The 60,948-nt window shown below is 40.9% G+C and overlaps 1 protein-coding gene across 6 annotated transcripts; it reads right to left on the bottom strand.

Annotated features, from left to right (window-relative positions):
• Positions 1–995: 995 nt before the first annotated feature.
• On the bottom strand, positions 996–37,057 carry KMT5B (lysine methyltransferase 5B). Of its 6 annotated transcripts, none has more exons than XM_083624224.1 (10): positions 33,168–37,057; positions 23,668–23,903; positions 21,108–21,255; positions 14,223–14,388; positions 12,219–12,328; positions 11,181–11,347; positions 10,874–10,893; positions 10,624–10,760; positions 6,865–7,061; positions 996–5,471 (listed from the first exon to the last, which is right to left on the bottom strand). In XM_083624224.1, exons 2-10 carry the CDS (start codon positions 23,825–23,827, stop codon positions 4,000–4,002), a joined length of 2,577 nt encoding a protein of 858 aa, XP_083480350.1. In that variant the 5' UTR covers positions 23,828–23,903; positions 33,168–37,057; the 3' UTR covers positions 996–3,999. The 6 variants fall into 6 exon arrangements, with proteins under 6 accessions (XP_083480350.1, XP_083480351.1, XP_083480354.1 ...); XM_083624225.1 differs by having other exon boundaries at positions 33,696–37,057; XM_083624228.1 differs by lacking the exon at positions 33,168–37,057 and adding an exon at positions 33,001–33,116.
• Positions 37,058–60,948: the final 23,891 nt, after the last annotated feature.

Genomic DNA, 60,948 nt, shown 5'->3' with positions numbered 1-60,948 from the left:
AGCATTTTAACTCCATTCTTCAGCCAAAAAGGCTTCCAGAAGAGCTCCTAGACCTAAACACAGCAAATGATTGTTTGTTCAAACCACAGTTTGCTAGTAAGTCTGGGCATCCAACTAGGAACCCACATAGAAGCTCAGTCAGTAGAGCATGAGACTCTTAATCTCAGGGTCATGGGTTCGAGCCTCACATCGGACAAAAGGTTCCTGTATTGCAGGGGGTTGGACTAAATGACCCTTGTGGTCCCTTCCAGCTCTACAATTCTCTGATTCCCTTGATAAGCAGCTCTAGAGATGAGCACAGCTTCAGGATTTGAAGGCTCCCACTCCACCAATTATTTCCTGAGCTTGATGCTGCAAAAAACCATGTGCTGTACCTAACCATCAATAGCTTTAGATCTCAATACTTCCTGCATGGAGGGGGATAAGAGAATTCACAACCCCACAACTCCTGCATGGAGCAACAAATCACAGTAGTTTGCTCAATCTGAACTGGGCCACTCTCATCATGAAGTAAAATGAAGAATGAAGAAACTGTTCTGAACTGGGAATTTTTAAAAAAGTAACTAGAGCAGCGTCTCCTTCTGCACCCCTATTTTAGACTGCTTCAGTATTTAAAGTGTCAGGTGAGAAGCAATCAGAGGAAATGACACTTGAATTCCCATTATTCAAGCTGTCTGACTAGATCCAATTTTGTGGTGGTGCACAACACAGCCACAGACTCATTTCACAATAGTCTAATGTGAACAGAGTTTCTGTTTCTTTGCACGGCCGGACTACTCAGATAAGATGCTCCCAATGCTATACTTGACTGGGCTATCTGCCCCAAAATCAACTTTGCACAGGTTCATGCTGAAAACAAGAGCTACCAAGTGTTCAGTTACACAGTGAACGGCAAACACAATCTCCATATTTACATGCAAATCTGAATGTTCACAAAGATAATTAAACATTTTAAAAGCAGGTAAAAACTTGTTCAGAGCCAGCTCAGTATTTAATGAATTTAAAATTCCAAATTTTTGGTCCCATTTATTTCAAATCCATATTGGCACAAATAAAAATTGATCACTATGTACACTAATTCTCTCGTAATACATTTTGATGGTTCCTTTTTATATACTGGATACAGCTCGGAGCAAGCGTTAAAGTTATTTGATACTCAATAGATTACTGCAAAAGCTGAAGAAAATCCTTTTAACAGCATCAATATTAAATATATTTACCCGTCATCAATATTACAGATATATAATTCAATTATATTTATTGCATTTGGAATATGTTCGTGACAACATAAGTTATGGGGAAGAGGGGAATGCCAAACACTCATTTCAGTTCCGCAATCCTATTTTTACTAGAACTGAAATAAAATTTCAATGGAAACATCTTGAAATCAAATTTCAGCAATACAAACTTTTACCACTAATTCACATGACAAAACTTCCAGTTTCCAAGGCAAATTCCAAACTTTTGAAAGATTTCCATTAAATGTAACCCTTCCGGCATCATTAAAAGCAGTCTCAGTTATAAAATGAAAGAACTGCTCAGGAGTAATTGTGGGCAGTCCGACAGCACTTGTTTCTTAATTCTCCTGGGACAATGACTGGGCAGTTTTGTGCCCAAGTTCATTTAACTGATGTTTAAGGGCATGTGCTTTGAGATGACACAAAACTGGCCAACGATGCGTCCTTTTTTCAAATTTGTTTTGATGTTTGTGACATGGGGTGGGGTGGGGCTTGGGGTGTAGCTCTTCTGGACAGTACAATTGTGCTTCATAATAATATATTGTACATCTTCAATATTTCTGCAGGCTTGGGCAGACCATCCAAGTTTTGGGAACTACCCATCCCTCCAAAAGCATGCCACGATCAACGGCTTTTGTAATCCTCATCTGCTGTCAAGCAAAACAAACTGGATCCTTGCATTACTTGGCAATATGGACTCTATAGCAGTGCTGGGTCTTTGGAATGCTGTTACAGTGACAAGAGAAGCCCCAATACATGGAGGGAAAGCCCATGTTGTGGATCTTCCCTATATAAGTGTGAACATATTCTGCTTTGTCCAGAACTTCCCATGCTACTCTGACAGCAGCACTGTTGTAGCTATTATGCCAAAGTATCATAATAATTCAATCAAAAATACAGTTTCTGCTCCAAGGAAATCAGGTTGTTGTTTTTGGCTAGAAAAAAGTAATACACCACCCAAATATGTGAATGTATTTATTGCATACAAGATCAATAATTTGGTCTGAAAGTGGCCAAATTTTTGTAGGTTTTTTTGTTTTTTGCATATGTACAGGAAAAGGAATATAACTGGAAGCAATGACGAGAAGACAGCTGTGCACAGACTCACCGATTACCACACATTACAGCCTTCTCCAATTAAACAACTGCTTATTGTTATGAGATGCTTACCCCGAGAACACAATTTCCCCATTCAGAAGAGCTCCCCTATTCATTTCAATGGAGGGCTCAATTTGCATTTTTGAGTGCACATAGATCTGCCGATTGGTAAAAACTGCCTGTAAACATATATCCATTATTGTGTGAAGTAGAAACTTGTAGAAAGCAAGCCAATGTTCTCAGAAATTCTGTATCTAAGATTCTGTGTGAATTTCAGTGCACAGAATTGTAAAAGCTGAGCAGCTCTGATTGATTCTTCTTCAACTGTCTTTTCAAACCATTTGAGATGTGCTTTCAAATAAATGGTTAACTTATATCCTTAAATTCTCCACCAGTTAATTTCTCACTCTAGTTCTAAAAAAGTGAACTTCTTAAAAAAACACAACTCAAAATGTGAGCTAAAACAAAACTTTTTTAAAAAAAATCAATGATTTAAAACTAGGTTTATAATTTCCTATTTATTGGCATGAATGTTTTTCTAAACTTAAAAACCCTTCTGTAAGTTATCAATTTTTATGACAAAATTTCTCACAACACACAAATATTTACAACATATACATTTTTTCAGTCCTTTACACTGGATCTCAAAAGACAAACATTTTTATAGATCACCACAGAACAAAAGCTGTGACTTAGGTTTTTTCTTTTAAATTTCATAAAACTATCATAAGTTAAAGTGAATAGGTTTCTTTAAATTCCTTGTAGCATTTTACAAGTGCAACAGAAAACTATGAGGATCCAATTCGGATAGCTGCAGTTCATTGGATAAATGTTGCCTGTTGTAATCACATTGTTTCACAGCAAGTTCTTGAAAAAATAAGCACCAATCATTCTTGCAAAGAACAATTTTATCTAAAAGTATCGAAAAAGTGTTAAATACAAGGTGTTTTAATTTACATAACAAGAAATAAATACACCATATCCAAACTTGGTATTCTGCATACTGCTACCTTTGTACATATAATGTACTAAAAGTCAGCAAACTGTCAACACCTTTTTTTTTTTAAAGAAATCAATTTGACTTCAAACCAACGGTTTGCTACTATAACAAAGGCCACAAACAGTACGTCTGGGGACAGCATACAGTGTTAAAACTGACAAACTCCAAGGGGGAAAACATCTAGCAAATAAACTCAAAAGCTTTAGTTCATTGCTGGTGATATTAACATACTAGAAAACCTTAAATAGGCTGCTACTATGATTTTTTTTTTTTAAGATTGTTTAGTCAGATGTAAGAGCAAAATAATGCTCTCACGGATTAAAAATAATTGTGAAGCCACATTATTGTGATTTAATTAACCTGCATGGAAACATTTGATGGCATTTTTGTAATTTTGCTTGAGCCTTTATTTTACAATAGAGCATTTTTCTAACTTAGAATTGCACATAAGAAGGCTATTAAAAAGTACAATAAAAATCTGCACAAATGACTTAAGGAGTCAGTATGCTGTACACTTTCTACAATATTATGTTGATATAAGTGAATAAACAATAAAGAAGTGCTTCCACTAACATTTTCAGAAAGTTCATCAGTTGAGGAATAATTAATTGGAATTTTGTTTTTTAAAAAATGGACATCCTGTTCAGTTTAAGACCTGTAAGCTTATGCATTGAGCCTTAAAGACTGATCTTCTCGTCTCCTGGAAGAAATGTCAATATCTATTGAATCCTTGCCGACTATAAGCCTTAATCGCTTAGCTGGAGGCAGAGGAATAAAATCATCTTCAAAATCATCATCATACTCATCCTCTTCCTCCTCCTCTTCCTCTGCAGATGAAGAATCATCTACAGTTTCTTCTTCATATTGACTATAATCATCCACTTCCATTCGTGACTCTAACAGAGAAAGAGTATCACTACAACATACCCCGTTCTCATGGAGGTCATCAGAATATGTTCCCCTGTTTTCTTCTTCTCGCTTTAGCTGTATTTTTAATTTTGTTGAACTACTACTTGATCCTGAGTTAAACCCATTATTAAGCTTTGCTACATATAGATTATTATCTTTTTCATGGTCTTTACTAAGTTTGATGCTTATTTTTGAAGAACTCATGCCATCATCTTCTTGGTCGTTTGTCTTGCTGTTGCTATCATGCCGCCTCCGAAGGGTCAGTTTGGGAATCCCAGAGCTGTTTTCAAGGATTAGTTGTGCATCATACCTTGTGATTCGCCTTTTCTTTTTGCTTTTTGCAGTTCTAAAACGGTCCTTTACTTTGAAAGTGTCCGAAGTCACAATGGAGCAGCCACCGGAGGAAGGGATGCAGTCTTTATAGCCAATGGCTGAATCCACAACATTGTTCATCTCTCCTAGGTCAGAACGTGAACTGATCAAATCTGGCACTTTGTCCTTGCCAGACAAGTTGTGTGCAGGATCAGTTTCCTCCGTTTCCAAAGATGGCTTCACCAGTCTTCCTTGTCGGGATTTCTTTTTGGCCACAACCCTGTCACTCTTCTGACACCTACCCTCCCGCTTGTGTGATGTCCCATGAGCCTGCTCACTCTCGTGCATCACAAGAGACTGCTCCTCCAAGCTATCGGTTCTCACGCCAGTCAAATTGTTTTTATAGCTATTCAGCATATTTGGTTCAAGCTTTAAGTCAGAGGTCTCCTTCAGATTCATTCGTGTTCTCATCGACCTCCTTGTTATATACGTACAGGGTGATATTTCCCCAGGTTCATGAGCACCTTTCACTGAATTTAGTTTATATTCTCGTGCTGCATGCCTCGTTAAGCAGCCCCCAGAGACGGCAACTTTTACTGGTCCCTCTGTGTCTTTTTCTTTCTTAATGGGCAAGTTTTTATACAAGACGATTTTAGGCTCTTTCAGAACCAAGTTTCCCATTTCGAGTTTTCGAGATGCATGTTTCTGCTCTGGCCTTTTGCACTGGTTTCGTAATTTTATCTTTGAAAGTAAAGGCTTTGCAGGCTTTTTCAATCTCTTTGGTACCCTGGAATTATTTAGATGAGTTAGTCTGGATGAGGTAGAATTTGATGAAGCTGGAATTCTTGAAATAGACTGCCTTGTTAATGTTCTACTCTTACTGCTCTTTTTTACACCAATAGATTTGCGGTTAGCTGAAAGAGTAAACAGAATAAAGTTAGATTTTCTTTCAAAGTTATTTCTCACGCCTGATTGCTAGCATGTAGTAATAACATTTCCTCTGAATCTAAACAGGGGCTCTATTATATGTACATACAGCACACAGTGTTGAAGTTTAGCTAAATCAAAAACTGTCCACAGAAAGTCACTGAATACTGCCTATGCAGACCTTTGAAAATATGGTTAAGATATTAATGAATAGTGATTAAAAATCACTAGCAAATCTATCCAGGAGAATATAAGACATATGCCTGCTATTTCTAAGCCACATCTGTAATTTTGGCTCCTAACCCAAGTTATTCACCAATAATTTACATTGGTATAACCCTATTAACTATAAAAAGTACTGTACCAGTAATCACAAACTAACTGCATGCAATCTGTTCAGTTCTCCTTAAGCACTGAAAAGAGAGAGTCATAAGAATTCCCGTTTTACTATGCACTTATTTCTTTTTAATGGACTACAATTACTTTGAGATACCACATTGTCTGTGTTCTGCCTGTGGATAAAATACAAGATCTGTCTGCTCATGGAGATTTTTTTTTTTTAAAAAAAGAACAAGTTTCTGGGCTTATCTACACTCATCGTGTTTCATTATTAGGATGCCTGTAATTTCATACCGGAAAAAGCTATCCTTATGTCTTTCTTGTGTCTAAGGCTCCAAGAATTCTGTCCACTTCTCAGTTGTCAACATTGATTTAGCAGAGGGTTAGCAAACATGATGTCCATTAGATGTTATTGGACTACAACTCCCACCATCCTAGAGCACTGGCCACACTGATGGGAATTGTAGTCCAAGAAAAACTAGCTAGTACCACGTTGGTTATCCCTGATTTATCATGACAGCAACAGTTTCATGGCTCTGAACAAATTTAAATTTCTGACCCTCTATGATTCACATATTATGATAATTTATTGCCAGACAATGAAAGCAAACTGAATGGTTATTTAAGTGACAGGCAAAAAGTATAATTAGAAATACTACCAAAATAGCTGACATTTGTAAAGATAAATGTTTTTTTCCTACTCAACTTGCTAACTTAACACCAAGTCAAAAACTGCTCTGTAATTTTTAATGTTTATTTATAACTGATAATTATAACGATAGGGAAAACCCTTTTAGTACAAACTGTTAGTCATTTTATTACATTTTGAGGCACTGATTATATATATCCTGGAACCCTCCGCTCTAAGTACTCACATAAATTTTCAGAGGCCTAACAGCACGTTATACTTCTGAACAGAACCTACCCCCAACCCTTGACTTCTAAATGAAAAAAGTTCTAATGAAAAGCCCAAATTGTGTCTTCTTATAGGACAACAAGCATAGAAAAAAGACCTTCAAAAAGTTAGCTCCCCTTGCTTACTTGCATGAGCTTTTTCCTGAGTGGTATCTGCATCAGTGTTAGAGCTGACAGACTGGCTGTCTGAATTTTTGCTGCTGTCACCCAACTTTTTAAGCCTGTTTAAACGTTTATCTGTTTCTCTGAGTCCATATTTGCTATTGATTACAGGAGCAGGAGCAGGCAGTCCCACTCTTGATTTAAAAGCACCAGTTCCACGTCTAGAAAAGAGAATAGAACATGTGAATAACTTCAGCATAGCAATAATAAAAAAGGATATCTGATGAAACAGTATTCTGAATCCCATGTCAATACCACATATTTAGACAAATCTGAGCTCATGCTAACATTTCAACATTGTCAGCATTCCACTTACAATTTTGAAGGAATTACTTGAAGTAAAAATTACAGGAAAGGATTCTTCATACTTTTCTGAAATTATTTCCCCTTTCTTTAAACATATAAATCTCAAGTGAATACACTATATCTATCAACACCTGCTAAATATTAAATTGGAACCAATCCTTGTCCTTGATGTGAATCTGCAATTAGTGTAACAATGTTTGCATGAACAATCTAGTTACACCTTGATTAGACCATCTGGAAACCGTATGTACCTGAAGATTCTTGTATGAAATTAAATAAAAGGAGCTGTTTCATGTTAGCTCCTTTCCCTAGATCTCAGTATCACCCCTCATTATAGGAGAATACTCTTTCATCCTACTTGTGTTTCTATAAATGAATGTAGTGTGGACACTAGGAAATGTGTACATTTGCATGCCAGAGGTAAAGAAAAACATTTCCAAAAAATAAAAATAAAAAATTCCAAAACAACAGGCTTTTTTTTAGCTTCCATTTCGAAGTAAGTATCTATAGAGGACAATAATGACATAGTATCAGGAAACATAATCAAAATTACTTTTCATATGAAAAAGAAGTTTCTGCTCTTTGTGCATGAAGGTATGCACATCCTTGGGGAAGCAAATGCATAAAGGAAAACAAATTTTCTAAACTCTGGATGATGGCGTTGAGTAGGAAAATTCATACCTTCATTTTTTTAAAATGAATGGCTTCATACCTTCATTTTCATACCTTCATTTTTTTAAAATGGCTTCTTAACAACACCTTGAACATATACTGAACAATTCAAGCAAATTTTAATACCATCTTCTTTATTTCCAAGTTCTGGATGATAATGTTGAGTAGGAAAATTCATACCTTTATTTTACTATGAGCAACTTTACAAAATACAGAAATGCCTGCTTCTCTGTGAAGTTTCCTTTTACCCAAGATCCACAATTTGATTTTTTGACCATATGCATATACATGCATTACTATCTTCTGTCTAATAGTGTGGGATGTGCCTGCTACCAGTCCTTTGTTCATTATCTGTGGTCCTAATCTCTCAGCTGTATGTAGTGATACCAAGTGATGGTGCCAGGATGTGCCTGGGTAGGCAGGTAGCAGAGAGTTATGAAGATGCTGTCCCAGTATCAGTGATGGTGGGCAAGGAAAAGTATAGCTGGAGTGGAAAGGCTGTTCATCTGTGGCAGAGGCCTAGATGTTTGGTCCCTGACCCCCATTTTAGCCCTCCTACTCCTCTAGAAGCTACTGGTAGTTTATCCATTGAGCCCACTGATCTGGTGGGGCAGTTACTGAATTCCAGGTCAGTCCATAGTAAGACCATGTTCATTCATTACCTGATCATGTATGAAGGGGCTATTTTGGCAAATATTACCAAGACTTGGCTGGGTGAGCGAGGTGGGTCTGACCTGTCTAAGCTGTGCCCATTTGGGTACCCTGTACAGAACCAGGCTAGACTCCTTTACCAGAAAACCTCTTTATCTTGGAATGGACTTAGAGGGTCTGGGCCCTGGTGTTGGGCCAGAGAGCTCAACTGGGGTTGCTGCTGGTTTACTGACCACTCTATTGCCCAGTAGTCCTTTCAGTGCCAACTTAAAACAATTTGTTCAGGTGAGCCTAGACAGACATGTAGATGTTCACATTTATTGTCCTTTACTGTTAAATTACTACAATCAAGCGGTATACAAATGTTGTTAGGCTTCCAAGCTTTCCAGTACTATGTGCACATCGTCAAACACAGCCAGTGGCGTAGCGTGGGGGGTGCAAGGGGGGCCGGCCGCACCGGGCGCAACATCTGGGGGGGGGGCGCGGAAGAGACTCGAGTGCTAAAATCCACGGGTTAGGGGGCGCAAATTACTTGCCTTGCCCCGGGTGCTGACAACCCACGCTACGCCACTGAACACAGCTCTCACATTTCACGAAAGATAGTATGATACACACAGTGGCACTTCCTGCAACATGTGAAGTGGCCCCAGAGAAACAACAGTTTATGTAGCTCAGAGCAAAAATTGTAGAGGAAGCACACTGGGGCATATTTTTTCCCCTAAATTGCAGTTTCCTCTCTTAATGTGTGGTAGTGATGAAGATAAAGAAAGAAAATGCAACTACAGCTAAATCATCATAGTGAAAATAGTGTGACATCAGAATCAAAATTTTCAAACAGCAGTGGTGGGTTTTTTGGGATTTTTTTTTACTTTAACTGAACCAAGGGATCTTAAACTACCTCTGCAACTAAAGCCCAGCTCCAAAGGCCTTCTGGTGGTTCCATCACTGCAAGATGTGAAGTTACAAGGATCCAGGCAGAGGGCCTTCTTGATAGTGATGCCCGTCCTGTGGAATGCCATCCCATCAGGTGTCAAGGAGATAAACAACTATGTGTGAAGGCAGCCCTGTATAGGGAAGCTTTTAATGTGTGATGTCTCATTGTGTTTTTATATTTTGTTGGAAGCCGTCCAGAATGGCTGGGGCAACCCAGTCAGATGAGCGGGGTACAAATAATAAAATTATTAGTATTAAGTTGAAAAATGGTACAGTGTAACTTATTTATTTAACGGGCACACAACATTATAGAATAATAAGGAATTGGGTAAAACAAGAGCATTGCTCAAGTATGATTTAATTTAATGTGTGAGGCATGCAAAGATTCAAGTAACTGTACACTGGAGGGGGCAAAGTTTCAATTCTATGCAAATTGAATACTACATTGCATGGAAAATCTGGAGAGCTGTGAAGCTTGTTTGCAAATGAGGTTTCCAAAGCTGTCTGTGCAACATGGCATTGGGATCAGCTCTTCTATGTTAAAAGTAAAAATTCCAGAATTAACAGAAGCTCCTGATGCGAGCTTGAACAGCTCTTTTGATCCTAAGCATGATCACTCTTGGGTTGATTTTCAAGAACCTGGCTGACACAGCATGCAAATTTGCCTTTAGAGTAGGAACTGGGAGCCATGGCAGAGAAGGAGATAGGAATTATACAGAAAGAGCTCTGGAGCTACTTCCCACACTTAATTCTACATATCTACTGTGGTAGTGGGAGAGAGGGGAGAAGATGGGCAATCTACGAAGTTACCATTCTTTTCTAGTGTTTTGGCACTGATGAAATACCTCACTCATGGCAATTCTTCAGGCACAGAGTGTGCTTGAATTTCAAGCAACAATTCAAATGCCAGCTACTCACAGCAGTCCAGTTTTCACATGTCTTCTTTTCAGTCCTTCTTTGGAGGACATCAGAGAAGGGCTCACAGATGGATTCAACAAGAATGCATGAGACATCAATGTACCTCTTATGGAAGGGGAATTACTTTTGGATGCTGAAGTCAAGTTCTTGCAAGACTAGCCGACACATGCACAGATCAACAACGCAGGTGTACAGTGCAACTGCACTGTATCTCAGTTCACTGTTTACACGACTAGAACATACCTTTCACATGTGTAGCATTCACAGAATTCATTATTTTCTCCAAAAAACCCATCCCCGTAGTAACAAGAAATTTCTTCTCCAGGTTCAATATCGCGCAGAGCTTTCACACATGCTGTATCCCGGCCAGTTGACACAAACTATGAAGGGCAATAAGGGACATGTAGCATTACTCAGTTAATCAAAAATAATTTTAAAACATCCATATATTTAAAAAGCTAGTTTGGAGGATTTTAAAACCCTGACCACATACCTTACAGTTGGGTCTGCAATCTGAAAAAAGTACAAAAGAAAATCAATTAACTGCTGATAAGACCTGGAACATGAATAGTTACAAATATCTAAAGTAAGGTTTCATACTAATTTACTTATGGTAATACTCAACTGAACAATTAGGTGTACCACTAAGTAAGAAAAATGTTGCACATTTTAAAAGGGCATTAAAGGTAATCTAGATCATTCTAATAAAACACAGGAGAGAAATGTACTCCAAATCAAGAAAAAATTAAAAGTAGTCCTGAATATAACAATTAATCCCACTGTATTTTTTTTTTACTTACCATGATTGATGAATGCAGCTGGACCAAGCCACAGTTGAGCACAATTCTTCCGTGTTGAGTACATGACGCTGAAGTCATTCTCTCCATGTCTGAGCAGCATGTTCTCTTCTAATTCAGAGAGTTCAGCAATACAACCCACCAATAACTCTATTTTGTCATTTCGTTTCCTAACAAATGAAGGAAGAAACTCTTTCGTTAACAGAACAAACAATACATATTATTAATGCAGTCTTTCTCCAGCATAAAAATATTTTAAAGGGATGAAATATAGTTGCATTCTGTACATTTGTTTGTTCACTTGTCCCCCTGGCTAGGCAAGGAAATCTTTTTTGATAACTTCTTATTAAAAAGTCAGGAGACTGTACATGGTATCTCTGAAGCGAAACAATTCCAACTACAGTCATACCTCTTGTTGCATTTGCGTCACGTTGTGGCTTTTTGGGTTGCGAACATGGCAAACCTGGAAGTGTATACTTCCAGGTTTTGCCTTGCGCACGCAGAAGCGTTCTGCGTGCTTTGCACATGCGCAGAAGTGCTCTATCGCGCTCCGTGCTTGCACAGGAGTGCCGCTCTAGTTGCAGACTTTTCAGGATGCGAATGGCACCCTGGAACGGATCATGTCCACAACTAGAGGTACCACTGTAATCAGCAATTCACTGCACTTCTAGTACATGTCATTTCCAACAGTAATTCAGCTTCCTACAATCCCCAGAGAATGCTCCCCATCTGACCACACTGTGGTAAAAAAACTAATGTATCATAGCAGAGCAGGTAAAGTTGGTCCAACTGGGCACTGGAATATGCTTCCAAAACGTGGGTGGATGCATGCTTGATGGGGTGGGATCACTCAAAGAAATAAAAAAAGCAGCACTGAAGAAGAGATAGCAGATCTGAGGAACAATGGATGCAAGCAAACATTAAAAACTGGGGGGGGGATAGAAAGTAAGTCCCCCACGTTCTCCCCCATCAGCAAGTTTCATATCAGAAGTTGAACATCACAAGAACTTGGTGTAGCACTAATATTATTGCAATACTTGCCACTCTTTTGTTGCAACTATTTTGGCTCCATTTTGCTCTGATGAATACCGATTGCATGGCAATATTTCAAATCCACTGTCAGTTGCAAACATTCGTAAATAAATAAATACCTGCAAGGGGGGGGGGGGGAGAAAAGAAATTATCCAGAACAGCTGCTTTACTTGATGTGAATCAGTTGTTCCACATATGGCAACTTGATTTCAAATGAGATTAGACAAGCACCAGAAGTTTTAAAATGGACCTTAAAAAAAAACTAATTCTGTGTTGCATTTATGGAACAATTTTTACTGGGTTGCAGAGATAGAGTTGCTGCTTCTGTTATGTTATACAGTGGTACCTCAGTTTATGAACTTAATCCGTTCTGGAAGTCTGCTCTTAAACCGAAACTGTTCTTAAACCGAGGCGCCCTTTCCCTAATGAGGCCTGCCACTGCCGGTGCCCTTCCACCATTCGGATTCCATTCTTAGACTGAGGTAAAGTTCGTAAACCAGGACACTACTTCCGGTTTTGCGGAGTTCATAAACCGAATATTTCGTAAACAGGGCTGTTCTTAAACCGAGGTACCACTGTATTGTTGTTTGATGAGTGTACAACAGGCACCCCCCAAACTCGGCCCTCAGATGCTTTGGGACTACAATTCCCACCATCCCTGACCACTGGTCCTGTTAGCTAGGGATGATGGGAGTTGTAGTCCTTAAACATCTGGAGGGCCGAGTTTTGGGATGCCTGGTGTACAAGCTTATTATTTTTATATGGCCAATCCTCTCTCACAAACTCACTTCACATCACTTTACACTAAAGAAAAATACAGGCTAAATATGGATTTCATAAAACAACCCCTTTAACATTGTCCTTAAATTGACTCAGTTGGCTAAAGAATGGTGCTGATAATGCCAACATGGCAAGTTTGATCCCCATATGGGACAGCTGCCTATTCCTGCATTGCAGGGTTTGGACTGAATGACCCTCAGGGCCCCTTCCAACTCTATGGTTTTATGAAAAGTGCTGTCCTTCACTCTTATGCTGAGAAAGGGAGGATGGAAAGTATCTTCGTAATTGAAGAGTTTGGCCTTCATTCTTGAATATCCTAGCCCAAGACATCCGAAGCTGGTTTAGTCTAGACATCAAGTACTGTACAACAATGAACTCTCCAGAGATCTATGGCTTGGAACTCAAATTCTATGCTTCCTCCCCCCCCCCCAAAAAAAGCTTCAATACAATACATTGAGTACTAGGTCTTATCTTTCTAAAGTACTTTCAGAGTTCCTCATTTTCCCGCTCAATTCAGTCTCCAGGCCTTTTAGTGGAAAACTTAGCACCACCCCACTACAATACTTATAAATTTAGGGTGGCATTCAACTAGTTTTACTCACAGCAGATCCACTGAAATTAATGGGCTCACGTTCATTAATTTCAATGGGTGTACTCTGAGTAAAACCTACATAAATACCACCCATACCTTACTGACAAAGGCAAAGTTGTAGCCTGATTATTTTAATGCATCAATTCAATGTCATATATACCTTCAGTTGGGGGCAGTGCAGACATAATCCCAGTGAACACTTAATCATGGTTAAACAATCGGCAGTGTTCAATCTGCACCTGTCTGTAACTATGGAGGGCATTTACTAAATAATAAATTATTTCCTATTATTCCTTCTGAACAGTCTTTTCGACTGCATCTTTCTCCCATCGTTGGGCAAAAGATTCCTCCATTGCAGGGGGTTGGACTAGATGGCCCTCATGGTCCCTTCACACTAGTGGTGTACCTACAGACCATTATAGCTTCGACCATGTTGGCCAGTTAAGTATGGAAAACAGTCTCCATAAATTTCCATTAAATTAATTTCTATCAATTTGATTTTTTAAAAAAAAATCCAAAGCAGTATTTGCTGAAGCTAAAAGCAAGGGTAGACAACACAAGCAGTTTCAGTTGAGTAACATTCACAACACGTTGTAAACCAAACACTAATTTGGACTTGGATTAAGTATAAATATACCTACATGTTCCTTGAACAATCTTTCCTGCATTTTGTTCTTGTTAAGAAAATAGTGCCGGGCCCAGTCACCTGATGTCAAGGACTTGAAGGCTTTTTCCAAGTGCTCATCTTTTTTAAAACGCTCAATCACCTCTTTCAGTTCCTCCTGCCTTCCTTTTATTGGTCGAAATCTAAAAAGCAAGATATTAGTCATGTTTCGCTTACTTACTTTATATATGTCTAGAGCAATCACTGAGAGAGGGCCATAAATGAAAATGAACATTGCCATCAGCAGGCTCTACACAACTCTTGAGTATTAAAGGAAATAAATGTAACAGAAACACAGCTATTAGATTCCTTATTTACAGAGCTGTGGAGATGTTTATTTGGAATGTTGTATTCTAGGCAGCATACCTGGCAGCTGTTAACAGTTGGAAGTGTCCCATTAATGGGAATGACAAGAGTCTTTTCCTCTGAGGCACCTGCACTCATGTAGGAAGCCAGCTGTGCAGATGTAACATAGAGAACTTCGGTTATGGGGCGGCACAGAAATACCAAAATAAATAAATAAATAAGCAAACAAAACAAAACCAGTGCCAATTCTTGTCAGTCATGTTGTCTTGCAGCAGAGCAGTCTAGACTGACATATCCCACACATCTGGGTTACAGGGATTAGCAGCACTGAAACAACACACTTGACCCTCAAAATGAGAGCCATTGGCACCAACCCTTAAAGATGCTTAACACACAATACAGTATTGAGTGGTGCTTCATTCCATGTAACATTGTTTAAGAAATTACATTTCCAAGCAAGCAAAGCTGTAAACTGGGCATGGCCCCGATCTGTGTACAGATTGTTGTAAATTTGTATGGCATCATCCCCACAATCTATGACCACCTCAGGTATAATCTTAGAATGCAGACATAGCATTGCAGACCAATAGCCAAAAATGGTTACAAGCAAGCAGGCACTTTGTCTCCCTCTTGACACCAGCAGTGGAATTCAAAAATCTTGTGCAACTGATTTGGTATTCTAGGCACAAATTCAAAACAGTGGCCACATTTCTAAGGTATGTAGTCTGCCACAGGAAGATTCCAAAACTCTTGCCCTCATTCCTTAGAAAAGTTATTTCTTCTAGTGAAAATCAGACAGTTTTACTAACACAAGCAAAGAATAAACTGGATGAGTTCCTCAAGGACTACATTATTCAACAGTCTCAGGAATTACTTTGAGAGAGGAAAATGAATGTATTGCTGAAATTTGTGCACACCAAGAAGTTAGGAAGTGCTGATCTTGGTCAGGATATGGCCCTATGAGATGACGCTAAAGGTAAATGCAGTCAATGAACACATTGGGGTGTAGTGTTTCCAGTAAGCATAGGGAAACATCAGTACCCTTGCACAAGACACTGGGGAAGCCACATCTGGAATGCTGGAATGTTGTTTAAAAATATCATCCTGTGTTGCTGTTGACTTTCAGATGTAAAGATGAATCACAAGAACAGCTATGGGAATGGGGATTTTATCTTTACAATTAAAGAACCTGGCCTGCTTAGGAGATCAGTGCTGGGGAAGTTTGAAAGAGACTTTCAAATATTTAACAGCAGTAACCATTGGCCATGTTGTCAGGTATAAAAGTTATTGTCCTCCAAAATGTCTGGAGGGCATCAGGTTGAGGAAAGCTAAAACAGAAGGTTAAGAAGAGTTTGGCTACAATAAATTATGACAAACTGGAACCTTAAGATTTCAGGTGGTAACAGGCAGGTATTGTCATTACAAATACAAATTTCTAAAACTGCAACCATTAGAATAAAGGACTTACCTGGGTTCAAAAACTAGCAGTGTAAATCTATGAATATCTTGCAGTTTTATAGTCTAGTTTCCCTGTGTGAGCTACTGGGGTCAAGAAACCACCCGACCCAACATTTCTGTCAGAAGCATTAAGGCTGCAATCCTGAACACTTTCTATAGAGCAAGTCCATGGAGCTCAATGTGATTTCCAAGTAAACATGCATAGGATCGCACTGCACAACTGCTAAACAAAATCATTTTCAATATACTCTTGAAGCCCCCCCCCTTTGTCCTTTCCTTTTGTCATAGGCCATAGAAAAAAGTGTAAGTTCAAAATTTTCAAAGTGTACAAAATACTTTCATCAATCCTAGCCAAAAATCAAATATAACTACTATGTATTGAGAACAAATGCTTGCTTTTAGAAGCACATATCCCAAGACACAGAGTGACTTTAGATGTGGGTATGAAACCTTAAATATTTTCTAGTCTGGTGACAACAAATGTTAGTATCAATTTTATTTGGGCTGAAAAACAAGTCAAAAGAGAGGAAGTGAAACTGTGGTCTAAACATTTTAAAGATATTTTATCAATGTCTGCTTTCAATTAAATGTTTGTATGTAGGACAGTTTGCATTTAATAATTCTCTCATCCTAACATGTTCTTAAATATCTCTTGCAAACCCTCGTTTGCAAATGAGTGTTTCTTACTTGAAAATATCATGGATTAAATAATAATAATAATAATAATAATAATAATAATAATAATAATAATTTATTATTATTTATACCCCGCCCATCTGGCTGGGTTTCCCCAGCCACTCTGGGCGGCTTCTAACCGAATATTAAAAACAATACAGAGAGTATGCAAAAGAACCCAATCTTGAACTAAAAAAAAAATGTATTCACCATGGACAAATAGCAATATGCTTTTCAGCCACTTGGAATTCTATGGAGTGTGTCTATAAGACATTCACCCATGCTTGCAACTTGATAATAATAAAATACAGGACTCCACTATTGGCATCTTGAACCATACACCCAAGAGTATTTACTTCTTGCCAGTGCTGCTTCTAGATAGCTGTCCCTATACTAGTTATATCTGTCTAAAAGAGACTGGAAGCTGTGAACCAGCCAAAGCTGGAAATAGGCACCCCTAGTCACTGAGGTCACCTAGGCCACAAGTCACCAATTTGGATCCAGGAGTACTCCAAAGATCTTTACTTGGTATTAAGAAATTAACACAGGTGGCAGGGAATCCCTCCCAGGGAATTCCTTTCAAAGATCGGCTGCAACAACAACAAAAGCCCTCTCCCTGGTTTCCATCCATTTCACCTTAGATGATGACTTAGTCAGTCAGATGCAATGGTGCAGGAGAAGGTCCAGCTCTGTGAATAGAGCTTGGAAATTGACTGGGAGCCAGTGAAACTGCTACAGTGCTGGTAAAAAACAACAGTGTCACAGCTCAGCCCCAGTTAGCAGTCAGGCAGCAGCATTCTGAACTAATTAAAGTATTTGAACTGTCTTCGATGGAAGTTATAGCTCATTACAGTAGTCCAACTCTCTGGTTACCAGAGAGGAAGAGGAGGAGGAGGAGGAGGAGGAGGAGGAGGAGGAGGAGGAGGAGGAGAAGAAGAAGAAGAAGAAGAAGAAGAAGAAGAAGAAGAAGAAGAAGAAGAAGAAGAATTTATTATTTATACCCCACCCATCTGCCTGTTTCCCCAGCCACTCCAGGTGGCTCCCTACAGAGCATTTTGTGCAGCTCTCTCCACAAACTACTGCAAGCAAAGTGAGTTCTAATATGGGAAACAAACAAAAACAAAGGAAGAGCTCTAACAATCAAAGATTCCCACAAGCAAAAATATTGGTTTCCACACTGAACAAATAGGGGATAGAAAATTATTGGGGCTCTAGCCTGCATATGCAGAGTTCTTGAGGTATTAAAAGGGAATAGCATTTTCCCCAGCAAGGTACTCTAGTAAAACCATCAAGATCACTTGTAGTAAACACTTATTCTCAAACTGATTATAGAAAAGTGGCACATTATTTAAAAAGAGTCATGGCTGACTCTGGGGTCACACTAGGTAACACTAGCTCAAACAGCATTGACTGGAAGCATAATCAGAAAGCAAGAATAAGCTTCTGGGCAGAACACAGAAATACTTAAGCATTTTCCAAACTCATCACAAAGAATTGATGGAGTGGGAAGAGAATTTATGACAAATAACTTTTTTTAAAAAAACCTAGGGATTTCAGGGGCCTATTCCTCTTGGACTGTCAAACTGTTGAAAACCAGCAGCTGAGGAATCGTGATGGACCTTCACAGTTGTATTTCAGACTTTATTGGGGTAGGTCTCAATTCAATGGCTCTCAGGACCCAAACAAGATGTTATCCAGTTCAAGTGTATTCCCCAGCTCCAACTGTAAACAGGAGCGCCGATTTTCACACTGAATGAGTTATCCATCAATAATTACAAGCTACAAAAAACCATACTACGGGGGAAAGAAACCTGTGGTCCATGGGATGTTGCTGGGCTGTAACTCCAGTCATCCCTCACCACAGGCCCCACTGGCTGAGGCCACTGCGAGATAGAGGCTGACAGTATCTCAAAGGCCACAGGTTCTCTAGCCTGCCATAGCAAGACGAGTCTAAGATGTTAGTCAAAGGAAAAAGATTATGCTGCCAGTGTAAAGAAACACTTACAAACTGACTCAATGTGTGCTGCTTCTACACAAATGTTCAGTCGGTTATTAAAGAGCAAGGCATCAGACCTAGCTCCCTAGGACTACTTTACTTTCATATCTCCAATACACATGATGACCTATGCCTCAAATTGTGAAGAAGTCAAAATGTATGTGTGGTTAGGCTGAGGACCAGCAAGTTGCTTTCTGCTGCAAAATTTGCCGTTATTTTAAAATAAAAGTGAAAGTCGAAAATGTAATATTCTGAAAATCTCATCTCTAACTCATCTTCTTCTTACTGCAGTGGTTAATCTATCCCGACTCTCTCATGACCACTGTGTCAGAAACCATTACTGAACTAAATATATCAAAAACATCTCCAGCACAAGGATAGAGGAAGGAACTGAAGAGATTAATGAATATAGAGTGAATAAAGACTTCTTTTTAAAAAACAACAACAACAACAACCCTGTGATTGGATTCTTTTTTATAAACAGCTGAAATGTGTTCTTCAGAAATTCATTAATAATTTCATTTAGATGACAAGGTACACTGGCTCAGCTCACACAATCAAATCCTGGCTTAATAAGACAGGATACGCATGAGTTTCATAAATTTGCACACAACCCTTCTGCTCCAGCTTTGTTTCTCCCTTCACATGAGCAGTGAAACACATCAGGAAGATGCAGTGAACTGTAATTGAAAGTTGCCTTTCAAATTCTGGCCTGTCTGGAAGCCATTAACCGAAGTGCCCACGTAACAAGAAACTATGGTTAACGACAATGTTCTGCTTTGTTTCCTCGTTCATGTGAAGGGTGAGGTGGGAGCAAACAGGCTGCTTGCGAGTGCGAGCAGCTCATGTATATCCCAGCTTATTAAACCAGGATTTGATCAAGCAGATGTGGATTCTATGTTCAAAAGACATCACTTTGGACCATTTTTTTTTTTGGAGAACATTATCTTTTTTTGTAGAGCATTATCTTTAAGTAGGCTTATAGGTATTTTAAAGAGCAACCATTTTATGAATTAGAACATTTCCCCCACCAAGTCAATATGCAGGAAGATCCAGAATTGAAATATTTAAAGCAACATTCTTTTCAAGGGCTTATGAAAAATAACCTCCTATGATTCTATGAGTTTCAACCAGAAATAAGTTCTCCTAATACCTGAAGCCACCACAATCTGACAGATTATTCAAACTCATTTAAAGTGTGTCTAAGCAGAAAGATCTCATCTAATAAAGCCAGAGTAAAGACAGCTAAACAGAAACAAATCTCCAAGTTTCTTAGAATCTCCTCCCCACAGGAATCTCAAAACTCTACAGTGGCCTGCTCTATATGCCACATTAAGCTATTGTTTAAAACAAACTGTGGTTTAATGTGAAAATGCATCTTACTGGCACATCCTACCCAAAGGTTCCCGGAGTGCTACCCCACTCCTGCCACATGACAGATAAAGTCAGTCAAAGTCTGGTTTATCGTGCCATCCAAACCTGGACTCATATAAGATTTTTTGAAACAAGCCACAAGCAGTAACCTAAGTTTTCTTTGGTTTACAATTCACAGGATTACATTCAACAAAGTTGCTCTGTAACCAGAAGGACTTCTGCCTGCACAATGGGACTGTGTCTCCCCCCACCCAAGACAAATCTGTTTTGAGGAGTCGGTCTTGTTTCATCTGTGGTGCAGTTGCTGCAGAGCATTCCAGAAGCTTCTAAGCTGTGTACACTCCTGAGCCAGTATGAAATGTTAAGTTCAGCAAGATGCTTTAGAGGTTGGCTATTAAAAGTGTTGTTTATTATGCTGAAGACTGAGCTTGGTGCCAGGATAGTAAACAGAAATGGAACCCACCTAACTAAAAATTATATTGTGGGCCCAATAGTATATAGAAAAACAAGAAGAATGTGAATTATAACAAGAAAAGATTCCTACTACAAAATACAACAATAAATGGAGAACTCACGTGTTCAATCTGCAAATCATATTACCTCAAGCAAATCACCTAATAAAAGCTAATCTGAGTGATAAAAGGCAGCAATCAATCATTAAATGATGATTGATTGTAATGGCTGTCCATGTTGTTAATGAGTGAGAAATCTAATCAGCACATGAATAGTAAGATGTGGGAACACTTATATAATGGTCTGGATAATTCAAGATTTTGGCAGCTGAATTTCTGTAGCTTTGGTTATAGGATTTAGCCTAAAGCCTCACCTGGTGCAGACAATGGAGATTAAACAAAGTATAAATGAACAAGTCTACTTGGCCAAACATTCTGGTCCCAAGGGAATATTTGAAGCACAATTCCGAACACATTGTTTTATTTGAAAGGTGTTTTTTTTAAAGCAAGCAGAATTTGAGAGCTCAGATCTACGTTTTTATTTACTATTAATACACACAAGGTTTTATGTTTTCTAGATAGATAAAGCAAAGCAAATTACCTAGTGTTCATTTTATGTGTTTGAAAACCTAAATATGGATCAAGAACCAAACTAGTTGCTAGGTCATCGTTCTCACACAGCTCCTTGGCAGACATTCCAGAGGAAGGCACGTAGCGACTTTGGCCCTCAAATCCCGAACCACCACTACCTGCATAAATCAAAAGAAATATTAGCATTAGCCAAAATAGACTACTGACTCTTCTGGATCTTCCCCATTTAAGAGGCAATCCCATGAAGGACAACAACATGAGCAACAGCTTTGAGACCAATGTGATTTGTCCCAATGTAGAAGTTCAAAGTGGAGGCAGCATAAGATGGGAGAATGGGTCTCTGCTGTATGACTCCAATCACATCCTGTTTTTTGATTTATAGTCTTTTTTTAAATTTATACATCACTCTGACCTTGGGGAATTTAGAGTTTTAAATGTAACGAATGAGGCCCCTAAACTTCAGTTTGTACCAATTTATACCACATGAAACTATTTGGTGACATAATGATTAATTCAGCATCACTGAATATTCATAAAGAGCCACCAAATGACACCAAAGTTGTTTGGTGTCATTAGTAATATTAAATATATAACTAGCACTAAACAAATATATTCTAAACAAGATTGGCAGGGGGGCAGCAGTGATGCTATTCTAGAAAGAAACTAGCCCTCTATCTTATTTGTATTTGACCAAATGACCAGTGGTGCCTTTCAGATGAAGCCTACATGTCATCCTAAATGCCCCCACAAAACTTTTTGCAAGAGGTATATTGTATTTCATTTTATATTGGTCTTGCTTTGCACATTTCCAACTGAAGCACACAATGTTTATTTAATCCTGAAAAGCTCAGGTTGGGAAAATTATAGAAATTGCCATGCATGCATTTAATTGGTATCCAAAGTCAATATTTGGGTTTTCAAAAGTTTTGCTCTATTCTGGAAAAACAGGGAAGGAAGAAGACATCAGGGCCATACATTTGGAGCTGGTGAAATGAGTCGTGGAAGCTATATAACCTGCCAACCAGAGAGCTAACAATGTTTTCTGTTGGTTAGTGAATGCATAGTGAATGCTCAGCATAGTGAATGCTGAGTTGGTTAGTGAATGCTGAATATTTTGAAGACACAGTTTCTCAAACTGGCCTTATACTTAGCACATGCTTGGTTGACTGTGACATGCAGAAATTGCTTTTGGGCAAATCTTTCTCTATTTTAATGATAAAGAGCCACATAGCTATCTCACTTCCCTTATAACATTAAACAACAGCTGCTTAAAATTAAAATATAATCGAAGCGCAGTTGGAAGCATCAGTAGTATAGCCCTACTTAACATAGCGGAGTTGTTTCCAATTGTATGCCAACAGCTGACTTGCAGAAAAAGCTGCTTATGCGTTTGGTCAATGACCAGCATAAGGGAGCTGTGATCTCTTATGAGATTATGAATACTGTTCTGTGAAAGTGAAAAATCATGCAAGTAGACCATGTGCATGAGCTCTGTCTTGCTTAAAATGTGACCATGTTGTCAAAATTTATTAGCAGAGCCCCTTCCAGCTTCAGATTAGGCCTGAAACATGAGACAGAGCATCCCACTTGCTGTCCAGCATGGAGAACAGATATTGAAGGATCCCTATCCCCTTTTTAAGGCTCTTAATTTCTAGGTTCTAAAAGTGCAAAAGGAAAAGCAGCCCATGCTGTAGGCAGATGGGAGCAGGGAAACACAGGTGACCACTCTCTGAATAAATATTTGTACCACTGCTTTTTTAAAAAGTTAAGAGCTAATAATTTCAGGCAGCCAAATTTTGTACCAACTTAAATTTGTAGTGGCACATGAAATACAAACACCTGCATAATTAGAATGAATTACAAAGGATCTTTCTGTCAGTACTGTATAAAGATTATCTTTCAACACCATATACACATGCCTGAAGGTGGCAAACTTATTTCTGTCATTAGTTGCATATGGCTATGCAATACCAATAACCTTTTAGTAGTACAGTGTGTCTTGGGGCACAATGGTCAACCTTCTCCTTAGATATGATAGAGCAGGATCATCAGATTTTTAATCTCAATTTTATCATTTTTATTAATATCTAAGACATAAGTAAATCGAAATTAAACTGAATAAACACAAGGTCCTTGCAACTATTTCCATGAACGCCAAGACCACAATCCATATCCTTGTGAAGTAAACAACAAATCTCCCACTGATTTCATAGCTGTAGACTGCAGCATAAGCCCTTGTTTTTCTGGGACACAACATAAATGTGGAAAAATTGAGGTATGCACAATTTTTCTGATAATTCACATTTAATATAGAAGAATATTCACATTTAAGCATTTATTGGGACTTAAGATTTATTTCAGAAATAAGAAAGAATTATTCAACCACATTAATCTGTCATGCAATAAAGCAATTTGTTAACCAGAAACAATGTAAATAGGTACAGAGAAAACAATATACTCAACAAATACATTTATTACATTAAAAATGCACACCACAATATTCCATAAGGAAACCAGAAATTACAAATAATTAACTAGAGATCACTCCTATCACATTAGCATATACATACATCTGCTTGACCGTCTCTCAACGCCATTTTTGCCAGTCTTTGGATTTTCCTTTCCAGGGTGCTGCAATTTGGACTGGTTCTGATGGTGATCATTAGATAATCTGCTTCCATTTCTCCGGCCATTCACCACCATGTTCTTGGATTCTCCCAGCCACTTCATTCCCACAGGCAATTTGTCCCCGTTGCATTTAGTCCTTCTTCCAAAGGCTTTAAGAAGTTAATTGTAGTTCAGCTTCCTAGTTGAAACAGAATACACAATAGTCAAAAACTCTGCTGTGATGTATTTATTTATTTACTGCATATGTCTGATTGCCTATAACTGACATACTTTGGGCAATGCACAGAATATTAGGTATTTGGAGCATGTAGAGACTGCTAAACACTTAATAATACCACAGCAGTGTACAACATTAAAACAAAAAGCAGCAGAACATATAAAATACAGTTCTGAAAAAAATATACTCCACAAATACTGTCTGTGAATGAACTCATCTTTACAGGAACCCTAAATCCCTATTGGCTTAAAAGAAAACATGAGCTATTTGATCCCTATTGTACAGTGTACATACATACTTGTAAATTCAGCTCAAACTAGTCATTTTTCAACTACCACTACGATACATTTAAGTTGCCAGAGTTCTACAGTCGTAGCTTGGTTCTCGAACGCCTTGCGACTTGAAGGTTTTGGCTTTTGAACACCACAAACCCAAAAGTGAGTGTTCCAGTTTGCAAATATTTTTGGGAAGCTGAATGTCCAATGCGGCTTCTGATTGAACTGAGAACCAAGGTACGACGGTATATTACAGTTGATGACCATTTCATGCAGGGGTTCCATTCCTGGCCTCGGAGTGCATATAAGCACACCCTGCCTCGTTCTCCCCTATTCCACCCTTTTAGTGATGTTTTAAGGTCACTTCCAGGTTTGGTGCTCGTGTGCAATCGTGCAAAATTCGGATGTGTGTTAATCAGTCATTGTCTGTAATTTGTTTTCCAATAATACTGCCTGATCTGGGGTTTGCTGTACTAACTCATGGAAGGGTCAACCACAAAGCTTAGACTAAGTGTTTGGATCATACAATAACAAAGTACCTTTTACTACCAGAGTAAGTCTCAGCTTTTAAAATCCAGTCTTCTAAATTAAGTCCAGAAAAGTTAGCAGTCCTTTACGGAAGAAGGGGTTTTCCTTTCTCCATGACTAACATGTATAGCAGGTAGAGGAAGAACAGATTCCTCTGTCTTTTTCTCTACCAGTTTACTGCATTTCCATGCAAGATGTGATGCATGCCTTCCTCCACAGCCACCACAGTATTCAGAAGGCTGGTGGAGACAACAGAGTGATCTGTCTCTCTACTATCAACCTGGTCATTCACATACATGGAAATCCATGCATTTCCCTGCATGAAATTCCTTACTGTGTAAAAGCTACCAGGCAAAAGCCTGTTTTAAATAACATGAAAGCAAAAGCTTTAATCGTGGTAACTCAATACACATAACTGCATTCATCTCTTTCAAATTACAAGCTGTTAACTACTGTTAGTCATTAAACTGACCACTGGTTTCACAATTGACAATAATACAGAGAGCAAGCAACTCAGTATTTTCCAGATCCCAATGCTCACCTATATTCCATATGTTGATGAGAGTAAGTGTTAGGCCTTAACTCTTTCATTTTTCTACTTTGAGGATTAAAAGCAACTCACAATTTACGAACATTTAAACTGTGTGCATTTAGCTTCGTGTGCTTAGCAAAAAAAAATGAAATAAATAAAAAAGGAGGAGGGAAGGGGGCAAGCGTCCAAGAAAAAAGACTTTGGCAATCCCATCCGTCATCGAACCCAATACATTTTGACTATATGCAATTTTGGCTATCCCTGGAATGTAACCCCAGCATAAGTTCAGAGTCACCTGTATTATATCTTCTGGAATAACTTTTTGCAGCACTGGTTCAGTATGAGAAATCATGACAAGAAACTGACTTGAAAAAGATGATTCGTTGTAAGTACATATCTGCAGAAATGTAACTGCACTTCCCACTAATTACATTTTTGTTAAAAGAGAAAACAGTCTGAAACGCACACAGCAGCACTCTTAGTACTCAAACACTTATCCTTTTTGTAGGTTTGGTGAGGCACTCTGAAAGTAACAAGCAAAGGCAGTCCCTTTCAAGAGTGACTCCAGGCTGAATCTTGATTTGCTGCCTTTCACCAGCTGAGTTGTAGGGAGCCTTATTCCACTGCCTGAACAGAAGGAAAAGAAAAAAGCAATAGTCTGGTCTAATCCATTGTGGACCAGCTACCAAGAGATCCACTCCAAAGCAAAAAGTGAAGGCAAAGTTGGGGATGAGCAAATTCATTTAGAAAGCAGACAGGAACATAAAGGAGTATGAAGCAGGATACAGGAGCAGTATACTGTGATGTCAGCAGAGGGGACTGGATGCAAGTACAAAGTTCAGGAAGAAAGTGTTGCAGAATTTGACAGGCCACCAAAGTAACCTATTGCTGATCTGGAAGTACTCAGCAGTAGTCAGCATCAGTGTTCTACTGGCAAAGCAGCTGTAAAGGCATTGTGGAGCAGAGGTATCTGTATCTAGATCAGTGGTTGAATAATGGTTGATTGTTCTGGGAAGGGCATCAAGTAAATGCTCAGGTTAACTGTTCTTTAGCATATCCACATAACTGCCTTCAGTCTGGACAAGATGCTTCTGGGTGGGTTTGCAAGCCTGTCCATCAAAGGCTGTCAGTGGTCCCAAGCATTTAATGCAGCAACATTGCTGAAACTGTGGATGTGGTCTCAATGAGTCCCTTTAATGGGAGACCACCAACAGCCCCATAGTAGAATGGGAAGTATATTAACTATTAAAACATGTTTAAAGTGATTTTTAACAGACATGAAAAACGTCCGTCATCTTGATGGTTAGGGGTGTTGAAGCTGTCTGAATGATGGATTGGCCGCAGTCTTATGGCAGTTTCTAGAACAACTGCCTAGCATTGGATGCTTGTCCTAGAATGAGAAGAAATGTTTCAGTTTTATGCAGAATTATTGTCTAGAAATGTGGATGTTGCTCATTCCTGAAGACACAAGAAAGCTGCACAATATTCCCCTGCCCCCCACTTTCCAGAGTACATGCACTGGACTCTTGTGTTGTATGCACCACTAGATGGGGTTTTTTTTGGGGGGGGGGATTTCAGAAACATTTTTTCCTATAAAATTATTAGCACTATTAGAGCTTTGAGTCCCAACTATTTTAAAAGGTCAAATTGATGGTGAGAGTCCACTGCTCTATGGGAGAGTATCTGCAAATTTGGGGGTGGTCCTTTCCTCACCTAAAACTTATTACCTGCTTGGGTCACAGCAATCAATCAATCAATCAATCAATAGCTAGCTGGAAAGATTTTTTTTTTAAAAAATGAATGGGCAAGACCTCATAATCACATTCCATTTTAACTGATCTAGATATCACCTGCTTACGTACCAAACTATAAAGATGGAGGGATCAAAGTCCTGGAAGGCATGATTCTTAAAAACTCTTAAGTTTCTTCACTTTGATAAAATGTACTGGGCCTGTTTCATTTCCCCACCCATTTCTTTCAATTCCCCACAGAATTCTTCCAATACCGATTTCAGATTGTCAAAGAACATGTAGGTATTCCAGCTTTGAGGTCTTCCAAACAGCTACATGTTCTAATGCACAAATCCAGATTGTTATAATTAGAATTACTTACTAATATAGCAGTTTATCATTTTTATTATTCACTGGAGCCAACCATATCCCGATGGTTTGAGTGAACATAGAAGTATCAGTTAAAATAGCCGTATCTTTATTGATATTAAAATTCCACTATGGAAGGTTATGAAAATTTTTAATTGTCTACACACCAACAGCTAATCAACTTTGTGTTTAAGAGAGAAGATAGTAGCTTACAAAATGATTTATAAGTTTAAAATAACTTTTCAGTTTGTGTACTACATATTATGGGATAATGGATTAGTACAGTGGTACCTTGGTTTAAGAACAGCTTAGTTTATGAACAACTTGGATTAAGAACGCTGCAAACCCGGAAGTAGGTGTTTTGGTTTGTGAACTTTGCCTTGGAAGTGGAACATGTTCCGCTTCCTGTTGAGTGTGTTCCATTTGTAAATTGAGTCCCACACTGCTATGGGAAAGCACACCTTAGTTTAAGAACACTTTGGTTTAAGAACGGACTTCTGGAACGGATTAAGTTCGTAAACCAAGGTACCACTGTATTCATATGTAATAAAGGAAATGCACAGAACTGAATCCACTATTCCTTATCCACCATGGGGTTCATTATTATTTGAAGTATTTAATCCCAAATGAAAGAAAACTGCTAAAAGTTGTTGAATAAAGTCTGTCAAGGCTGTTCGCTATGAGTATCACACAAGATCTAATAATCTAGGTAAGAGCAAAAAGCACCTGTAGCGGCTGGAGCGCCCCTCCCAGGGAGCAAACATTGCGCTTTGGAAAACTGTGATTTGAATACTAAGTATCACAGTATTTACATTATTTGCTAACTTTTTTAGTCTGATGTATTGTACCAAACACCAGTGGTTGAAAAATTGATGGGGGCAGGCTATTAATAACAACCTATTTTAAAGGTTCATCAGAAGCAGAATAAATTGTTTAAACTAAAACATATACATCAGCCCAGGTATCCTAAGCCATCCAATAAATACAAACAAAAATGATCCTACCATTTTGTACAAAAAAAAATTGCTTCAGTACCACAAAGCACAGTCCTAGCACCAGAGTTGGTTTAGAATAGGATTCTGTACTCAAGTGTAATCAAAACATTTACAGCTTCTGTTCATCACAGTACTGCAGGTGCTTTCAAACTCCGCTAGTGACTCTTACGTATTCAAACTGTACTAGGAATAAAAGGGAGGGGGCAAAGACTGGAAGTTCAACATGTAGCATTCATTTCAGGTCTAAGCTAAACGAAAGGAAAAGAGGGGGAGGAAGGGAAGCAGACTATAGGTCAAAGAGAGTATACATGGAAACAAGGATCTCATTAAAACAGGAACAAGTATTCCACTGATCCCTATAATCCAAGCGCGGACGTTATTTACCCATACTCAATTACTTTCAGTTGAATACCCATTCTGTCCTAATATCCTTTTTACTTAAAACTGAATTGCTGTGGAAGTCTACCTTTAAGATAAAGAGTCACAAGATCTGTCCCTTTGACCAGCTTTTTTCACTTGAGGTTGCCAAGACTCTATATTAAGATGAAGTCAGTGCAATTTAATTACATTATCAATGGCTCAGAATCTTTATAAGAAGACGGCTTATAAATCTTGCTAGAAAAACTACTTACTACAACTGCAACTTGCATACATTTATTGTTGGAAGCAAGGGCCACTGATTTTAAACGCAATTAATTGCAGATAGCTCAATTCTGTAAAATGCTGCACCAGTTTATTTCGTTTATGTCCAATCCTGTATGCGTACCCGTGTACTCCAGAAAATTACAGAGCTGACCTACATGAAGCAGAAAACACCTCTTGACCCAGACAGAGGTCAGCCCAAAGTGATTAACCAAGATGTTTTCCACTTCAAATAGATCAATCCTGCAACTCGCCAGCAAAGTGATAGAGCTGACATGATGCACAAACTGATTGCACTAAACGTAAGGTTGTAACTAGGGTATTATGCCAGAATCACATCAGCAATAGATACTGCACTTTTGCGCAATCCCATGGGTTAATAGGTATAACAGAGTAGTGCTCTGTCGATACATCACAATGACTGTTTCACACATTTATTTGATCAGAATAAAAAATATTAGAATCATGAAATAATATGGAGAATTTACAATTTAAACACCAAAATATCACCTAGTGGCTAGAATTAAATTAATTTTTTAAAATGAATTAAATGAATTTTTATTTAATCCCTAAATTTAGTATCTAATTCTAGGACTTTAGACATTAATGATAATTCGTAAAGTTTATTAATCTAGTCATTTACTAAAGGTAGTTTGGAGGCTGTCCATTTTTGGCAAAAACAAACAAACAAACTACAGGACAAAAGTTTGGTGTCTTTTTTTGTTTTTATGTTATTAGGCTCACTTTGGACAAGTACCAAATATAACTACAACATAGTAAGTTCTAAAACAGTACAGAATAATAAAAAAACCTGCACATGAAGTGACTTACAGAGATTCAAAAATGAGTTTAAGAAGGCTGTCCTAATCCCTGACAGGCAACAGCATGGCTATGTGAAGTTGCACCAAAAACCACTGCATCCACAGCCCTGTTGCTCACATTAACCAGGGTGGAAGGTGTGGGAAGGGAAAACTGCCCCTATGCTCTGTCATCTCCCAGACTGGCACAGCAAAGTTGTTGGATTGAGCAATTCCACTACTGTCATTTGATGCTAGCAGGGATAGGTCTGTGCCAGTCCTGCCCCTGCCCCTTTCTGTCTCTGAAATGCCCAATTTCAGGTGTTTCCTCTGGCTACTGCTGGAAGGGGTATTATCAGTGGTTGCTTACACCCACCCTTTGGGAAATTTGGGCACTCCTTGCCAGTTGCCAGCAGGGCTGCCCCAGTGACAGAACAGGGAAGGGCTGGGCAGAGTGGCAACTTTGCTCCATACAAACCTTCTCCAGCACAGAAGATTGGGGTTTTGGAATGCTCTGCCAATTAGGTTTTGCTACTTTCTTTTAAGTTTTATTTAACCAATACCTCATGAAATGTTATCTACATAGTCAAATCACACAGTTCAAGACTCATCCAACTCAAGAAAAAGTTAAATTCACTAATATGCAGTAAAGCATTTAAGAATGCATCCTAGACAGGTTTTTACTTTAAGCGTACAAAGAAATGCCTCCTACATTTCCAATGAATTGGCATGAAAAACAAATGCAAAATATAACTTCTGTTATGATACACCATGAACAAACATTTGTCCACAACAATGGTGGATATACTGTGTTGCTATATTATTTAAATGACTAAGGTAAGCAAGGGAAAGGAGTCAATACTGAGACCTAAACAAATGCAAACAATATAGTAGTAGTCTGCCAAATTTATGGCAAGCTACTTCAACAAAATACTTTTCCAATTCTCCCCAGCTCAAAAGGGTGTATACTTGTAATGGGTTCTAATGAAAGATATCACCCTATCTGTTTTGCATCCCTTCAACACAGCTCTCACAAAGAGCAGATGGTCTGAAATCTATCTAGGCTTCATCATTTCAGTAGGTGGGATTCATGTGATTGAATACTGCTCTATTGAATTGCCTGGGCATAGAAACTAGGAGGTCAGAGAGGATTCTAGCCTAACCTCTCCCTAGTATTCTAGTCTTCTGTGTGTAGGCAATAATTCTACCATGTGGGACCCACCTGCAGCCTTCAATAGCTGTTTGTAAGAAATAGTTCTGAGAACAATATATATAGGAGCGGTTTTCAAACCTACAGGGGCACTTTCTGTATTGACATCAGCAAGAAATCCCTGTGCATTGCAAATATTCAGCCTAATGGACAACATCATTGCCTTGCATGAACTGATTGAAGAACACAGCCAGCAGTCCCATGCAGCTCTATACTGCAGGGCAACAGTGGCTGGGCAAGAGATTTATTAGGAAAGTCTGCTTATAATCCCAATTAGCTTCTGAGAATGCTAAGATATCCATGAACAGAGTATAAAAATAATCAAATCACTCTACTCCCCATCACCTAGATCTCAGCATTTGCTTGTTCAAGCAAAAGGCAAGAACATAATTTCCCACCAGTAACTCTATCAATTGCTTACCAGTACTTGCTTCTGTTTCAAAACAACAATGTTCTTTAAAACAAGCATTTTGGTGGAAAGAAAAAAGTTCTGTCTCAGGTGAGCAGGGCTGGGGAACCTGGGGCCCTGCAAGTGTTCTTGGACTCCCAATTCCTTAGCCTCAGCTAGCATGGTCAGTGGTCAAGGAAGATGATGGAAGTTGTAGTCCAGGAACATCTAGAGGGCTGCATGTTCCATACCCCTGTAGGAGATTACTGATCATATTGTATTTAGAAGAAACTGGGTTCATTTTACATATGGAAAAAAACTAATAAAACCATCAACAAAAAATCATGGAATTTCAGTTAATAATTCAGTCAATAATTAAAAGACACTCTTTTATATTCATTCTTCAGTGATCAGGTGTCTGTGGTGGAAAAGCCAAAACAGGTTTCCTCGTTTAATAAGCATTTCTGCACACAGCTTTGTTCGAATCTCATGCAAAGCGAAACTAGCCGGCAAATCCTGACAGCTGACAGGATTAGAACAAACTTCTTTCGCAGCTCAGCTGGATCAGGGAGGTAAGTCTACTCTACTTTCCGACCCTTAGCTGAAACTACGGTGCCCCCTAGAGGTCGCCTCTCGCCTTCTTCAAAGGCCGGGAGCAATGCTTCTCCACTCAAGGCAGCCCTGCCCGATCCAGTCACATCTGCTTTCCGTGTCGGGCACCGCTCCCCAACCCCAGCTCAAACGCTGGGAAAACGAGACACCCAGGATCAAGCTGCCCTTTCTCCACCCATCACAGAAATCCCGTGCCAGCTCCACCTCTCCGAAGATCCGCATCCCCTTAAACGCCGAAGCAGCGCAGCAGCAGGAGGAGGGATGCCAGCTGTCACAGCCAACCGGGAGATGGGTGTGTTGCGGGTCTCACAGCCACTGGTAGCCCAGCGCCGTTTTCTGCGGGGGCTTCTAACACCTAAATAGCCTAAGTGGCCCGTCCGATCTTCGGGGGTGGCTCCCCTTCCCCTTCCAGACCCATAAAAGCGGTCCGAAGGCGCCCCGTGCGCAATACCATCTCGGGAAGCCAAGCAGAGGCCTAGGCCTGGATGGGGGAGTCACTGAGGAACCTCCATGAATATGACACTCTAGAGTTCATTGGAAATGCGGACGCAGCGGGCAGGTGTGCGATGAGCAGCACCTGGTGCCAGATCCCCGCTAGGGGGGGGGGGGGGGAGATGCTCGGAGCACCTCGTCCAAGGCTGGACAGCTGCCCGACTGCTTCCCCAGGTGCGCTTGGTGGCCCTTCCCAAGTGCTGACACGACCCTCTCCGCCACCTCCAAGGAAAGGCTGCCTGGCTCTTCCTGCCAGCCCCGGCCATCCCCATCGCCTCCTTCGCCGCCCGCCCTCCCAGCCCCACCGTATTGTCCTCATCTATGGGCGCCGGAGGGGGAACGAAGCGCACGATGCCATCTCTTTATTTGATGCCCTTTAGAGAAACGAAGCCCCTCCCCACATTTCTGCCCCCGAAGACCCTCGTCTCCTCCGTCACGAGAAGCAGGTCTCTCCCCCCCCCCACTTCGCCAACGGGTAGTCGCCCCACCTCGGGCCCTGCCCAGCCTGAGGGGGCCTCGCTTCCATCCCGCCCCCTCCCCGGAAGGAGTGGGGCCCTCGCCGCCGCCGTGCCAGTTCCAGGACACCCCCCCAACACACAAACACACACACACACCTCCGTCCCCTCCCCTCGTTCCGCCTCCGCCAAGCACTCACCTCCTAGCTGCCCCTGGGCACTGCAGTCCTCTTCGCCAGCCGCGGCCCCGCAGGTCCACAAAGCCTCCGCCGCCGCCGTCCAGAATCTCGGCCAGAGGCGAAAAAAAATAATCATCTATATATATAAAAATAATAATTCCAAGGGGAAAAATGGCGGATTAAAATCCAAGATGGCGGCGGCGAGGGCGAACGATATCTGGGAAAGCTACCTAGAGATCCATCCGCCAGGCCCCGAGAGAAAAAGTCCTCGAGTCCCCTCACGACGACCCTGCGGCGCAGCAACAACAAACCCAGGCACGGTCCTTCCTTCCGCGAGGAACACCGGGCGCCCCGAGCCAGACCCACTGAGGCAAATCCTCGCTGCGCGCTGAAGTCTTTTGTCTTCCTTCCAGACCCCCTGTTTTCCTCGCACAGCCAGAAGAAGCGCCTCCTGCTTGTGTGCTCCAAAAGCGGCGGAGGGACACGGCAGGCTGGGCGAAGACCTCCTTGCGAGAGAGCGGAGGAATACGCCGCCAAAGAGATTCTTACCTTAGCGTTTTAACTCCACAGGCCGGAGCGAGGTACAGCAACCCATCCCCGTTCGCCTCTGCAGTTTCTACACCTCTCCCCGCCGCGGAAGGACACCATGAAGGCCGTTTGCACGCTTACTCGCAAGATTCGGTGCGGAGGGATACACATATAAACAAGGCCTGCTCAGTAATAGTTTGAGAATCCGAAAGAAACCATTAAAAAAAAATCAATCCGCCCCTTTCCCCGCAGCCCTTTAAATAAGCTGGAGCCTCAAGCGAAGACTGTCAGGGCAGTTTGAGTTGAGTGTAGATTTGGTGGGTCGTCATACGGCAGGCTACCTAATAATCCTTGCGCGTTGTAACTAGCCAAGCCGAACGTGGCTCACCGGTCATGTTATGGCCCACCAGGAACTCGACGTGCCTTTGATTTTTGCTGCCAGAAATGGGGTTGTCAAGTCCCTAGATAAGCTGAAGATACGACATGGTTGATGGGCTCCGTTTGATTTGGGGGCAAGGTGTCCCGCGTTGTGTAGACCTGCGTTACTGTGTCCTGATATAGACCCGCTCCCCTCCTGACTTCCATCACCAGCTTGGGTGGGGTTTAAAAATCTCCATGACTCCCCCACCCACAGCTCATCGGGGGCTTTTCTGCTTCATAGGGTCCCCCCTTCTTTACCTTGTCCTATCAAGTTCATCGAGCAAAAGGGAAGGTGACAGGCATTAGGGTGCTTGTCATCTGGGGAGTCGGGTCTATGCTGTCAGTATGTAAAGCAGCATTTTAAATAAACGCCTCGTGGAAAAAGAATTATTCACACCACTTTGGGTGTCAAGAGTAAAAATGACTCCCTGTAAATAGGAAGGACCTCGACTGTGCCCTGCTAACACGCCGTGTGCTGTTTGGTGCTACAGTGTTTATAGGCTTCACAAGAGAATATAGCAGCAAGGTGTCCTGCGAACAAATGCCCTTAAAATGAGAGACGAATTCCTTTACTTGCTCTACCCAAGTCCTTCAGTGTGCCTTGAGGGCTACATTTAAAGGGCCTGGCCAGCGTTGATTTGATCGTTAGCATTTGCAAGAGAAAAATGGAAGCTTTTATCTTATCTCTTCCCCTTTCATTGCCATAGATGTGGAAGTCGTCTAGTCGCCGTTTGCAAGCAATTTTGATGCCTCCGAAAGAAAAAGGAAATTAGCTTTTTGCGTATGTTCATTTTAACGTCTGAAGCAGTGAAACTTAGATCGTAGCAGCTACTTCCGTGTTTAGGGGGGGGAAATGTATCTTGCAGTTCTGATCGCGGAAGTAGCAGCTGCAATATTCCCGTGTGTCCTCACGTCAAACGTTACACTGTTCATGCAAGTAGGCCTCTTGTGTGAGCAAGTTACTCGCAGATCAGCTGGCTGAGCTAATATCTGCGCCGGCAAGCACTTTGTTTTCTCCTTTCTAAACCCTGTCTAGAGCCCAACAGCATTTCCTCAAGCATTCTCTCCCCCTCCCCTTTCTGTTGTGTATTGAGAAAGAGGGAGGGCATTATGGTAGAGACATTGCTTTTAATTGCTTCATATTAACATATGAATCAAATAAGATGAATGGTGTGGAATCTGAGGAAAATTTGAACATTCTCCCCATAAGTTCCCAAGGTCATATGTCAAGAGCACAATTTTACAAATCTTTCAGTATAACTTTCTTTCTAGATTTTACCTGTTGAATTAAAAAACAAACAAAAAAAACTTTGGCCTTATGACCACTTTCTCTTCTAATAAGCCACTAACCCTGGGGAAGCCAACTTAAAAACAAACAAACTGCCTTTACTCTAGTGGTACCTTTAAGGGCAGCTTGATATACAGAAATGTAACCAGTGAAGCTTTTTCCTACATAAGGAAAGAATAATCCTGGGAAAAGCTTCATCTGATACATTGTCTGTCACATTGACATTAAAGGCACAGAAGGAGAGCTGGGGTTTGGTGGGTATGGCAGGTCCACTCAAAACACTGCAGTACAGTATATATAACACAAAGTGAGGGTGTTACAGTGTAAGTTACTCAGTTGCACATATAGCAGGCTGCCTAAACTAGTGTGCAGTAACACTAAGTGTGACAATTGGCAATATGAACTCAGATGCATGTGTGTGTTTTAATGCTGTTAGTGCCCTGATGGATTATGCATTGCATTAACCCACTTCCTATGGATTACCCTGAATTGTCCCAAACAAATAGAGCAGTGCAATGACCCTTGGTCATAATTTTGCAACGTGAAATGGAAACAAGAAGAGGATAACCAGTACAACCCAACTCAAACTTGCATTTTTCATGGAGACCTACTGCTGATGTATAATTGTTCTTGTAAAATAGAGGTTTCAGAATTTCTACCTTCAAAACACCATTTCCACATAATCTCAACTCAAGAGAACTGGACTACCATAAATTGTGGCACAAGCAACTGTTTCCATAGCATTGAGAATCTTTATAGTACAGCAGTTCGCACACAATACTTGCTATGGTTCTGTTGTCTGGCAAACAGAGGCCCTGTTCTGCTGCACATTCTTAACACACCAATGTATTATTTAGGCTACCTCCCCACAAAGCCAAACAAGTATACTCCTCCATTGGGTGTCTTTCCATTTAGTCATGGAAAGCTGCTTCATGATGACGTTGGATATTAGTTGACATCTGGCTACAGGAAGCAATTCCCCTGTTGCTCCTATAGGATGTTCTGCAGAGAAATCCTATATGGATAGTCCATCTCTATGGAACTTTAAGCTCCGTTCTTTTGACTCGCCATCCTTTGATGAGCCTACTGGGATATGGGTCTTTGATGGCAGGAGCTTCCTAGTCTGCAAGGCTTCTAGTTCAGAGGGAAGACACATCCTTCAAGGAGCTAGTGGTGGTTCTACCTCAGGGTTGGTTAAGCTCATTACACCCGCTTAGCTGGATCTGCACCCTCTCCAACTGGGTACAATAATTAATTGCTTCATGTGCATTCACACACATTCTGCTGCTAGTTTCCGTGAGTTTACAATCAGGAAATGAAAATAGTATTGAGCTAATCTCTGGTCCCAAGAATAGGAGAGACAACCGTTTCTCATTTGTTTATGTTTATGTTTTAAAGGTTCATTGTCATTGACATTTGCACACAGAAAATAAGAACAAGTGACAAATACAAAAATGCTTGAAGACAGTTGTTGAAATGTATTGCATTTATTTAAAAACAGCACCAGAGTTTACAGATGATCAATACTAGATGGCATTCTCTTAAAAATAAATGCCTGTAATTCATTTGAGGGCTCTACCAATGTGATAAGTTGCTAATATGCAGGCAACGTAATTTGTTAACAGCTGGAACCATCCTATGGGGAAGTACTCCACTGTATTATATCAGGCACTGGAAAGTGATCTTAATAAAATATGGAAATATTTCAATATAACCTTTTGAATGTGTTGATCTTTCATATGTTCCACAATACAGCCTTTTAAATATGCGGATTTTGCACTGAGGTAATATCTCCAGAGAACGGATGCCTTCTTTTCTCAAAGCAAGCAACAGCAACAGCAACCCAAATATATTCTCGCATCCGCCAATATATGTCCATTTCCCTCTTTTCAAATGGTGTTTAAGAGCTGTGACTACTTAAATAAATAAGTTGTAGTATTTTCTCCCCACTCTTTACGTGAAAAAGCTCCTATAGCAGCTTATGTAAGATCAATAACGCAAGACAGTTCCTGCCCTCCAGCCGGCCTGCAATCTAAAAGGCAGGACACAAAAAGAAAAGGGGACCAGGAGGAAAGAAGAAAACAAGCACATTCAGGCAGCAGTTCTTAAAGTTACAAAGCTCTTATAATGTCTAGCTGGAATTGAAACAGTTCAGGGAGAAAAAGGCAAAGTGAGTTGGTCTTTCAGCAGAGATGTAGGAGCAGGTCTTGTTTCCCTAGTTTTCCCTCTGTTTATGCTGCAGACTTCCAAAATTGAATGTAGATAGATAGGTCGACTACAGCTTCTGTCACACACCACATATTTAATTGAAAGCTGCAACAGTCTGATGAGGAAGAAGAGAACAGGTAGTATTGAGGTGGGGAAAAGGTTCATTCCCCCAAACTAGCAGTAAGCAGGAAATCTACAATATCTGTACACATGCACCTATTTCACAACTTTTCCATGGAAAAAACTCAAAGTCTTAGTGGCTCAGCTGTGACTGGACAAGGGGAGGGAAGGGTTACTCTGACAATAGTAGTTCAGCATATGGATTATTATTATTTTTAACCCCCTGCAATTAACCTTCAATAGACAGTCACCACCCACTGTATTTTTTCTGGATATGCATCCTCCAGCTAAGCCTTACTATACAATGACTTGACAGGTCTCAACTGGCCAAGCTTTTGTATTGGAAGTTTGGAGTCACTAGGGAAGTGGAACTAGTGGCCACTGAAGAGACTGTCTCTGTTCCTTTTGGAAATCATGCTGCAGAATCCTCTAATGCAATAATCAAAAATCTATCCACAAGTTAATTCTGTTGTCACTTGCATGGAATCCAAAGCATGAAAATATGTCTGCTTCAGGATGAACTGTTAGTCAAACTTTTGAATTGCCCTTTCTCCCTCATCACTGAATCTTGACATAAATATAATCAAGCAGCTCTTACTGATGTGCTTGATATTTTAATTGGCTTCATTGTAATACTATGTTTTTTGTCTTTATAGTGCCTTGTGATGTTTTATAAGAAAGTGTAGCTTATCAATATTTTAAATAAATAAAAAATGTCATTTTTTAAAAAAGCTCTTTGCTGATTATGAAATTGTCTTCCAGGGATCATGGGGAAATAATTAGTACAGCAATCATGTGACCAAAATGAAGGCCTGATCATGTGGTAATATTACTCACAAGTATTTCATAGCTGGAGTTCTAGAAATTTCCCTTTATTTCTTTACACAGGTGAACACTAATCACTCTAAGTGGTTGGGTCATCAAATGCCAGCCTCTCTTACATCATACCATCATGACTGTCAACAAGCAGCTCTGAGAAAGCTCTTTTGATGAAGTAATTCTTTCCAGAGCCAGCCTTCTTTGACAGTGTGTACATTTGAAACACAAGATCTCTGACCCTCACAGTTCTCCCCGAGGCCTTTGTCAAATGTTGTGATGATATTAAAATATGGTGCAAAGTTTTATTCAAAGCAAGCTCATCCTCGTTTGGAGTTATATAAACCAGTTGACTATATTGTCTTTGGTGCTAGCTGTGGTTGTACCTTGTCTCTAAACCAATTCTTGCTGTTTTTACTCCTTGTTCCTTTTCTCACTAAGTGGTCAGTTTTGTCTTTTGGAGATTTCGTATAAAGAGAACTCACTTATGGCAGTGATGGAGATAGAGGAGCTAATTTGCTCTCTCTTCATCACATTGATCATTCTGCCACTTCCTCCCTGTCTTGTTAGGACCACAGACCATGCTGTCACTTCCTATAAAGTGACATTTATTTCTTGCTCAGTTACCACATGCCAGATGTGGAGGTATTTATCACTATTCCATTCACACTTTTCTTGTAAGTTAGTTCTGACTTAGGGCAGTGTGCTGAAAAAGAGGGGGCTCCTACACCTTTAATAGAAAATAACAGGTTATTTCAGCACATGTATTAAAGGTGAAGGAGCATCTCACCTTTTTCACCTGGCTATCATAGTTATTACCCTTCCTCAGCTGCATTTTGCAATACTGACAGTGGAATCATGCACATACCTTCTCGCAAGTAAGTCCCACTGAGTTCAATGGGACTTACTTCCAGGTAGGTGTGAACAGAATTGCAGTCGCAAAAGGTCCAAAACAAAATACAGTGGTACCTTGGGTTAAGAACTTAATTCATTCTGGAGGTCCGTTCTTAACCTGAAACTGTTCTTAACCTGAAGCACCACTTTAGCTAATGGGGCCTCCCACTGCCGCCACGCCGCAGCTGCGTGATTTCTGTTCTCATCCTGAAGCAAAGTTCTTAATCCGAGGTACTATTTCTGGGTTAGCAGAGTCTGTAACCTGAAGCGTATGTAACCTGAAGCGTATGTAACCCGAGGTACCACTATAGTTACTTACTATGAGAGAGTGATAAGGAACTCTCTCTCTGGAATAGGCAGCCTGTACCAACAACTACCCTGGTTGTGGAACTGGGAAAGTTTGAAACCTTCTCTCATGATAGCCACCTACTGAAGTGACACAATTTATCTATTCAAACCACAGAATTCTACTTTGTAAGTCTCAAAACTTTAGAAACTAATGGGTATAAACTGGCTTAAAGGAGCTAAAGAATTTCCTGAAAGATAGCATTTTGTTTTTGCTTCTGACCCATCACTCTTCGTTTAAAACTTGGAGGGAAAAAGATTCCATTTGTCTACAAGTGCATGCAATTCTCCTCAGGTTGTTTTTCCTCATTTGGCAGACAAGGACTGCCTTGTTTCCGCTTCATCTACAAATAAGTCAAGAAATCTGTCAGTGCATGGCATCTGCTTGAGAAATAAGGAGAGAAAAATAAAATATGTTGATAGAAAATACCTAAAGCTTATAAGGGCAGCATTTGTTTGTTTTTACAATGAAACTGAAATTCCAAATTGTAAACTTTCCCCAAAGACTGCTGAAACTCAACATGAGCTTATTACTTGCCAATGGGTAATTGTTAGTACGTATCTCATCCTGGAGGTTCAATTCTGATTAATTCCTATCAGTGCCTTTGCACAATGTAATTGATATCTCTGCTAACCTCCACTGTAACATCCACCCTTTGTTCCAGCATCTTTTTCTCAGCTCCTTAAGCTCTCCTCTAGCAGCCCCCAAATTCTTACATCCTCCTCCCTCTTGCTCATTCTCCACAACAACTGGCCCCCTCTCTTCAGTTCAGGACTCATCTCTTTAGATCATTATTGGATCATGCTATTCTCTGCAGCTTGGTTGTTGCATTCTAGTTGAGTTATTCTTTTGCACAATTGTTTTCTTAAGCATCTTGCACAAGCCCCACAACCCACCCTTTATTTTGTCCATTAATAAAATCCATTATCTACCACTGGAATTTTCCATTCATTTGCCATACTCTTGAAAGGATAACTGAATCTTGGAAGGGTTTCCTCCCTGCTCCCTTCTTCTTCTAGTCATTTACTTCCTTGAAACCTACCTATTAACATCATGTGAATCAATAAGGCTAAATGATTTTAAAAGTTCTTTTAGCTCTTAGTTAGTCCCTGTTGTACAATTCCACCAGCTGCAACAATAATAGGGCCATTTATTTAAAACAATGAGATAGATCCAATTATAATTCCACTTTGTCTTTTCCCACATCTGGGCCAGTTTTGATATAACCCTTTGCATTTTCCCAGTGAAAGTGTGGTTTGTAACATTATCACTTTGCAGTGATTTGTCCAATTTAGTATTTAAAGAGCTCTGGGGTTGGTTTGTCCCTACTTACATCCTTCTCTAACTCAAGAGAGTACCTGTATAATATCAATGGTTTCTGAATCCCTTAATGACTCTTCTCAGTACCCAAGTTTCATGGAGTCATTCTAACACTCAGCAACTCAGTTTTCCAAAAAAAAAAAAATTAGAACTAGCAAATTCATGTAGAAAAACCATCCCTGCAGAAGCAAATGATTCTTTAAAAAAAGGCGGGGGGGGGGGAGAGAAAATGACTAATTAAAGTACAGTGGTACCTCGGGTTACATACACTTCAGGTTACATATGCCTCAGGTTACAGACTCCGCTAACCCAGAAATATTACCTCGGGTTAAGAACTTTGCTTCAGGATGAGAACAGAAATCCCGCAGCAGCAGCGGGAGGCCCCATTAGCTAAAGTGGTGCTTCAGGTTGAGAACAGTTTCATGTTAAGAACGGACCTCCAGAACGAATTAAGTTCTTAACCCGAGGTACCACTGTACCAGTAGCCTGGAGAAGCCTCAAGAGTGCTTTGCCACTCCCCATAGGACAAGCTGGTGTCGCAATTGCATTTTTTAAAGTGAACTACATGGTGTATGAAGAACTACCTCCTTTTATCTGTTCTGAATCCCTCAACTGTCCACTTCATTGGATGTCCCAATGTTCTACTATTATGAGAAATGGAGAAAAACTTTTTGTATTCCCTTTCCCCACACTATGCATAATTTTATACAATCCTGTTGTGTCCATTTACTTCTCCCCACGCTTAGCTTTTTTTCTAAATTGGAAGTCCCAACACTGTAACCTTCCCTCATGGGGGCGGGGCTTCTGACCTTTGATAATTTTCAAAATTTTAGGATGTGTTTTCCAGACTTCAAAGAACAGCATTATATTTGACTACAAGGAATCAGTATTTAAATCTTGCCTCAGAAACCCTCTTTGCATTCCTGCTACAATGTCATAGCCACTTTCCCAAAGCTGCAATAAATATGAGAATCCTGCTACCATATGGGTGAGATAAAGTCTTCCTCCCCACCTCCAGGAGGAAGGGCAGGAATCAGGTGGAAAAGAAATGTGCCATCAGCCCTGCTCACACTGCTCCAATCTTTGGACACATAATACACAGGTGTGAGGCTGCACCACTGGAATGCGTCTTCCAAGTCATGTCACAAGGCGGGGCCATTGGCGACTTAGCTAAAGAGGCTGTAGGCAATAGCTGGTTATGTATAGCTGCCCTGTAATGTCACTTAATTTGTTCTGGAGAATTGTTTGATTACAGCAGTTTAGCTGTACTTTGGCTCTTATTATTATGACTAATTTATGATTTATTGAAGCCAGCCTCCACGTTATCACTCTGAATTATACTGCAATCGTTCTCTTACTATCTACACTGTAAACAGTACACACAGTGTCTTAATGTGTTGGTTATTATGGACTGAAGAACACCTTAAAATGATGTCCTGGCCCACTTGGAAGACATTTTACAGACCCTAAAGAAGACAATGCTCATCTGTTTGAACCCCCTGACTGCAGCTCGCTTCTTCTTTTCTGCTGCAGTCTCTTGTCTGAAAATGGCAGAGCAGCACACAGCAGCTGCCGTTGTTGCCTCACAGCTTCCTGGAGCCTGATCTGTCAAACAGGAGCCACTGTAGGCTTCTCCCCAATCATCTCTCCCCTCTGTGCCAAATGTCTGGAGAACAGGGATGGAGGGGAAACAAGCAGCTTTCAAATCCCAAGGCAAAGTCTTCCTTCTTTCTTTCTGTCCTTTCTTGAATTTACTTTGGCATTAAAAGCAAGGCTTGCTTATGTCAACTGGCCAGAAGAGAAAAGATTTTGGTTCAGGTTACAAAGATCTTCTTGAGTGGGTGCAATTGCTTCTGCACAGATACAGGGCTTTTCTGACAATGGAAGCTCAGCCTTGCATGCTATGCAATTCTTAATTTACAGTACAGCTTGCTGCTGATGCAAGCCAACAACTGAAAGGTGAGGCTGAGAAAATCTGCCCAATGCTACATGCCCCTTGGAATCCCAGGAATTTATTGGATCCCCAAATATCTGCACCTACCAGTGGCTTGGCAGGGAAAGGGCAACTCTCCAACCCCATGCCTGTCTCTTAGGTTACCCAGAACAGAGGCTGAACCAAGACATTCTGCTGCCTGAGGTGAAAATGGCACCTTCCCATTCCACATATAAGAGCTGAATGGGATGGAAGCTGAATCTTACTTAAAAACTGGCAATGGGTCAAGGTCCTCTACTCTATCTGGAGGAAGCTGGCTATCTTAGAGAGTGCAGATAAAACCCCTTGTCTTGGATCCTAAAGTAAGAGATTGGAAAGCATTTTCTCCTTCCCCTTCTGTCTCTTGCATATACTTGCAAGCCCTGAAAAGCCTCTCTGTAAACAGCCCCTCCTGAACTGTATGGGATGGGTGGGTCAGAGGGAAATACAGTTGACCTGAATTTGAATGATTCCGTTTTGGTCAACAGCCCTCTGTAACCCACCACACATGGTTCAGAAGGGACTACTGAGTCTCTGGAAATATTTTTCAGTGGGTGCTGATAGTGTGGGGTGGGGAAGAGGGGATGGGAAACGTTCCTTTCTTTAATATCCTTCAATTCACTTGTCTTATGAGTCATAATGGCTACAATCTACCAGAACCTTTTGAAACACAAGTTCTCACCACTGTTCATCGATCCTGTTCATGCCAACTTTACTGATCTACCAGGAAACTGCATGACTAACCTTCAAGAAGAGGATCACTATTTGATAAGCCCCATTAATCCATTCTGGGTTCAGAGTTAAATGTACTTGGCTTGGAACAAAAAATGGATCAACATGATTTACTGAATGCACATTCCCTGTCCCTGTGGTTTACTAGGATAGCAACATCGACGGCAGATTTGTTGAGTTTAAGTCAAAAATTCTTGAAACTTGCTTAATGGGTTTAGGCTGCGTGCCTTTCTTCCTACCTGAAACTGAGAAATTGCAGAGCATCTGGGCTGGATGTTTTATGATACCAAATTTCCTTTTACTTCTGCCAGGGCATCCTCTAGGGTTTTTTCCCTTCTGTTTTCAAGGACTCTGTAGTTGTGACTGTGCCCTTTGTTCATTGCTGCAAAAATGGCAGGTGCAAGTGAAGGGGTTGCACAGCCTGGGCACACTTCTTAATGTGCATGCCTGATGTTGTTAGTGACAGACGGCAGGAGATTAACTTGTTGTGGTCTTCCTAGTTTTGTTCCCTTGACATAGCAGAAAGGGGGGGGGGAGAGAAAGAGAATTTTCTTTCCCTCTCTTTTACTAATTATAACCACCTACAAACAGCTGTAGAAGGGATCAGGAAAATGGCCCAATAATTCTGAGAGCTAATGTTACAGGGCTCTGGAAAAGAAACAGCAAAGAGGGATTTCAGTTTTTCCTCCTTGCTCTGTGAGTGAACATTTGGTCTTGACTACAGTGGTACCTCTGCTTAAGTACTTAATTCATTCTGGAGGTCCGTACTTAACCTGAAACTGTTCTTAAACTGAAGCACCACTTTAGCTAATGGGGCTTCCTGCTGCTGTCGCGCCACCGGAGCATGATTTCTGTTCTCATCCTGAAGCAAAGTTCTTAACCTGAAGCACTATTTCTGGGTTAGCGGAGTCTGTAACCTGAAGCGTATGTAACCTGAAGCGTATGTAACCCGAGGTACCACTGTATATGCTCTCATATTTTACTAAGCGCTTTTGTATGGGATGAATTAACCCAGACTAAATTTTTCATGGGACAGTTCCTAGAGCCACTGGTGAGATTTCTGGCAATTCTAGGCACACTGAGGAAAAATCCTGAAGTCTGTGCATCCAAACACACAGGAGAGATGTGTTATCCATCAATACCCATTCTAGATTCCATGGCAAGTACTTGGCTGTCAGTATGAATTCGGGGGGAAATAGCCTCGTTCTGTGCTTTAGGATCCAATACAATGAGTTTTAACTGCACTCTCTAAGATAGCCAGCTTCATCCAGGTAGAGTAGAGGACCTTGACCCATTGCCAGTGTATAAGTACGATTCAGCTTCCAGTCCATTCAGCTCTTATATGTGGAATGGGAAGGTGCCATCACCTCGTTTGTTTCCTATAGGATTAAATGTCTGAAGTTGAGGATGGAGAAAATGCATAAAACTCTACCTAGAACATCATCAGGAGCCAGCTTGTTGATGACAGTCCAAGCCTGTGGTGAATAACTAGCTCAACATCAACCAATCAACACCAGATCCTGGTCTAAAATATTCCACTTCTGATCCAAATGGGAATCCTTATTTCCTCTTCAAGGTATCTTTTCATATTATGGACAGTAAGATTTAATGGGAAACCAGTCCTTAGCATCAGTCTTGCACCCAAATAAGCAGGCATAAATTAAACCCCATTTATGTAGGTGCAACTGGGGACAGGAATGCTTCGCTTTGTGACCACAAAAATCATGACCTGGCAAAGACTGTTATACTCATTACAGTGCAGAAAAAAAATCCCTGTATTCATTTCTTCAGGAGCGCAGAGCTGCTCCATCCATGGATGAGACAGAGCGCACAGATAAGAGGTCTATGGTGTCCACATAAGGCTCTGAACTAGAGTGGTGTCTGCAGCTTTTTTTGGTGGGGGGAATAATAAAGGCATTTTTTTCCATGCTGTAAACTTTGGGAGATAATCGTTTTTCTCAGGAATGGTTTATAAACCTAACATGAATTGTGTTGGGCTTATAACTGGGTTGTGTTGCTGCATTATTTAAAGTCTAACATATTTCAGCCACTGCTGTTGATGGGGCTTCAGCTACTGCTGAATGCAAAGGCATGATGCATTTGGGAACGAATTTCTCTCGGAAATGCAGTTACTAACTGTAACTATTTGAGCTTTCAAAAAACATGTGGGGAAATAAAGGGTGAAGGGGACACAAGGCCAGCGTTGACCAACATACACTGAGACCTAAGGCCTTTTGCACATTCCTCATTGTGGGAAGGAATCTGAACACATCCAGCCAAATGCAGAAAGAATCTCCCTTCAGACCTTCTTGCTCGCTGTGGGAAGGTTGGGGGTGGAACCAGTAGGGGTGGGGACATGCTGGTATGTGTGGCATCATTTTGCCCTCATCACACTTCCTTTTCCAAGGTGCCCTCTGAATGCTTGTACAGTGGTACCTCGGGGTAAATACGCTTCAGGTTACAGACTCCGCTAACCCAGAAATATTACCTCGGGTTAAGAACTTTGCTTCAGGATGAGAACAGAAATCGTGCAGCAGCGGCACAGTGGCAGCAGGAGACCCCATTAGCTAAAGTGTTGCTTCAGGTTAAGAACAGTTTCAGGTTAAGAACGGACCTCCGGAACGAATTAAGTTCTTAACCTGAGGTACCACTGTATAAGGCTTTATCTTCTGTCCGCACAGATATCAAGAAATGGGGTACAGAGAAGTTGTCCCTGATTTGAAATGGGAAGGAGAATGGTACAAATATGGCAGATTCTTTGTTCCAGATGTTCCTAATTTAGCTCCTAACCTAATAATAATAATAATAATAATAATAATAATAATAATATTAATACCTTTATTGTCAATGTACATACTGTGTACAATGAAATTAACCTAGCACTTGGATCAATCGTGATGGAAACCTTACCTCTGCTTCATCTCACCTATGGGTGAAGAACTGTTGCATTCTCTTCTAAGCAAATGGTGGGCAGGATCAGAGGCAAAAAAAGGGCACAGCCATTGATCTAAACCTCATGGTTGCAGGCACCTCCAGTCAGGGGCAGAGGAGGAGGGGTGCGGTGGGGGCAGGTCGCCCAGGGTGTCACCACTGAGGGGGGTGACAAAATGCTGGGCGGCACTCACCGCGGGGCCTGCAGCACGCCTGAGCCACGGTTTCTCCTGGAGCAAACGGTCCAGCCACCACCTGCCCCTCAGCTGCAGGGCCACTGAGTGGAAGGAGGCAGGCAGACTCCTCGGAGGCCCCGCGGAGCATCCTGCCCCGGCTTGCCCTGCCCCGTGGGTGGCTGGCGCCGCCCCAGACACCCAATTGGCTTGCTCCGCTGCTGCCTTGAGTGGGGACATGTTCCAGACCCACATTGTTCTAGTAGATAAATTGTAAAATTTCCAGCTGCTTATGGCCAACTCTAGTTTCTTATAGTTTAGATGTGTGTGTTTTTTAAAGACTCGGAGTAGCTCTCATTCATTTATTTCAGTGAAATTTATGGAAATTTCCCAATGGATTTTGCCCTTTGAAAACAATTGGTGTGAATCATTTGATACTCCCAGAGCATTCATGAAATGAATTGAGGTGTGAACCATCTGGAAGTTTTAAGGCACTTTGAAAACTATTAGCAGCATTTATTCCTCTGCTACTGATGAGATTCTGCTGCTTTAGGTTTTCTGGCTAGCATGAATAAGAAAATGAGCATAGCAAAAGAGATTTGGTCAACAAAAGTATATTCCGCAAGATATTTGTTAATCTTTAAGATGTCACAAGAATCTTGGTCATACTGAAGGGTTTTATAGAAAATAATATAATGGGACTACTGGACTTGCAAAATTGCAACACAATTCTCTTAAAATCCATTAGCCAGAGTCACAAGCACCAAAAAAGAATTTCAAAATAAAAATGGGAAAAATTTTGAAATTCAAATGTATGAATTTTAGAAAAAAAATTTAAATCTGTAAAATGTTCAGGGGCACCAGCTCCTGGGGACCGAGTCCTTTTGATCCCCCCAATTTTGAGGGGTGTGTGTGGTCACCCCCCATGTCCAAACATTGCAGAGGCGAAGTGCAGCTCCAGTGGCTCTTTCCTTCTCCTTCTCCTCCTGCTGCTGCTGCAGAGGGGAAGGAGTGTTGAAGCAGGCATCCTGCCAATGGCAGTGCCACGAGGAGGAGCAGGAGGAGCCGCCAACCATTGAAGCCATGTGGCTATGCACCCTGGCTCCTCCATCGCACAGGACACATCCCCCCCATTGCCCTCACAAGTTGGTGCTAGTCACATTCTAGCCAATATTAAGCACTTCCACTGTGCAATCCTATGCAACTTTACTCAGAGGTAAAGTTCTCTGAGGCAAAATACTCTGAGGTGTATTAATCCCAGGAAAAATGTGCACAGATTGCAGCTTTGACCTTTCCTAAATTCAATGAGAGTGCATGCTTACCGTATTTTTTGCTCTATAAGACTCACTTTTCCCTCCTAAAAAGTAAGGGGAAATGTGTGTGCATCTTATGAAGCGAATGCAGGCTGCACAGCTATGCCAGAAGCCAGAACAGCAAGAGGGATTGCTGCTTTTGCTGCGCAGTGACCCCTCTTGCTGTTCTGGCTTCTGGGATTCAGAATATTTTTTTCTTGTTGTCCTCCTCCAAAAACTAGGTGCGTCTTATGGTCTGGTGCGTCTTATAGAGTGAAAAATGTGGTAATTCTCCAGCAGATATTAGTGGGACTCAAAAGTGCCTAGCTTTATATATTTCTCTTACTCATATCCCACTTTTTCCATTTTACAAAGTACAGTAACACAAAATGGTTTACAGAAAAATCAAAACAAGAATGAAAAGATAAAATTCAGTATAAAACAAACAATTCACAGCAAAATGCACAGGAATTTAAAACAGAAGCAGAAAACATAAAATCTGAATCCTAAAAATGTTTACGTACTTAAATAAAATGGTCTTTTTTTTAAAAAAAAAAGTTTGCATTGAAGGGGCTAGGTAGATTTCTTTTGGGAAGCTGATTCAAATCCTGTGTAACACAAAAGGTCCTCACCTGGTTCCCACCTATTTTATTTCTCAGATGGTTTTGTAGGTCATGCCTACTGCTTCTTCCCTATGGTTCCCCCAGTTCTAGGTGCCTTCAAATTATAATGTGATGTGTGAAGAGCTATTTCTGTTTGCCTGTCCTGGATTTCCAACTATTCAGGTTCAGTGGATGGTCTCAGATTTTATGACATCAAGTGTGGGGAACTTTTGGCCCTCCAGGTGTTGCTGACCTACAATTTGCATGATCTCTAGCTACTGGCTATGCATTATGGGAGCTGCAATTCAGCAACATCTGGAGGGCCACAGGTTCCCCACCCCTGCACTACACAATGTATAATTTTATATACCTCTACTGTTGCCCTCCCCATTCAAAAATGGTATTTGCTGTCTGCACACTGAAGTTGGACAGTCTATAGCTATGTTATCATTTTCCCCCTAGATAAGGCCTTACTTTGGATCCTAAACTGAAGAGTGATAAACTATAATAAAGTATATGATTCATAGGGAAAGAATTGTGATACACTGTAGGAGGATAATACATAATTGATCAGGAATCAAGACACTTTCCCTACTAGTTCACGCCTCCCTAATACCTAAAATTTTATTAATCCACCTCTGCTTTTTAGCAGAGATCAGTCAAATGTAAAACACTGTCCATAAATAATTCACTTATTTGTAAATTAGCTATGAAAGATTAATATACTGGGATATGTAACTGTTAGCCATTCTTGTTTTCTTTCTACCCATTTCTTCTTTGGCTGATGAGCTTAATTTTAGCATCTTGAATGCTTACGATGATGTGTTCTTCACCACAATAAGCAGCAACAGCTTATTATGAAGTATTGTATTTGTGTTCTCCTTATGGAATGCAAGCAATAAAAGGACCACATGTATGAGATTTTTGCTGTAGCCCTCTTGGGCATTTGGAATTTTCTTTCTCTTTTTTTCCTGGAGAGAACACCAAACAATTAAGGCAGCCAGAAGTGTCTGCTTGATGTAGGAGTAGCTTAGTATTCATCCATACCTAGTGCATCCAATGAAGTAGATTAAAATGTATGAAAAGATAAACAGGAATTGGAGTTCTAATGTTCCCCCTGGATTTTGGAGGATTGGATTAGAAGACCTTCTCAAGTCTCCAGACCTTGCTCACCAAGGTATCTGAGGGTAGATTCTAAAGTACGGATTTGTCTTATTATTTTTCCTTAGATATAGATGAAAAAACTAAATGGGTTAAATGAAAACAAGTTATTCCTAGACAGTAGGCCAAAATACATGTGTTGTGGGAAGAGTTAAAGCAAGTGTTGCCAACATGGCATTCACAGGTTCACATGTGCCCACAGTGGCCTTCCCAGGCACCCACAAGGTCCCCTTCCCTGCTGAAATTTAGCTTGAAAGAAGCATTGTATTGTTGCTAATAAAATTGTTTGCAGCGTGTGCTTGGCTGCAGTGTGTGTGAGATGCCCGGTTTGCAAATGTGCCCGTAAACCTAAAAAGGTTGCCGACCTCTTGCTTTAACAATAATGCCCCATATTCAAAGCATCCATGTAGCATTGGCCACACTCCCTTCCTGTTAATATATAGGCAACGGAAACATCCCACAATAGCAAACAATGCCGAATCAGTCTTTCTCGCCACTTTGGCAAAACATGGTGGTAGCTAGGGCACTTTCCTGGCCACTTTGCCTAGAAGTCCTTGTTCTGAAGATCCCACTGGCCCTTTCCCCAAGTGAGGCAAGACAGAGGGGCAAGACAGTGGAGGGAGAAATGACGACCCTCCATCACTGGATGGGCAGATGGCTGGCCAAGCTAAATTTGAGGGAGAGGGGCACAAATTTGGCACACTCACCCACTGCCTGAGAAAACTGTGTCATTCCACATAATGGTTGGACCAGCCCTGCTTGAGTTTCAGACTTTTAATAATGCAAATTTCTAAATACAATCACTACCTCTTCCAGATTGCATCTCTTCTTCCTGTTGTAAAAAAATGCAACCACCGAACTTGAATATTTGTTCTAATGAATGAATAATGCACTCTGGGCCAGATAACATTTAATTAACCTCAGTGTATATACTCTAAACATAAAACTAAAGCCTTCTTCCCAGATCCCTTTTGCCTCTCCTTTGGAATTTAAATCTGCAGAGCTGCTCTTCAACTATTATATGAAATGTTGCTTAGCATTTGCCTCTGATTTTATTAAGAAGCACTCCATTACCATCAACTGAGTAATAGACTGTTAACAAAATGTTTCTACCATAATTCTTTTGTCCCTCCTTGTGTTCTGGAACTCGGAAGTCATATAAAGGCAGGGACCATTCAGTGTGTGATTTAAGGGATCAATTCTGTTATTGGTCTGGATGACAGCAGACTCTGATTGGCTGGAGTTTCCAGTCATTTGGGAGCTAGCTTTATGAAAGAAAGGTGGGATTTGACAGTTGCCTGAGTCTAAGTTAAAAGTACGGTAGTTCTGAATGAGTTTTTCTCTGTTCCTCATATCAGTTCAGTTCATTTTATTATGCATTTTTAGCACAGTAGGTTTAACTTTCCAATATAATAGAGCTACTTACAATAAAATTTAGGTAGTGTGAGGCAGCTATCTCAGGCAGCTGGCTTGGGGTTGTCATGAAAGGGCAGCAAATTGTTACCTGTTTCATTATTACTGCAGTTTTACTGCTAGGGAGGGGGAAGGTGTTTGTGGGAATTTCTGTTTCAGATGCCAAAATAACTTGCCTGCCCTTGGCTGCAATGCACCTTGACTTGGGGGAGCAGATGTCATTTGCTTTTCTGCCTCAGGCCCTGTCTGAGGGGAAAATAAGAATTCTAATTTGGAGGAAAACACTTAACCCCCCCTGCCATTTTCTCCCATAATTTGCATCTCTATCTGTACCACTGCTGTGGTGGAAGAGTGAGAGAAAGAGAGAGAGAGAATAAGCAGACTTTTGGATATGGTATCCACTCATATGATGAACAGAAAAGCTCCATAATTATTTTACTTTGCTTTCTAATTCCCATTTATTTTGCAACAAGACATGATGCAAGCCTCTTCTCTTATTTAAAGATTATGAAACAAGCAGCAGAACCCATGTCTCAAACCTCCCATATTCAAGCTGCAATGATTCAGCAATAGGGCTCCTGATAAAACAAAGAACAGCAATTCCTCCATTGCGCATTTTTGGATCCCATCCTACTCCTGTGACTGCAATTGCTTCAAACCACTTTTAATATTGATTTTAAATGGTTGTAAGCCGCCCTAGGACCTAAAGGTGAAGGGCAGGTAATAGATTGAAATAACAGTAGTAGTAGTAGTAGTAATAATAATAATAATAATAATAATAATAATAATAGCTCCCCCCAAGGATCTTGGGAACTGTAGTTTATCCCTCACAAAACTATAACTCCCAGCAGCACCTGTAACAAACTAAGCTCTCAGGATTCTTTAGTGTGGGGGGAGTAATGTGCTTTCAATGTATGGGGTGTGCTCAGTCTGAAGCTGGCGAAATCTGGGACAATCTTGCCGTTTCCCTACATCTTCCTCAGGAGTTCCCACACAAGGTAGCTTTCTCCAGGAGGACAAAGCTTGCAAATCTGAACCAGCAAGTACAAAATAAAGCGTCACAGAACTGTGAGTTCTATGGAGAGTACAAATTCCTTAGCTCATTCTGGCCCCTCAGGGTGGGAATGGTAAATAGGTGGAGAATGGTGGTTAGTCCAGCTTTACTGCTTGCACTACTATAAATTGGAAACTGCTACCACATGTTAGAAAATTATTTATTTGCTGTTGAGCAAGAAGCCTCTGAAATCATCGGTCTAATGTAATTAGTTTAGATTACAGATCTGTGCCTTGAATACGGACTCTTGACTATCTCAGCTTTCCAGTGCCCACCCACTTGATTCCCAAATGACTATGCAGCTCTTTCTTTGTTGCTTACGCAAGCAACAGCAGCAGAACATCGAAGCATGATGGCTTTGTTTGCATTAGGACTGGGTTGGCTTAACAAGGATGTGAAATTTGCCCTCTGTAATCAGAACTGTGCCACGGGTATGTTGTACATCCTTAGCACTAAAGTCCATTTAGTCATGGAGTCTGTACCACGGATGGGCGAGATGGTTGGTGTGATCACAGGGTTGGGATTTTTCACAGTGATAGAATCTGTGACAATACCAGGTTGCCCAATACTTGTCTTTGAGAAGGTACAACACATTCCTCCTGCTGCTTCTTGTTGGACATGATATAGATATAGATGATATAGATATAGATATAGATATAGATATAGATATAGATATAGATATAGATATAGATATAGATATAGATATAGATATAGATTAGATATAGATATATGCAGTGTGCAGAAGTATATAGTCTGATAAGGTTGGTGGTTGAAAGAATAAAAAGCCTACTCCTGGCAAAACATCCATCATGGTGTCATGAGTTTAAAGAAAAGGGTCCCAACACTAGGTCACACAAAGAAAACTGACTGGAGAAGGAATAAAAGGAAATAAAAGCCTGAGGACACAACATGCAAGACAACAGTTCTGACCATTCAGACATGTCTTGACTTGCTCATTTTTCTAAGATCGGAGCAGGGGAGAATTTGTGTTGTTTCCCTTCCTTCTAATAGTTTCTGGGAAACACTTTTATTTTTCTTTAATTGTCTTTTCATGTGCCACATAGCAGCCATCCCCGTTGGCACACAATCCATCTTGCAGTGGTGCCTTGCTTATGTCACACAGTGCTCCTAAATCGATAGCCTGCCTCTTTAAAATTCCTACAGTACAGCTGAGAACCAGAAAGAATCCCCAGTGGGAATACTAGGAAATTGGAGATTATTTCACAAGCAGAGGTTCCCAAGGTCTGGCCCCAGGAGAACATTCTGGTTTAACAAGGAGGAGTTAATCGTACCATTTTTATGTATGTGAAAACTGCGACTTAATGAGGAGTGCTTTCCTTAAGGGGAGGGGGGAATTCAGATTTCTTTTGATTGAATCATAAACAGCTCCCTCAGCATTTAAGGCAATCAAGTTCAAGCTCAAATGAGTCCTCCATTTTATCACTGGGATTTTAAAGTGTTGTTCATAGCATCCTTCCAGGCAAAGCCTTATCTCAGCAGCTCTTGCAAAGGAAAGAGCTCCAACCTTAACTGTTCATTGCATACAGTTATGGGGTTGAGGGCGGAGTGGGGGAGAGGGAAGACTTTCCCATACTCTCCTTCAAGTCCTATCTTGACAAAACAACATGTTTTCCTAGCCAGGGGTGCTGCTGTGCTCCCACTTCCAGCCACATAGCTCCAGCTGTTCTCTAACAAATACAGCCGCAACACACTTCTTTCCTTCTGCAGCACCCTAATAAACCAAGAGTAAATTACCGAGTGACCTACTTACTGGGGTTGTTTAAATAATCCTCAACGTGGCACTGTAATTTGATGTTTTCCACTGAAGGACAGAGGGATTTCACATGAAAACGTAAGCTTGCCACAAAAAAGCTGGGAATTAAAGCTAATAATAGTAATAATAATAATGGTGGGAATGGGCATAAAATAGCTGCTTGGTTGTTTTGATAAAAAAATAAAAGTTATAGTGTTTTGTTTTTGTTTTAAAGGCAGCGATCGGTTGGCGTATCATGTGGTGTGATTCCATTATCGAGTCCAATATAGAAAATTGATTTGCAAGATTAATATCAAATCATTACTTTTGCATCGTCTCTTTGTGACACCATCATTTTTATGGGAAGCCTTTTATTTTCTTGCATTTGCTTCTACTCGTCTCAAATTGCAATGTGATACACACACCGTACATTTAAAGCACATTACTTTCCCCTGCCCCATCAGAGAATATACTGAGAGGTTAGTTTTTACAGGTGCTGGAAGTTATAGTTTTGTGAGGGATACACTACGGTTTGCTGAGTTTTCAGGAGTAACACAAAAGCTGTGGAGACTAGAGAAGTGAATGATCCCTAGAAATTGGCAGTCCTGCTGCCTCAAGGCCATAGCATGTGGCAACTTATCTTCCCTAGTCCGCTGTGGCTTTCGACTTCCCCTCCTGTTCAGCTAAAAATCCGATTGTTCCTTTGTAGCTGTGGCTGTGCCTGCCCCACACCTAACGTCTTATGGTACCAGTGGTGGGGCAGGTGGCCAGGGCTTGTGGAAAGTGGCCTCATGGGCCAAACTGGGAGCTGTGGCAAGCCCCCCACCCCACCCCCAATCCCATATAAACCTCTTGATTTTATTCAGTTGAGGATATGTCTAACGGTCTTTGGTTGTCTTTTCTGTCATTTTTATTTATTACATTTATTAGATGCCCCACAACCAAGGCTCTCTGGGTGACAAAACTATATAAAATCACAAATCCAATAAAACGCCAGCCAAATAATAGCACAAAAATCATGAAAACAATAAAAAGTACATTAGAGCAGAGATGAAAATGATTTCGGCCACAGCTGTGTAGTCTAATAACAGACCAGTGTGTATGTCTGGCTGGATTCTTCTCCGCCTGTCCCGACTGCCCAGCCTTACCTGGCCTCTAACTCTTCTTCCAACCTCCAGCTTCTCTCCACCTTGGTTGCCCCGAGCTAGCGACTGTGTCTCTGTATGTGTTGTGATTCCTACATGGCCATGGTAATTGACTGAATCCTCATGAATTCTGACAGAAGGGGTGGCCTTGACCCAGTTCTGATGCCAGCCTGGGGTATGCACCTGCGTGCTTGCCACATGACAAAAGCATTATCCAGTCTTTCATTCAACAAGCAAGCCAATGCATTTCTTAGAGGTTTTGCTTTTCTGCTGTGCCATTAAAAACTTCAACCAGACCTGTGCCTTTTCACCAAGGGATTACAGTTCAATAACAGTGCAAAGTATAGCGCAGAGCTCAGTTTTCGTTTCCTTTTTATTGCCTGATCCCTAGATGGCTGCATATCATGCAGTGCTCTAGTCAGGGTGTGGCCCTAGTAAGCAGGATACAAAGCTGGACGTATGCTGAGTGGAGGCCTATTTGCGGTCTGGCAACGGATGCAAGTCCAGTCCCTTGACTAAGCAAATAATGCCTCCCAACTTAGTGCTGGCACATTTCCACCAGTTAGTGTAATGTGTTTTCTAGGCAGGGCTGCCCATCACCGTCACCAGCTCCTTCCACTCCCACTTCTGTACTATGAATATCCAAATCATACACAAAGGAAAGCTATGTCTGTGCTCATAGTCGCTACTATTTTAGTAATAAAAAACATGCAGCTGTTACCAACTGTACACTGTCCAAACAACAGTTCTTGGTGTGTTGCACTTTCCCAGCACTATATATCCACTATATTTTGTACCTGGGAAAATGCATATCCTCTGATATATTGAGATCATCAAACAAGGTGGTTGTTTCCACGTCAGAGAACTTCACTGGAGCTGCAGGTGACTTCCCACCCACCCCATGTCTGTGTTGCTTTCTTGGTAAAAGATGGCCATTTGGGGCAGGTCTGCAAGTCGCAGCTGCAGAGTCAAGAGACGGAAAAGGAAAGTGCAGCAACCAATACCACTTGCACAGTCTGAAATCACAGTTTTGAATAAACTTGGTGAGCTCACTGAAGCCTTTACTACGGTTGCTGAGATTTAATCTTTGTGTCAGATGTTCCATCTTCCCATCAACAACCGGGAGTTTCACAACAAAATCAGCCCAGATGTGGTTTTGCAGTAGAACTGATTTGCTAATGAAGCTGAGAATATGTTCAAAAGAGGATGCCCCATGGAGCAGTGTTTTGGACAGGCCTTTCTCTGTGGCAGCACCCTGGTTGTGGAACTTTTCCCCTTTGGAAGTGTAGTTGTTCTCTCACGGTCATGACCTTCAGACATCAACTGAATATATATTTTGTTGCCCAGGCTTTTGAGATGTGAATGTTGACACAGAACTGAAGCAGCTCTGGATTTTCTAGTTGTACATGCCGAGGGCTTTAGCACTGCATGCTTAGATTTTTAACATTTCTATATGCATTGTATTTTGTTATGTTGTATGACCCCCTGGGCTCACACAGGAAGAAAGGCACTGTAAAAAATAAAAGCTAGCAAGTTGCATCTGCATGGTGAAATGTTACACAATCCCCTTGCCTAGCCCAATGCTTGTGGCATTAAAAAAAACCTTTTATAACAGATTTTATTTCAATTAGACACTCAGCATTTCTTTACCCTTCCAGCGCATGTGTGCTCTGCTGTACATCCAGAGCCATCTCCTTGCATGTGAGAAAGTAGATTCGAGTCCATAAATGTCTGTGCTGCAATAAATGTGTTAGTCTTTAAGGTGCTACGTCTCTTCCCTATTAAAGCTATCCCTTTCTGACTTTTTGTTCTTTTATTTTATTTAGTTATTTGAAGGTTGTGCACTTCAGCTCCCCCAGTACTGGAGCACAGATATATCCTGAATATTTTTGAAAAGCAGAAAACAGCCATACAGCCATCCCCACTGCAAGATTGTACCACACCCCTTTAATTGCACAGTGACTTCATCTCATAGTGTTGCCTTTTGATAGGGACATCCGGAACTAGAATACATTCTGGGTAAGCTGTATAAAATGCTTCAAGGAAACTTACCACGATTCCAACAGGAAATGGTTGTGACAGTAGAAATCTCTCTCTCTCTCTCTCTCTCTCACACACACACACCCCAAACATTGTGCAACAGCTTCATGCTGTCTGTTGTGACATAAGTCTGTCAACTATTTTAAAAGTGCTTAGTTGACCATTACCTTTATAGTGAATTAACTCTGAAATCCTACACATATCTACTCAGAAGTATGTGGGCACAGGATTGCCACCTAATTCAATTCAATTTACCATAAATAACTCTGCACATTATCTAAACTTCAATATAGGTGTATTTCTGGAATACTGAAGAAGGTGAAAGGTAACTTACAAAATCTACCTCTCACTATTGGAAGGAAAAACCACTTTTAATGTATTTGCTTTTATTATGGGAACCAAAAGAGTCTCATAATTGGCAATTGTGCCTTTAACGCTTTGGTGATTTAAAAAAAAAATCAATTATAACTTTTGTTTATTAATTTACCATTTAGAATGATTACAGACTGAAGCACTAGCCATAATATAATACATTCTTTCTAGGTAAAGGGCAGCACCCAGGGTGCCTCTATACATAGCTGTCAAGTGTCCCTTATTTGAAGGGACAGTCCCTTATTCCAGCGCCATGTCCCGCTCCTGTCCCTTATTGATAGATGTCCCTTAAATGTTCCTTAAATGATGTCCCTTAAATTTCAAAGGAAGCAGCTCCTCTCGCTCCCTCCCTGCCGGCAAGGGAGGAGGGAGGCTCCAACTGTGTTGCTTGGCTGTGTTGCTCACCCAATAAGGAGTCTAAGAACGACTGGGGGGTGGAGCTTGCATGCCTTGTGTGTGGCTAGTTAATGCAAGCTGAGGGGGGTTTTGAATGCTGGACGCCATTTTGTTGCACGTGCTGCTGCAAACTTTGCAGTGCAAAGCCAGGCCGGGGAGCCATCTTAAGTTGAGGCTGCATAGGCCTTGTGGTGCATGTGATTCAGATTCTATTCAGTTGAACCTCTGGTTACAAAGTTGGTTGGACAGTGTTCTCGAAGCTACCAGCATGAGTTTGACCAGACTGCAGGAGGACAGGAAGACTGGAGTGCCTGAAACAGGTGAGGCTGCAGGTCCCTTATTTTGGCTGCTGGTCCCTTATTTTCAAATCTGTAAGCTGACAGCTATGCCTCTATAAGGCACATAACACACCATATCTAATGCCACCAGTCCAATTACAGTAACACAAGCAGAAAGAAGGCAATAGAAGCTGTGCATTAGTCTATATGGGCTTGACACACTGGTATTAAGAACCTAAACATGTTATAAAGAGAACCTTGTGTTTGCTCTGATCTAATCCCATGAGTGCAGCAGCCAAGTGATTTAATTTTGCAGTCAGAAGAAAGTAAGGAGTGTTTCCTACCTGAAGACAAGTTTGTTTTTAAACAACAGTCCTCTAGCTGTTGGCTGCAGGATGCAGACAGAACTTGTCGGCTAGGGAGGTCTATTTTTGTTTTATTTTTAAGGATGCTGTTGACATTTTTTCTGTTCGTGAAAAAGTAGGTAAAACTGGCAGCCCCACCGTAGACCGATGACTGGGCGACAAGCCATGATCAGAAGCAGATTTTTCCTTGCATTTCTTGTGTTTTACAGAAAAATCTTTAAATTTAAGCATCTGAGCTTTACAAAATAAGAGAGTGGGAGGCTGTCACTTCCCATAGAGACTGTAGTCTAAATGCAAAAAGGGTTGTAAGAAAGCAAAGGTAGAAAGCGACAAGAACAGGATGTGGAACAGTATGGCTCTGTGATAAGAGTTATACTATTTCCTTTTGGAGAACCTCAGTTAACATGTGTTGTTTCTACATCGCAGATCCAACTGAAACCTTCCTTATCTCACATATGGGAATTTTCTTAACACTCAGACTAACCAGTGATCCTAAAATATGTATTTTTTTAAAAAATACCCCGCCCTCTAGTATATGGCATGGCTTACTTGTTTGAGCAATCAATACCTATTTTACTAATCTCATTTTTCAGACATACTAACCATTCTAATTCCATTCTAATTCTTGTACTTACCATTCTAAATCAAAGGTGGGCAAATGCTAGGCTTGTGGGATCTACTTAAAAACAACAACAACACAAACTTTAGAACATTGGCTCGTATGTTTTGGGTGAGATTCTGTGTTGAAATTTCTCCCAATGGCTGTAAATATTTCATTGTTTGTACCTACAAAAGAATAAAAATATAGCTTGTTTTTTTAAAAAAAATCACAGAGGGAGTGGGACTATGTACACCATCCTCACCCACAATATCCCCACTGGCTCCACCCCTTACCACTTGCTTTTGAAGAATTCCTGAATGCGGTTACTGAATACTGCCTATCAATGAAACCCTTCTGCGTTACAAGAATTCATATCATGTTCTGGTCCAATGACAGATCCCACAGAGAAAGCAGTGAGGCTGGTCAAAGGTTGCCAGATCATAGATAACTCCAGAACCTCCAAGTGTCTCTATTTTCCAGGAACGTCCCTGGTTTAAAGAAGCCAGTTTCTGATTTGATACTTGAATGCCCAGCTTTTCCTTAGGATGTCCCTATTTTCATGGGAGAAATGTTGGAGGGTATGGAGTTATCCAACCCCCGAGCCATCTGAAGGCAATTCTGTATAGGGAAGTTTTGTTAATATTTAATGTTTTATTATGTTTTTTTATATATTGGAAGCTGCCCAGAGTGTTGGGGCAACCCCAGTAAGATGTGTGGGTTATAGTAAAATTATCATTATGGAACGGGACATCCCTATTTTTATCGGAAAAATGTTGGAGGGTATGTAACTCTGAGTGAGCAACTTGCTCCATCAAAGGTTGGGAACTGTGTAAGGCCTTTTAAGGCTTTATCTGCAGGCAACCTCCTCCAGGCTCTCCCCCCCCCCCCTGTCCACTTGTAGAGAACTTCAGGGCCTTAAAGGGCCAGCTCTCTGGCCTGAAGGCAGGCACTCCTGCTACATTCCATTGCCTTCCTCCTGGTGGGCTTCCACTAGACTGATGAGTGGTGGGAGGCATTTGGTTCCTTGGGCTTAGGGCAGTGATGGCCAAACTTGGTCCTCTAGCTGTTTTGGGACTACAACTCCCATCATCCCTAGCTAACAGGACCAGTGGTCAGGGATTATGGGAATTGTAGTCCCACAACAGCTGGAGGGCCAAGTTTGGCCATCACTGGCTTAGGAGAAAGTGCGCATGTGGGTCTGGGCTCTGGTCCTATAGGCTGGGGTGGTCTGGGAGGTTCCTCTGGGGGCTCCTGTCCAACAGCCTAAAACACAATGGTCTCTTATCTTCAGCAGTCAGCTCTGAGCCCTGAATCTGATCCAACACCTCATCTGGTGTTCCTGCAGCTTCTGACTCTGTCCAGATAACTGGTAAATTCAGGGCTCGTGACAATTCATCTCTGAGGAGAAGGAGAGTGCATGTGTATGTGTGAGTAACTTGCCTCACCCCATTCTCTCCTGCTCCTATGCATAGCACTATTTTCCAAGCATTTCTTCTCTTTTCTTATGGAGATCATAGGCCATGGCAAGGTGCCTGCTGGGACTTTTCATGGACAAGAAACTTCTTCTGCACAGAGAAGGAAT

This window comes from Podarcis filfolensis (assembly GCF_964270895.1).
Source record: "Podarcis filfolensis genome assembly, chromosome: 1".
Classification (NCBI taxonomy): Eukaryota; Metazoa; Chordata; class Lepidosauria; order Squamata; family Lacertidae; genus Podarcis; species Podarcis filfolensis.
The sequence above is the reverse complement of the archived record's forward strand: the minus strand, read 5'-3'. Positions and strand labels throughout refer to the sequence as shown.

Excerpts from the sequence above, each read along its gene's own strand:
- KMT5B (XM_083624224.1), bottom strand. The coding sequence starts at position 23,827 with ATGAAGTGGCTGGGAGAATCCAAGAACATGGTGGTGAATGGCCGGAGA. Across the intron at positions 10,894-11,180 it reads AGCTGCATTCATCAATCATG|ATTGCAGACCCAACTGTAAG; the intron begins GTAAGTAAAAAA and ends TACTTTTTTCAG. Across the intron at positions 7,062-10,623 it reads GAATGCTACACATGTGAAAG|ACGTGGAACTGGTGCTTTTA; the intron begins GTATGTTCTAGT and ends TCTCTTTTCTAG.